This window comes from Aphis gossypii, chromosome 1 (genome assembly GCF_020184175.1).
Source record: "Aphis gossypii isolate Hap1 chromosome 1, ASM2018417v2, whole genome shotgun sequence".
Lineage (NCBI taxonomy): Eukaryota > Metazoa > Arthropoda > Insecta > Hemiptera > Aphididae > Aphis > Aphis gossypii.
Genome location: NC_065530.1, coordinates 24,050,930 through 24,116,882, shown reverse-complemented (window position 1 = coordinate 24,116,882; position 65,953 = coordinate 24,050,930). Strand labels below are relative to the sequence as shown.

General features: G+C 26.6%; 4 protein-coding genes across 5 annotated transcripts; 2 read left to right on the top strand and 2 right to left on the bottom strand.

The window, feature by feature from the left end:
• Positions 1-8,746: 8,746 nt before the first annotated feature.
• LOC114124071 (1,5-anhydro-D-fructose reductase-like) lies at positions 8,747-18,372 on the top strand. Its single transcript, XM_027987237.2, is given in 8 exon segments — positions 8,747-8,978; positions 16,202-16,220; positions 16,223-16,368; positions 16,482-16,667; positions 16,836-17,080; positions 17,215-17,374; positions 17,599-17,696; positions 18,030-18,372. Coding segments are annotated over 8 exon segments (960 nt in total). The 5' UTR covers positions 8,747-8,915; the 3' UTR covers positions 18,073-18,372.
• Positions 18,373-25,142: 6,770 nt separating this feature from the next.
• Positions 25,143-44,695, top strand: LOC114124082 (3-hydroxyisobutyrate dehydrogenase, mitochondrial). The gene is made up of 7 exons (XM_027987253.2): positions 25,143-25,390; positions 31,932-32,017; positions 37,461-37,633; positions 39,146-39,267; positions 39,723-39,933; positions 42,350-42,479; positions 44,301-44,695. The coding sequence occupies exons 1-7, from the start codon at positions 25,312-25,314 to the stop codon at positions 44,484-44,486; spliced, it is 987 nt and encodes a 328-aa protein (XP_027843054.2). The 5' UTR covers positions 25,143-25,311; the 3' UTR covers positions 44,487-44,695.
• Positions 44,696-44,746: 51 nt separating this feature from the next.
• On the bottom strand, positions 44,747-51,637 carry LOC114124073 (INO80 complex subunit D-like). Its single transcript, XM_027987239.2, has 8 exons — positions 51,254-51,637; positions 50,319-51,051; positions 49,935-50,229; positions 49,563-49,797; positions 49,240-49,495; positions 48,784-48,951; positions 48,496-48,704; positions 44,747-45,437 (listed from the first exon to the last, which is right to left on the bottom strand). Exons 2-7 carry the CDS (start codon positions 51,004-51,006, stop codon positions 48,523-48,525), a joined length of 1,824 nt encoding a protein of 607 aa, XP_027843040.1. The 5' UTR covers positions 51,007-51,051; positions 51,254-51,637; the 3' UTR covers positions 44,747-45,437; positions 48,496-48,522.
• A 3,386-nt stretch (positions 51,638-55,023) lies between these two features.
• On the bottom strand, positions 55,024-57,482 carry LOC114124087 (40S ribosomal protein S27). Of its 2 annotated transcripts, none has more exons than XM_027987257.2 (4): positions 57,326-57,482; positions 56,851-56,906; positions 56,573-56,792; positions 55,024-55,123 (listed from the first exon to the last, which is right to left on the bottom strand). In XM_027987257.2, exons 2-4 carry the CDS (start codon positions 56,854-56,856, stop codon positions 55,095-55,097), a joined length of 255 nt encoding a protein of 84 aa, XP_027843058.1. In that variant the 5' UTR covers positions 56,857-56,906; positions 57,326-57,482; the 3' UTR covers positions 55,024-55,094. The 2 variants fall into 2 exon arrangements, with proteins under 2 accessions (XP_027843058.1, XP_027843059.1); XM_027987258.2 differs by lacking the exon at positions 57,326-57,482 and adding an exon at positions 57,003-57,152.
• Positions 57,483-65,953: the final 8,471 nt, after the last annotated feature.

Sequence of the window (65,953 nt, the reverse complement as noted above, 5' to 3'; positions counted from 1 at the left end):
TAAACTAATGTTTATGCTAACAAGATAAGCTACAATGCAAAATAAGATAATTATTTACCTTTATTATTATATAATGAGTTAAATAATAATTTTGTAATCATTTTTATAAATAGATAGATAGAGATATTTTAATAAAAAAAAATATTATTTATATTGTACACATCGAACACTAATAATATGAACATTTGATAAATCATTATTTATTGATAGTTTAACTGTTTTAAAATAGTTTGTGTTTCTGCAATAGGTAAAACTATTAAAAATGTAAAACTTTTAAAGCATATTGACGTATATCACTTAACAGCGAAATTTCCCTCCACGGTGGCTATGCTAATTATTATTATTATTGACTCACGAAAAACGAGAATTTTTTTTTGTTTCTATAGGGTTGCTATTGGTTACGCAAAATAAAATAGTGTTATAATTGTATATTTAATTGTAGACTGTATTTTATTTTTGATCATCAAAACCACCTACTATGTTAAAAATATTTGTAGTTTACATTTAACGGAGCTTAAGACATGGTAAACCCTCTAATGTTATTTAATTTGCCGTGGGCAACGCCGTGTAGGATGAACAATAGTTGATATATTTTCTATAAAAAATCAAAGCTTAGAAATAATGACCCGCACACCTTTCCACAATTTTCAACTGAATTTTAAAAGTTTTCGTCAGTAGATTGAGCAAGATCCTTACTGTTATAGGCTACTTTTTACTTTATTGTTGCCAATAGTTAAAGAAAATGTAATAATTATTATGATTTGATATAATTATAACTTTTAATTTATATTTAGTCAAAAAAAAAAACCCCAAATAACTCTGTCAAAAATCTGTGTAGGTAGCTTATATTTAACGGAATTTAATAAGGAGTAATTTCACTGGCATTTAATATTTAACGTACAACACCATGCAACATTTGTTAGTATAAAATATATATATTTATATCTATCTACTTACTAGAAACCGTACATTACATGATTTAAATTTGGAGACAGGATAGATGATTGTTTGAGTAGATTTTTACCTTTGATATTTGATCCAATTATTTAAAGGAGATATATCGTATAAACTGTGAATACGTACGACAACTTAACAGCATAACATAAAGGATCCTCGGATAACGCTCGTGAAGGAAGTGTTATACTCATGAAGTAAGTAAAGTCCTTCTATAATATCATGTTGTATACTCTGCAGACCTACTTGGGTACACAAAAATATTAATTACTTTTGAACAATATATTTACCTATACTATAGATGGTGAGTAATGTGTTGTATAAATTAGAAATCGTTGTCAAATCCGAACAGTCAACTTGAATTATTTATACCTATATAATATATATAATATAATATATATATACATATTACATACTATACAGGGTTTTCGCAAAGATGTACACTGTACAGATACTTAAATTGGCGAAGTGGAATACCGCTATCCCACCGACACTTTTAAACAATAAATCTTCGTATAAATCGTGGTATTGAGGGAAATAGTTTTTTTTTCTATCATTTCGATACGACAGATAGCAATAACAAAACGAGTATTAATTGAAATCTCGCTACATCCGGCTAAATCCATTCATGATACGTTTATAGCGACAAACAAACGGTACTATATTTAATACATAGTATATATATATATATATATATACATATACACACCTGAATTCTACTGTTATATTTTATCTCAAAATACACGAAACACGAGTCCACTTATCAAACATATCCGATACGGCACCCAGGGTATACTAGTACAACCAGCTATTGCAAATAAAAGGTGTTATAACTTTTAAATCTTATTCAATTATAATATAATACATTTTTTATAATCACCATACTATTCATTTATAATTTTTTTTTTTATATATACCTTTAACAATTCTAACAAAATTAACGTCATCATAACATAATTATTTTTTTTTTATATATTGAAATGTCTACTAAGTACTAGAAGTAGAGTATTCTAGAACCCTCCAAAAAAATAAAACAAATTCGTATGTTCTATTAGATGATAGTTCAGAATCTAATTAGAAATTAAATTTTAATTTTAGGTATGTAAGTAGTTAAAATTGTATATTTTTATTAAATAAAAACTGCCTATATTTGTCTTGTGTTAAAAAGTTCCAGGTACTAGTAGATAGTTTTTTGGTATGTGTGTTTGTGTAAAAATAATTGACATCTTATATCTATAAATACTCATGTATAGGTGATATTTTATACTACTTAGAGCTTGTCTGTGGTTCTATTAAGATAAAAAAGGCACCTACACCAGCTATACGTTAATCATTACATTATTGTATATACTACTCTTTTATGTAATGATTATAAAAAATCATACTTGATATTAACAACTTTTTGACTGCTATTTAATATGCAATGATATGTCGATGATAATTCCGTTTGAATGATAATTATCTGTATGTACAATGATAAGAAAAAATAAACGATAAAATATATAATATTTTTTAACAATTAATAATTTGTATTGAATAAAGAAGTTTATTATTTTTAAATTACAATTTGGTTTTTTTTTCGGGCACCAGTCTGGCAGTCTATAGCCGAAATCTAGAAAAATGGCAAGAAAGAGTATGGTAGTTCGAGTAGTGAAAAACGTATATCTACCATTTAAAAACTAAATCCATTTCGTATATATAAATAAATATTTTATCAAGTTACCTACTTATAGTATATTTGATTCATAAGATATTTATGCTTGTGGTACAGTTAAAATAAGTAGACACAGTTTACCTACCACAACTATATGATGACTAATTCTTAAAATAATGGGAATTGAATTTAATTAACAGTTTTAAACATCAATTAAATTAGAAACTAGAAAGACAATTAATCAATTATTCTTTAATCAAATTCTTATAACATAAAATAAACTTATATAATACTGTTTCTAAGAGACTTAAAGATAGAACAATGACAATTCCTTACCTAAAAGTCTTAAAAGTCTAAAATGAAATTTTGAACTACCTACGCTAATAAACTAGATAAAAAAAAGTCTTGCCAAATTGATCGCAAAAGCAAAAAATGGTAGCACTTCATATCCTTAATTTTATCTATATAATAGTTATAAATTTAAATCTTATATTTATATACAGTATACACACACAAGCAACAGGCAGATTAATTACTATAAAAAACTACCAACAAGATATTTTAAAAAAGTTCTTGTATAATACAATTATTGTTAGTTAACGTAATTTCAAAACACACTGAAAATTACCAATGGACATTAAAAACATTTTTATTCCGGACTCTTTGATTTGAAAAATTTACATAAAAATATATCAATCAAATATATCGATAAGAGAGAAATTTACAATATACAGTACTAGGAGAAAAAATTGTAAATAAAGTGGAAGTATGAAACATTCCACTATATTGATATTAAAAAAATCAAAAATGATTTGCTGAATATTATGATAAATACAGAAAATGTATAAGATAATATCGCAAAATACTTTGACACAAAATTTATGATTTTAAATTTAGTTTTATAACTTAAGTTTTGAAGTCTGAGGTACAAACCAATGAAACAAAAAATAAAAATGTCATATTATTAATATAAAATTTTATATCTACGATTTAAATTAACTATTATTTATTCAAACTAAATCTAATAGTCTAGATACTTTTTTTATACGATTTTTATATTTTAAATTCTGAATCGCATAACTTTTTTTATCCAAACATGTTAAAGTGGAATTTTATCTATAGTATTGCTCATAATTATTTCTAATTTACTTTGCCTATTAGATATTCAATTAGTGCATGAATTAAACAGATAAACCTTTTACCTATTTACTATTATTCCATTTTGTCATAATAAATAATACACTTAATGTGTAATATTTAGAAGTTTATTAATACAAATGATACAATATTGCACAAAGTTTTAATACTCAAGTCCAATATTGTTTTACAATTAATGTTATAATATATACTTGTATATAATTCTGCATAATATAGTTACTCCTTAAGTTCATCATTTTTTTTTCTTTTAGATAATATTTTTTATTATACCTTATTGCATAATATTATAATAGAAATGATAGAAAAAAAAGAAAATAATTTAAATTGAAGAACATTGAACTAAGATATAGACAATACTCGCATAATCATACACATTGAATCGCATTTCAATAAACACGATAGACAAAATTATAAACCAAAGTAATGACGATAAAAATATTATAGCCGTCACTATAGGATGCAATTATTAAGGCAGGCCATTGGCTTGTGCACGAATGCATTTCATGTTATAAGTATATAACGTAGTATTATCTGGTTAATGCACCTAACCTGCAGCTGCATGTTGCAGGTATTTGCACAATATTTTATTGTGGTGGATGGGTGATGTACCTATACCCTATATGTATATCCATAGTAAACTGCGCATTTTATCAACATACCTATTATTTTAAAACTGCATATGAATATGGCGAGTCGACAAGTAAGTCCGGTTTATACGTTGTGAACAGTACTGAGCTATAAGCCATTTCTTCCCAATGCATGTGATGTCATTTTCAACAAATTCTATACTAAATCAATTTATATGATTATTATGTTTTGTTTATCATTAAATCATAGTTGATCAACACAATCACCTATTGAAAATACGAAATATTATTATGAAAATATTCAATTTTCAAAAAATGTATGAGTGGGAAATACGATTAATAACAATTTATTTATTTTAAGTGTATTGGAATCTAACAAAACTGACACGATGGCCATCAATATTATGTTCAATAGGCGGTACCATCGTATTTTAGTTATTTCTTTGTACGGTGTGATTGCACATAATGGTGCAAAATCGATTACCCTAAAATAAATATAAACGATTTCTCACAGACACGTACGATTATATATTTGTATTTAAACCAATACAATTAATAATAAAAAATAATGATTGTTATAGTCATCGATATGACTATAAGGAGTTATTTATAACAATGTGTTATAACTTACCATAAGAATCAAATTTATTTAAAATTTTAAACATGTTCTTATTTTTTAAATAGTTTTTAAAACACCACTAGTTATTTTAAATTAAGAAAAACAATGTTTTACGTATTTTTTGTATATACAATTTTACTGAATTTGTTTTCAGATCCGTGTCTGTGATATCAAGTTTTATTTTAGATCAAAAAAAAAAATAAAATAATAAAAATAATTATAAATCATTACTTATTCAAAATTAGATAATTAGAAGTTATAAGTAACGTAACATTTTTATCATATTATAGTATATTATTGTGTATAGGTAAGATTAGTTTAAAACAATAAAAAACGATTGAAAGACTATATTCGTAAGTCACAACAGACATAAAATATTGAGATACTGTTAATTGTATAAATTAATATAAGTTGCAGCCTCAGTTACAGCGTTGTTCAAAATTCAATTAAATTTATAAGATTATATTATGTATAGGTGCCCATACCAAAATACTATTACGTTTTTGTAGAAATAAATTACATTCCTAATGACCCGATAAATTATTCATTGTTTCATTGTTTTAAATTTATTTAAACGGCTTTAACTTATTCGGTTAACTTAAATCAATATATAACTATGTAAGTGAAAATATTTAGATTAATAATTTATAATAATAAATTATATTAATTAATTATTTATCTATTTTTAAGAATAAAAAATTAGCTACTTCGTAAAAATGTTTATTAGCATTTAGCATTTATGTGTACATTTATTTAAAAATAATAACTACCTACTAAAATTCAATAATCGTTGAATTATTTATTACTAAAGTTTGTTTTCGATTTTTGTTAACCCAGTTATTATTGTTATATATTTAGTTTTTTTTTTACGAACGATCATAAATATATTATGTTAGTAACTCAGCGCTATACCTACTCGACCCACAATACCACTTTTTTAAAATATGTTTTCAAATATAAGTTGCTAAAAATAATATTAATATTGTAATCGTTTAAAAACATTAGATATCTCATAGCATCATATAATTTAATAGAATTCATAATTAAGAATAATAAAATAAGTTTATTTAGTTCTGGACGATTATTTTTTAAGAGCATCAAAATAATGTAACTTAAAAACAGTACTAAAAACAACCAGTGCGTAAATTAATATTCTTTATGTATATTGTATATTATATAATTCTTCTGTACGTATCGTCACTAAACTCTTAAATGGCTAGACCGATTTTGATGAAATGTTTATGTGTGTTTAAGTGTGTCTCTGAATGGTTTAAATTCACCTAACCAGGTAGGTAGTACAGCAATCGGGTTTTAGAAAATTTTAACATATGTATATAATACATTGTGTAAATCTTATGCTATTGAGAACCACTCATCCGATCGTAATAGGGCTACTTTTTAAATGAAAGAACAAACTACGGGACAGGTTTTAAGCATAGTTTTGAACTCCTGTTCACAAAAAATTAAAAGATAAAATATAAATATACTAGTTATATTATTTATCTAAAAAAATTAAAATTTAATTTAATACAATAAATGGTAAAACTGTTTCTCTAGCTAAATCTAGTTCAATACAGTTTAAAAAATTGGGTATACTAAAACCGAAAGTATGTTTTATATATTTAACATTTTTTTCCATTTTTCTAGAAAGTTAACAGCTGATGAATAAGAATATACATTTCGTTAAAAACATGTTCAAAAATATATACAAAATGATTCAATAATCATGTTCACCACCTCCTTTATCATTAACTTAGGTATTTCCAAAAAAAGAAAAAGAAAAAATAGTGTTATGCATACTTGTTGAATAATTCTATATACATAGTACGATCTCAGTATGTCACACAATAATCATGATAGTAAACTGTCATAATAAACAATATTGTAACAACATTTTACAATATGACATATTAAAATAGACATAATGTATAGGTACTTCAATAATCAATTAATATTATAATGGTGTGAAGGACATACATGGAAATAAAAGGGATTGGAGGTCTTAGCTTTCTCTAGTATATTTTTAATAAATTACATAACGTTTATTATTTATTATTTTTTTTTTTTTTAAATAAAACTTATTGATTAGTGATTATTATTATCAATAATGAATTAACGTACCTATTTTAATAAATTTTTATAAAATAACAAAATTTTAACATTTATATTATGTATATTGTACATAGATATATGAATATTATAATTTTTATTGTATTATATAGTACGAGTAAATTATACTATTACATTATACTAATATATTTATAAATATTTTTTTTCAATTTAAATTTTTAAAAAAAAAAAATGAAATAAATGTTTAAAGTGATTGATTATTACAGTGTACTTGAATAACTTAATGAACTTTTTAATCATGAATTGATTTACTTGATAATTTAATAGTTATAATTTATAATGTAATCATTCCAGGTGGATAGGCCTATCGGGAAATCGGGATTTTCTCAGTGGGCCCCTGTCCGTACTAAATTATGGGTAAAAACACGATATTTTATGTTTGAAATGTTATTAATTATTAATAAATAATAAAATAATAATAATATCGAACTATATACAATTTGAAAACAGTTTGTTTTATTGGTATTTGGTATATAATTATTAATTAATAATGAAATAAATACTTATGCGTTTATATAACATTTATTATTATCTATGTTATTATTATTATTATTATTATTATTATGTAATATCGTCTATTTTTAGATTATGATCGTGGTAATTGGTAAGAAAGTGAGAATACCGTCGATCACGAAAACTTAAGTATGTAAAAAATTATTCAATTGTTCAATTGACATTCTATTGACAATTCAATATCTCAAGATCATATAGAATTTTATAAAGAAATTAGCAAAAAAAATTTGGACCCTTAAATTTAATTTCCGGTAACATAATAGCAAATAGGGCGACTATCTACCCCCGAATCATTGAATATTAGAAACGTATAGTATAGATGTATAAAATCTTTAAAAACGCTTAGTTTTAGTCATTTGAAATACAAAATTAAACTTGAATTTAAAACGATAAATTAACTTATCTAACTTATCTTTTTTTAAGAGTCAAAAAAATATTATTACTTACATAAAACGAATAAAATATTTACTAAACACTAAAAATTATGTATAAATACATTTATTTGTATGGTTCAAGTAAAATTTAATCAATATATTATAGGTATTAATATATCTGTACTTTGATATTAATTATTTAGGTTTTAGATTGAAATCGTATTTTATAAAATAATATTATCATTTACTAGTAATATTAGTTTTTTAACGATAATCAGCCGAATGTTTTTTGTATAAAAATTATCGGCCAAACACATAATAATAGACATCTACATAAGGGCCGGAAAAACTCTACTTTAAAATATTATCAGAGCCGTTATCGGTACCGCTGCTTATAAGGTTATAACAATACACCTGTTCATTGCGAACCTATTCAAGTTGATAATAATTAATTTACTTACGCATACTTATAAAATATAGATATTATATTATAATTATGTGTATAATTAAGTGTGATCAGACGTTTTTTAAACAATAAAATACGATGTATTATTTTTATTATTACATCTATTTTTACATCGTTAGGTAACTATTTTGTTGTACATATACAATAATAACTGGTGTAGCTGCGTAGTCAAGAACGTTCCGTGTCCCGCCTCACTCTCTTCGAACTGTAACCTGCCGATATTATTATTTATTATAATATTGTGTACGATATAACGTATCCACTCCTACCTCTATACAATATCAGAAGCCTCCCGAGACGGCACGCATACTATAAACAACGTCGTGTGGACCGCTGCCTTGGTAATCGGCAGGTACACACACGTCGCCGCAGTCGTCACTCGTCGCCGGTCCGTCCGCTAGCGCACAATCCATTTTTTCCTACTATCATATTGTTATTAAAAGTACAAGATTATCACGCAATGAAGTACCTGAAATTGAGTTCCGGTGGCAGCATGCCGATGGTCGGCTACGGTACATGGCAGGTAAGTGATACGTTCGGAATAAAAAACTTTAATATTATACCTATATCAAAACTGTGTATGCGCACAGGTCGCAAGGCCGGGTAAATAAAGAAATATTTTGACAAGATCGCAAAGTGTACTTCTGCAGTTCATTACATTTTTTAAATAACCTCGTTCAATTAAATTTCGATTAAAAAAAATATTTTATATAGATCGATTTGAGTACATTTTTCTTTTCGAGTGATTTTTCCTATTACGTTATAGGTAGTGGACTAAGAGAAGTCATAACACTACGTGACTATATGTGGTTCAAATACAAAATCTATATGAATTGACTTAACTTGGGTTCAGTTAAAGAGTAAATTCGTTACGTTAAAATTATTTTGATTCGAACTCATATAGACTTTTTTAATCCCAGCCTTGCTTATTAGTCTTATTAATATTACTGATTTAAGAATTTAAAAGTTTTTATTAGTACTTATATTTTAATAAATTTATCCGTAATAATTGTATGCTATATATTATATTTGTGTTGTTTCAATGCATTTCGATCGGTGTATGGTGACACTCTGACTCGACATTAATAATATATTACAATTATTATTATTATTATTATAACAAACTCAGATGGAAGCCAGTGACGACCAAGATGTAGGTACAAAACAAAGAATAGTATAAAAAACACACACTGTACAAACGAGTAAATCACTATTCTCGTTGTAATATAAATAGTATTTGTGTAGTAAACATCATATTATAATATATAAATATAAAGTGATTTACCACGCGTACTCGCTCTGGAATCTTACCTTATAGTAACTCATTTATTTAAAATCCGGTTAAAGCAATTTTTTATGTATACATAATGACTATATTTTTAAACACCTGATTAGACTTTAATATCATCAATGGAGTATCGTTGTTTTAAGAAAGATATTTAAGAGACCTTTTTTACTGTAAATTGTTAAATGAATAATTTTTTTTAGGAAAATTTGATGTATCTGAATGAATTGTTAAACGAACACTTTCTGTGTTATTAATCTCATTATGTATTAAGAATAATAATCCTTAATAATTCTTTTAGATAAAAATATATGCCCCATGGATAAAATTCAGTATATTCGTTTTATGACTTAAGGGCATCGCCACACCAATCTAATATGAGACCAACGAATCATATCTATATAAAAACATGGTGAACATTTATAAGTTTATAACTTTATAAGTATAATTACTTATAACATAATAAATATTTTACACATATTATAATATTATTAAATATAAATAGTTATCAAATAATCACATTTTCGTTGTATTTCATAAATTAAACTTATAATATTCTGACAATTTTCAGTATAAACAAGTAATGCTATAATAATGTAGTATTAATTACAACTATAATCTACATAACATTTAATAACACATAAAGTTTAAAAATTCAAAACTACTCGTTGAAGTTTCGATTCATATACATCAATATTCAAAAGTAATTAATAATTAGTGGTTAATAATTTACAGTAAAATACAGTGTTCTTATTTTGAAGCAAGCTTAATACATTGTAAAACATACACCTTATTATAATATTATCATGTATGAGATCATTATGCATAAATAAAAATAATAGACACTCATATTGATTGCTTTATTTTAACGAATTTCAAGCATTGAAAATATTTATAAAGTGGCACAGTGTAATATATTGTATGCTATGATGCAATGATGTAAATATAAATATTAATAAAAATTACTAGGCAATAATTATATTATTCGTTATAATGTACACTATTTAATTGGCATATTAGACAGTAGTCTTATTGCATACAATTAACTATCACGAGTAACATGTTTGGATTTAGTGACAGTATTGTCGGCGCTAATGCGCACATTGCCAATACAAACTATGCATCGGCCGCTCCAGGTAACAGAAAAGTTTCTCAAGTCCAGTTTCTAAAGAAATTAACTGTTATAATTTTTAAAAACATAAATTAATAGCAATGAATTTAAAGTCTAACAGTTTAAAAATAAAAAAAAACTTATTTAACTTATCAATAAGAAATCTGTAATAAACGTATTCATTTTATTATTTGGCGAAATACGAGTTGTTTAATATTTTACATGCGATTGTCTTACTGAACCAACGTGACGTGTTAATTGACTCATTAGGATTAACTAGACAGTTGGCAATATATTATAATTACCTATATTAGCAATGTTGCATTAAATGTTGGGTGATTTTTGTGTCTTTACTCGCGTGTACCTAGTTATATGCCTAACTTGACGTTCAAAATTGAACGAATCGAAAAATACCCTATCTCAAGTATAATATTAACATTATTTTCACTTTATACTGTTAAAGAGTTAAAGAAAATGTTTAAATATTTTTAAAACAAGACTTATATCATAGAAGTAACATACGTAGGTACGTGTCAAATGAATATCAAACCTTGACAGTAAAATAAAAAAAATATATAAAAAATCACGAAATATATATAAGATAAATATGACCTTCACATACCTGTACAATAAATTACAGTAATTAGGTACATATTACAACCCATGTTTGTTAGATGATTCGGTGTTAATAGAGTAAATCTAAGAATACTACGTCTCACTTTTTGACAATGCGAATAATGATGATGCAGACAGTATGAATATTATATAATTCTGTTGAATTAACCCTCACTCACAGTAGGTGGGTATAAAAGTGTATAAATATGAAATAAGCTTATGCACGTATAACAATACAATCGGAGTACATTTTTGTTCATCGGAAAACATAATCGATGAATCAGGAGAAAAGAAAGACTTTTAATGTTTTTTGTTTTTTTTTTTTTTATCAATTATCATAAGACGTAGAGATTGTACAATTGACTGTAATTAACGTACAAATTTAAACTCACGGTTACAATACGTCAAAATACGTTCAAATTATGTTTTAAATTGTAGCTCTTATTTATCAAGTACGAGTATAATACATTTTTCAAAAGGTACCTGTGTACTGTATAGTGTATACTATATATACGTTATTTAATAATAGTTTTGAAAATATTGTTACTTTATATTTTATTTTATTGTTTCACGTTCTATAGAGCGAACCGTACGTTGGAAATGAAGGCGTATCGTGTCTTTAGTAGTTTACAAAGATATTTTTTTAGGCGATTGAAAATTCTACCCTTATATTTTAATTTTTTATAATAATCGTATGCAAGTTATATTTACGAGTATGACTTTTTAACCTATAAAAACAGGTAAATGCTTCTGAACTAGGTTAATTTAACTAACTTTTGATCTTTAAAATAAACGTAAAATCCTCCGATATTATTTTTTGACCCAATTCTATTTTTAAACTATTAATTAAAACGAAGTTTGATTTAAATTACATACATTTTTTTCTTAATTTAAACTTTATGATAACTCCTTCAATGTCATAGACTATTATTTTTATTTTTTTAATGTTTTATTTTTTGATTATTATGTTATCGAGTAAATTTTATAACATAATACCTAAATAATATTTTGTTTTCAACTAAAACATATAAAGTGCGTGCCGCATAGTATCATATTATATTTCCAATTTCCATAGATATGCTTTTAAGCTGGATAACATTCTTTCTTTTCTTTTTTTTTGGCCGATTTTACATTATAGTATCTAGGTTGTCCCTAGAAGCAATAGAACCCGATTGATTATATAATTATTAATTAATAATTATATTATCATAGTAATCTTGTTGAAAAATTTTATTTATATATGATTAAATTTAACTTATTCGATTTTCATTTTATTATTAAATTTTTTTTTCAACATAATATTTCATGTTTTTACAATAAAACGAGTTCTATTATTCCAATTTTTTTTTTTCAAAGCTATAGTAGTTATATTAGAACTCATTTAGTTTTAATTTATTTATTTTTATTGTTTATAGATACTTATAATATAAGTATTATATTTATAAGTATAATTGTGCTAAACAATTTGAATGCTAATTTTTTATGATATTGGTGAAATGTTCATACATTTAGTATTGGTGGTTCTATCATTTATTTGTACCTATAGGTTAAAATATTTACATGTCATAAATCAGACCCTAAAATCGATTACCTAAGAACCAATGAAATGCATATACCCTCTTTATTATTATTATTATTATTATATTATCACTTTCTGTGAACTCTTTGACAGGGTTTCGTCGATTCCTCCAGACCTTTTTGTACTAAAGGAAAAGGAATATCGATTCCATCAGTACGGTTCCACCATTAAAGGTAGTCTAAAAACATCATATCGTTTTCACCACCTAACCAAACTGAGGAAAAATTAATCTTCCCAAATAAAAATTTTATTTTCATGATTAATATTATTATTTATTACATTTTTATTTTAATGTTTAAATATTCTGTAACTGTTGTTTATTTTGTAGATATTATATTGTTAATATAATATGTATATAAGCTAAATATATTATAAAATAAAACCTATACAATTATTGGTATATACATTTTTTTTATAATATTAAATTTATTTTTATGCAAGTACCTAGACTTGAGTTATTATTTCTAAAAATATAAGCAACATAATTAAGTCAAATGGAAATGTAGAACAGAAAAAAACTAGTAAGTGGCGAAATCGATAAGTTTTATTTAGACTACCTGTACTGGCGAAGCCGATTCTGTCGGAAACTTTGACGAACAGGTACCGTTCATCAAATGCAACATCATTTATTCTTATCTATCAATAGCCGGAAGTGAATTCATGTCGGCGTTATTACTTCTAGGAAATCACTTTACTGGTTTTTGTCAAGTTTATTATGTGTCAAATTTCAAAGAAAAAACTACAACGAAGTGCCAAAGAAACGTAAACGAGCGTGGCTCGTAAATGAGCTTTATACTCGGAATCGATTTTTGGAAAAGAAGATTTATCGTCAGTCTCAAATTTAATACTCCGACACAATTTATGTGATACACAACACGACCCACCGCAAGAGCTATACTCCCGTGTAAGATCTGTTTTCCAATTAAATCTGTGTTCGATGAAAATATATTAATACTAAGAATAATACTAAACAGCTTTATGCCGGGTGATATAATACATCATAATAATAAGTCATTCAAACTTCAAAATCACAACAAAAATACCAGTTATAACTTATATTAACGTGTTGGGGATGTTTAATATCTAAAGGTTCTTCCAGTAATGACAACTACAATCATCTATATTTATTATTGAGAATAAAAATACACTATGGTGTTTTCCTAGAATTTTATTATACTTTATTGACGTTAAAATACGCTTACACTTCAAACATATTATCATCTCATAAATTGTGTAATATTAAATAGGTACTTAATTCAAAAAAATAAATTATTTATTATTCAGACATAATAAAACCCTAGTTATTACAGTTATAAATGGTAATTTAAGCATTCGTGGACAACGTTTTATATAATAAAGTTGCGGTTTTGTTACACTTAATTTACTTTTTATTTATCTTTGTTCTAAAATTGGTGTCTTCTATCTTATATCTAATAACTATATGTTAACGTTTAACTATATTATTAGGTACCTATAATATAATCTAACACTTTATGCGTATAATTATATTATTGAATATCTACAGGTTTTTATACTCCGTCAATGGATATTTTTACAATTATTTAACATTGTATTAAAAAAAACATTTAATGGGCTGTAAGCTAAAATTATTTTATAATATTATTTTTGTTTTATTAAAACATTTATGAAGATAATAGTATACGCTTTTATTCTCGTTTTAATTATTTTAGTTCGATTTTTTTTTTTTTTTTTTAGAATGTATCGAACTAAACTATTTTTGACAAAGCACTTGTAGACTCAATAATTTTCATAATTCAAAATAAGTATTTAAAGCGAATAATAATTTATAGTATTAGTAGTCGAGTATAAAATCATTGTTGGGTATTTTAAGTTTAAGATTAATATTTTAATATACATAATATATTTTAATTTATAATATTAAGAACCTACAATAAAACATAACGTTTATAATACCTATTTAATTTCTTCATTACCTACTGCTCTTGTGGGATGCCAATTATAGACGTAGAAAAATAGATTTTTCTATCGATTTGTTTCACAGGCGTACAAACGTCGTCGGATGATTGGGACGACATTGTACGCGTCAAACGTCGTACGTTACAATACGTTTATAGTTTAAAATTGCTTGTTAAACTATTTATTTTCAACTATATTGACTGCTCGTTTCACATTACCCAGCATACTGAGTACATTAAAGCGAATATACCTGCGACCATACGTGTATTCGACCCAATCACCCATTATAATATGACATTTGCAAATAATGTATCAATGCGCATAGAAGTGTGTATAACGACAATGCATCTATCCGTAAATTATTGTACGTTGTATCCATATTAAATAGATGTGTCAATATATAAGTACCAGGTCGTGAATTCCTGCAGTGTGTTGCACACTAGTGCGACAGTTAGCATATTATACTATTCATAGTTGACCACCGGGCGCTAGCAAATGGGAATACTCAATTCAAATCAGCTTAGTAGTAAATCCGGAAGTGTTTCTAGTGATGCAGAGGATTGCTAATTTTTCAAATTGTGAAATTATGAGATTTTTCAAAACATCTTGTGGGGATTATAGGTACACACCAAATAAAAAACCCCATTGAAGACACAATGTATTATATTCATAATATTTCCGGTAATACGTTATTGGACATACAATTTTTTTTAATTTAAAAAATTAAAAACTGATAAGTATGTATATAATTGTACAATGTACAATGTACATATTTAAAAAAAAATAACCTGAGGAGAGGATCATCGTCCTTATTCGAAGCAACCGCTGCTATTGCGTATTTAATATTATATACTCTTATATATGTATAATTATAAAAATATATTTGAGTTTGTATAGATATTAGATATATTAAATATGTTTATACTTTTATTAGCATTTTGGCGTTGACTAATCAAATATTAACAAGACATTAATAACCACTAAATGTTTGTTGTGCTCCGACAAAATGTAATATTTGTTCTATTGATAACACCTCGGGTAGTAATATTATACATATTTTATTATAACACATTGTACATAAAAGATAATAAAATATGAAACAAAACAGTTGTCATGTTATCGCACTGCGTATTCTACCCATCTATTATATTGTAATCAACATTAATATCGGTTCAATTATAGTTTGATAAGACTCATAATATGTTTTAACTATTGTAGGCTTTGGACAACGTTTTGGAAACAGCTTGAATGAAGCCCTGAAGTGTGGATACAGACACATTGACACGGCCACTGCTTACCAGAACGAACACGTCATAGGAAAAGTTTTGAACGAATGGATAACATCTGGCAAAGTGACCAGAGACGAGTTGTTTATCGTCACCAAGGTACCATATACCTGTCTATATACTTCCGATTCGAAATTATGACGTTAAGACTCAATCACCAAGAGGAATAAATTACACAACCACCACTTAAACACCAATTTGATATCTTGCAGCTCCCCCCTTACAAAAATCGACCTGAGGACCTAGAGGAGTGTTTGAAAAAATCGCTAAAAGACTTGCAGCTGGACTACGTTGACATGTACTTGGTGCACACTCCGTTCAGCGTGATCCCGGGAGAAACGGCCGACCTTGGCAACATGAAAATTGATGTCAGTACTGATCACTTGGCTATTTGGGAGGTAAGGCCCCTAACATGACTATTTCAATAAATGCTCCGCAACACGTTCATAGTATTAAAAATTGGCGTGTATTATCTATTTGTTATACAAAAGACTGGTGAAAATTACCTTTACGATTCATTTGTAATGCTATGATCTATAGTTTGATGTACCTCTTTATTTGTTTAGATGATGGAGAAACAGGTGACTGATGGCCGAGCAAAGGCGATTGGATTGTCGAACTTTAACATTCGACAGATACAGAGGGTGCTAGACAACTGCAAGATCAAACCCGATAACTTGCAAATAGAAAATCACCTTTACCTCCAACAACCTGAACTCATAGAATTTTGCAAAAGCAACGATATCGTTGTGACCGCGTATTCGTGTTTGGGTGCGAAAGGCGGCCGAGAACTCATGGGAATGAATTGGACGTAATAATATTATATTTTACATAATAATATTAAAATAATGATAAAATAATAAAATATTATTGTTTGACTTCATCGAAGACACAATTACAACATGATTATAATTACTTATTATAAATGAGTGTATTTCATTTTAGCAAGGACTTGCCTGAAATGATGGAAAACGAAGTGGTGTTGAACATTGCGGAGAAACACGGCAAGACACCGTCCCAAGTTTTGTTGCGGTTTATTGTCCAGAAGGGCATCGTGGTCATACCAAAAAGTACAAATCCACAGCGGTTGGCGTTAAATATAGAGGTGAATATTCTTCTAATAAATTAATTTATTGTCATACTAATAATTTATTATTAAAATTAATTATGATATTTTATGCTGTTTAGAAATATAAATGTATTTATATAATATTATAATGTTATAATAATATAATAATAAAATATTAATATTGACCAAACTGTGTTAATAATAATTAATAATGTAATAGATTCTACTTATCATTGTAATTGATTTCGTTTTGTCGATAGATTTTTGATTTTGAATTAGACGAGCAAGACATGGAGGCCATGATCGGTCAGGATGCGGGAGAAGGAGGTCGCATTATACGGCTTTTATTCTTCACTGGGTAAGTTAGATATATTTTATTATCATAGATTAAATTCCATAAAACCAGATGGTGCACTCTAAACTTGTCGAAATATTTGTAACAAACTTTATGGGACGTCACATTGTTGGAAACATTTTGTCCCGCGTCGATGGATCATCGATGGTATGTGCATACCATCTGATTTTTATAAATTTTTGTGATATTATTACAATAGGTGGTTCAGTTTATACGCACATAATATACATTAATCGAACGTTTTATACCTTTAAAATTTACTGACTTTTACGTCTATATTTTGATTTGCCATAGTAATACATAATATAATATTCGGTCATGATTTTATTTTTCCAGAATCACAGATCATCCAGAATATCCTTTCGAAAAGAGTGTTTGAGCTTGAATTTAATTCTGCGACAAATATGACAGCCAATTATTATACGCGAATGAACCAAATTCAAACTATATAAAATGGCATTTGATTATATACGATTATTTAAATATTTATTGTAAGCCTATGCCTTAAATTGCTAAGGTTCACGTCAATTCGTTCATATTTGTAACTAACACTGCAAAGATTCCGTCATCTAGACGTATTATAAAATATCAGATTGTATAAGACACATTCATATGCATCTGCGTATTTATCTAAAAAATATACATGCACAATAAAAATAAAATTGTTCTATTATTCAAATTATTATTAGCAAAGTATTATTTGAATAAATACATGTATTGATTAAATTAAATCCGTGAAAATAGTAATAAATTAAGACTTTAGAGTTATTAAAACACAAACACGCACTTACATTCAGTCTTGATTTTTACTTACCATCTGGTCGATTTGTGTGAGCAAAAAAGGTAAGTAATAGTATCAAATAAACTAGGCAAATTTAAACCAATACATCTATCTATATACTATATTAAATATCGATATTCATAAAATTTGACGATCGTTATACATTGTGAGGTTTACCAGGTTCGTAATTTTAACATAATATAATGGTAAGTATTATAATAATAAATTTAATTGTAAATTGTGAAGCCTGTATGTCTAAATCTCACAATAAATTTATAAATTACACATTCAGAATCCAGGAAGTAGCATGTCTTAATATCGTGTATTTTTCTAGTAACCTGCTGTATCTATTATGTATTATATTATATTATATGCATATTGCATATATGTATAGTGATATGTATAATATATATCATTTAGGCGTGCACATGAGGTACTCATAGAATGTAGTTGCATATCCGGAAATATCAAAGATAAATAAAAATCATTATAAATTACTGTTTATCTTACGATTGAACATAATCAATATTAAAAATTTTATAAGCGATGTGTGAAAATTTTTCTACCACAATTGTAAACGCTTAAAATAACATTCAGGTAGCGCGTTAGAGGAAGCATTCTACATATATACCCGGAAAAACAGGTCTGCGTACGCCTATAAATGATACATAAAATAAAACATACCTAACCTTATATATTCATGCATGTATATTGCATACAACGTCTATGTTTGTCGTATTCTTAGAAAATCGATTAGAGTAATATTATATTGTCTGACAATAGTCGTTATTGAAGTGTTATACATTAGCAATTTTTATCTGAACACAATTATTCTGTCGGAATGTAATTCTTTGACCGGCGTCCACCGGACACTATAGAGATACGCTATAAAATACCGAATACCACCGATTCGACATCGAAACATCGAATAGTTAAGTCCTGTACGAGATAGTTCATTAAGACTGCAATTGTAAACGATCTGCAATTAAAGAACATGGTGCATATTATTGTGATAAAACCGTTTTTAATGTCATTTCCCCCGTTTTTCTGTACACGAGCCGTTTGGTTTGCTGAAAAACAATATACCTATTTCTGTGTCGCTATTCGCAAATGCAATCAATTTCCGATCGTGTCCGCGTTCGAAACACTGTTTCTCTGTTTACGACATGTATTGAGAGACACCGCACCCACATATAATATTGTATCACTCTTGCAAACGCAAAACATATAGGTTATAGCAAATTTTACGTTCACAATAATCCATTTTACGCCGTCATTTTTTAAACTAGAGTGATTCGATCTATTATGTAATTTAAAGATAAGATGCTTATCCAAATGATCTCGAAAAATTTTATTGATATTTAAGTTTTAAAGCAAATTATGATCGTTATAAAATGCACAAACAAATTATAGCTTTGAAATACTTATAACTTTCTTTTAAATTAAAATACCTATCAATAAAAACGTATGATATTAACTGGTAAATAATCTTACCTTTAGTTTGTATAGTTAATAATTAATATTTCAGTTAATTTGCTCTAATTCAAAACATAATAAAATAAAATGGATTATTTTGAACGTAAATATAACTATGTTGTTAATTCATAAGATTAAGACGACATATTCGGGTGTGGCTTCCTCTAAAGAATGATCAACAGGTGAAACGACGAAACTTCATATTGGATTTAGAATACTTAAGTGTATTTCTTCTCGAAGGAAAAGGGGGGTATGTTGTTCATTAAGGTAGTATACCCTAGTGAATTTAAAAAGTGGTTTCGTGGAAAATTACGAAAATTAACCTATAAACAGTATAAACCGCTTAAACACAATAAAATACTAAGATAAGGGGTTTCTACGTCACACACTACCATGGTAAAATATTATTTTATCGTTAAAACATAATTTGTAAATCTATAAATAGTGAGTTTTTAAATTATTAATTTGCTTTTTTCAATAACCTACTTACCTACTCATTTGCACTATTTATATAAATAATAAATATCTATAATACATAAGTACAATATAATGGCCATAACGCGGAACCTTAGTCATAGCCTTATAGTTTTAAATATAATGTATTATATTATGCATATAATATTAAATATATTCTGAGTTAATAATAAACAAAAACTTTAATTAACTTTCGTTAATTCTCTGATGAAAGAGTATTAGTCCGGACTACGATAGGCATCTATTTTAATCTCGTCACATAAACCCTTCGGGAATAGAAAATTCAATCTATTGATTCATAAAAATGTGAGAGCATCTTGGGATTAAAATAACACCATTATATTATTAATTATAGGTGTCCGAGCCTAATCCCAAGAGTAATATTAGGTATATGGTTCAATAAGACCGCCAGAACGCTTAAGATAGATGTAATCAATAACGCGTAATTATTTTATAAAATGTCTTAAACATTTCAAATGTAGGTAATACGAAATAGCCAGGTCTTATGTGAAAATATCACCAATTTTATCACACAACATTTAATAGACCATATACTATATATATAAATTATATTAGGTATAATAGATATATATATAACAACATTCAATAGATATTCACCCACCTATAAGGACAAATCACAATAGAGATTTTGATTTCACGGATCATCAAATCGTTCGATTTAATTTCAATATTGTTTTTCATTAACAATTACTTAATAGTAACGGCGAAACATGATATCGAAAATCATTTGCCATAAAACTATAAAACAGTAAATTAAACATATCATAACATTAAGCATCGTACAATACGTTATTGTCGCTAAGGTAATAGTTTCATATTTTTAAATACTTAATATAAGTATATTATTAACTCACGGTGATAATGAAAATATGTAAGCTGAGCAGAGATGTATAAAATTAATTTATTTTATTTTATCATCACTCATCGTATGACAATTATTATCTTATCTTCATCATGAAATTGTTTCATTATACTATAATTTAATGCAAAGCAGTAACGACTTTTTTTTACATATAAATTACTTACACCATATCAGGATGTAGGTAAGAATTTAATTTTGTACTATACAATTGTATATTATATAACATGATAGAACATGATATTATAATAATACTTTATTATTATTATATATCGTAACACAATCGCTATAATTTATCACACGACAAATATGAAAAATATAATAGTCGCGTACCTACTATAAAGTATAAATTACAAATTTTGAATTTTAATTGATTGTAAATGAAATTCTTATAAGAAAAAATCATAAGACTTGCTATTTTGTATTGTAACTACCTATATAGTAAAATGTGTTTCACTGCCTAAATAATGTATAAAATTCATATTTTTTTCACAATTAGTTTTGTGATAGGTACCTTTAACTCCGAATTTAAAAAATCAGCCGAAAAATTTCTATATTAAGTCCGTGGTTATCAGAGAAATGTTTTCCAAGCATCCGGATTCACACCTTTTGAACTTTTCCAAAAAATAAATTTATTTGATTGAAAACTAGTGTTGCATAAATATTACAGTTTTTTCACTATCTATTTTTTTCGATATTAAAAAAGTACTATGCATATTTTTATTTACTTTTGATCTACTGATTGATCAACTAGATAAAATATGTTCTCGAAAATCCAATCGATATTTAATAATATTTTTTCTGCCTCAGAACCCAATGATGGATCGCTAAAATTAAAAAATAATAACAATAACACACATAAATAATAGTAAAAACAATACATTATTCATTGCTTATTTCTGCTTAGTTATACAAAATCAAATCAAGTCTATTAACTATACGTTATTTCCTAAATAAATCGTTAATCAAAATCAAATGCCAAGAATTTATTGGTAAATGGCAATTAACAATATAATATGTATGAATATTTAATTGTACTCACCTATCCAATAACTATAATAATTGTTTTGTGAAAAACAAAATGTGCGTCCATAAAGTCCCGTGTTTGTACAAAAAAAAAACAGGGTAAAACATATCGTGAACTTGACAAGACGATTTATTATTTAGGTACAGCCTGAAAATTTCAAAAATCTGTTGCACACCGTTAAAATTGCTACATTAATATTTAAATAAAGCCCAATACGTTTTCAACACAAAAACAGAAACCAAATAAATAAATAAAATTAGGGATCGAGAAGATAAATCGTACGTCGTAACGTGGGTCGTAAATGTTTGTAAATGTTCTCTAACCTACTAAACGTCTATATAAAATGTTAAAAAAAAATCCATCAAAATAGTATGCACCGTACGTGTGTGTATGTGTGTGCATTACGACGGTACAATAGTTACATGCCAATTTATTTTTCTTCTATGACTGTCTGGCCAAGTATAACATATCATTATATAATAAACATTGTATTATAATCGCTTCAATACACGCGACTAAAGAACAATACAATGTCTAGATTTTTTTTTAATATCAACTTTTATTGATAGTTGTTAAATTCTCCGCCATTTCTATTATAATAATATTCTACTATCATGTTTTGTGCTGGACCAAAAAATAAATGATACAGAAATCAATGTAATATAAATTATGATTACATATAAGTATATAGTATATTATATTTAATTAAAAAGAAATTCGTATTGAAATATTGTCGTTCATTGTATGAGCACATTGTATGAATATGTTAATAATAGTGAAGGTAAGTAAACACTACACATAATATTAATACATAATAATGTATTGATTTTAAAATCTGCATATCATATTTTTTTTATATATATTTTGAAATTGATTTCAAATTAAATTATTTCAACATTGTATCCATCTTGAAAATTAAAGGTAATTTATTTTTGATAATTGAATTTAAATCTATTAAAAAAAAAAATAACTATATATAATTTTAAAGTGACATATTATACACAATATACTTATACATCATATTAGTACGCAGTTGCACTACTGCTGAATAAAATAAAACGGATTAATATAATGTAAAATTACGAATCGTTTAATTACTTAATAAAAAATAATATTTGTTTATATAAACATAATATGAGTGTTTACAATAATTTAGTGAATTAAACTATTGTTGAGAATTTAATATAGGTATGTACCAGTAAGAAATAAAACAAAATACTTAATAAAAACGTGTATTTAAAAGCCAATATAAAATAGGTGCATACTATCTGAATAAGTCAAAATAAAAATTTACTTAAAAGTCTGTATATTATTTATAAAAATAAATATGTAAAAATCGTGTAAAAATAATCAATAACTCAAAATTACTAAAATATTTAAAATAATTTTCATTTTAAAAAATCTATAGGTACGTAGTCAGAAACCATCAAAACATAAACTATCATTATTTCAAATATTGGTTGCTTCTCAATGAAATGCAGATCTGCGTGTTCTAAAAACGATAGCGATTTCATTATACTACTTGACTTTGCTTGTACTCCATAAAAGAATAGGAACTCGCCACATCATGCTAAGAATATATTATACATTGCATAATAAATGCAACGTATAGAGATAGACTAATCACGAGGTGTTTGAGATCAACCCCCACGTGGAAAATACAAATACTGTGTGGAATATTACCTCCAAATATAATACGACATGTAGCAGTAAGAACAGAAATTAGAAAAACAAAATAAGAATAATCCAACTTTAATATAATACAAGTATATCCGTTAGGTATTTGGAGCTATTTTCAGGGAGAGCCGACTTAAGGAAAAGTTGTATTGAAAAAACAACTAATCTATCATAAACAGTCGAAACAACCGAAATAGTCCCATGAGAGGAAGAAACAAAAGATTCAAACCCAGATAGATACGGAAGGACCCCAATGCAACTCTATAGCAGAAGGTAACCTTGCTAGCCACTTGCCGTGGTCAATATAGAAAACACTTAATACTATAAAAACCAAAATTAGATGGATTGCTGGTAATATGAAGATATGGTGAATGAAAGAGGAAGTGAAATGTGAATACGGCGAGGAAAAGATTCAGACCATGTGTTTACATGTAAACGTGTTCACTATTACCAGTTAAGTCCAGAAGAATCCATGGAGACGAATTTATCAAAAGTAGGGTGATATAAATCTCTACTATTATAGGAAATAGGGTAGGAAATATAAATCTGAAGACTGACATGAAAAGAAGGAGGTTAGGTTATCTATCAATTATTTCTCTACACTTACGTATATCTGTGAAAGTATTAAACAGTATTATGTTATAGTTCTTTATATTGTTTTCTTAATCCGCTCTCAAATTATACGACAATTAATCCGCATAAATTATCGATTTATTGTGTAATAAAAATTAATCGTTTTTCTAATTTGACTTTTAATCTCTTCGCGAAGGCGCTCGTGTCACTGTTAAAAATCGATACAATTTTTATGATGCTAGGTATTATACTAGTATAATACACATAGGTAGGTACTCAATAACATTTTTACATTATAAAGTTGTTAGCGGCGCTATCTATACCGACAGACGGCTAGCTGTGAGCTTTGAACTCTAGCTAGTAGGTACAAGACGAAATCAAAGTGTCAGATAAGACGAAGTGATAAAACGAGAATATCGTACGAATAATAACTTATAAGTCAATATGAATAATTCAATATGTAATGTGATAACACGTCATCGCCGTCGTTTAATGCGTGAACAATAACAACAATAATAAGACTACGATTATGATATTATGATAATATTTTAACACGGCAAGTCTGCAACAAGTGAACGCGTAACAGTATTGTCTAGTAGTGCGACGAAATAACGCACGGATAAATCAATATTGTTCTATCGCCGATAATTTTTCACGAATCGATTATTTTTTATATAGTGAAAAGATAGAAAATTTAATTTTTCGTCCACAAGTTAATTACTCCGTCCAAATGATCACGTTTGTCGGTGGTTTGAATCACGTGTTCCGGCGGTCGGCGAACGGCTTCAGAAAATTAACTACAGTGATTGGTAAGTATATAATTAACTAATATATAATATCTAGACTATAACTGTTATTTGGACTAGCCGTTGGCGTGTTGTAGTTAGATTTCATTTTTTCTTTTTGAATTACTATTGTTTTATTATACTTATATAAGTTATACGTACACAAATTCCTAATAAGTAAAAAGTTGATTTCAAGTAGAATTTTGAATTAACAGTTAATTACCTGTGATAAATAGTCTATAGAAAAATCGATCATCCGCGACAAAACAATAATTATTTTCTTTGCTGACTGTCATCTTTACTTAGTAGGCAATTCAGGTAATTTAATCAATATTTTTTGTTGACAATCCGTTATTTTTTGTTGTTATTATTTTTCATTGACTAACTGAAAACGTTATTGTTTATTATAAACCCATGGAAATTTGCACGGGACCGGAACAAAAAATCATGATTAATTGACGAGAGGTTTGAAAATTATCATTAATACCTATGTTATATTATTATAACACTAATAGTTCCTACTCGTGTATTAGTATACGGTCTATAACACTGCGTGTTTACGAGCCACTACTTGCAAAAATAATAACGAAATGTTTCGTGCACCGTAAATCGTAATATTGTGTACATTATAATAATTTATAAAAAAAAAAAAAAAAAATCCAGAGTCGTGTGCTTTACGAAACGTACAGTTATAACCAATACTTATTTATAATGTATACGTTATGTATACCTATTATTAAATATTATTACTACCTACCTATTACTATAATAAGTACGTCAGTGTTATTTGTAGCATTCATCGGCGCTTATCACGAATTACCATTGTTAAATGGATGATTTGATTTAAAAGACACCCTCATTATTATACAACAGTATTATAATACACCTACTTATTATTATTATTATTATTATTCCCAATTTCCAACACAATTAGTAACCTCAAAGTTCATAAATAGGTACCAGGAAAGGGATAAGATGAGGCATTTTCCCTTCGGCTTTTTAAAATCAGACGCACGAGATAGCAATATTTTCCGAACATATTATGTTACTAGTTATAAAATTCATTGCAGATTGGCCTGTAAAAAAATGTCTATTGACTGTTGTCGCAGGTCATTATGTCAACGTCTTATTTGATATTACAACACTTGCATTACACGTCCTCTTTCTAACAGGACGCTCTTTATCGTTAATATTAATGTAAAAGTATATTTGTCACCGATTACAACGTAGGGTTCTGGGTTAGGACGAGACACGCATCATTTACAGAGTGATTATTTTATAACATTTGATGGTTAAAACTATCCTGAAAAATATTTACGTTTTTAAAATTTAAATTTAAAAAAAAATGTTTATAATTTATACTCTTATTCAAGTACTTTTTTGAATGACAATAACGCGAATTTTTAATTGTAAGTGAATTATTTTCAACTATTCAGTCATCTATTAACTTTAAATACCTACTTACTTATACGTTATAACAAATTCATATGTTTGAAATTCGATTTTTATACATTATTTAAATTTTCAGAAAAGTACTCTGCTTTGAAATGTAAAATTAAAAATTTATATTGCCTTTAGAACCTTTAATATTAAATTAATCTGGTATATTTTGTATCTATAGTTCATAAATTATGATTATTATTGATTAGTGAATACTATATATTAATTTTCATCATTATCAATGATTAAATATATTAGTTTTCTTAATAATAATTCTGGCACCAATTTATGCAAATAAATTCTACAAATCTAATCGAATTATTAATGATAATCGGTAGTATATATTCTGTAAACAAACAATTCAATAAATTATACACTGACAAAATAAATAATAGATACTTATAGTAAATTGTGTAAAATTTGGTTGAAAGAATTATAATTTTTTTTCGAAACTATAGACTATAGACATTAAATATTTAAACTATGTGTAAATACTTAATTTAAAAAAATTATATTACATAAATAATTGTCAATTAAGAAAGTTCTTACAATTAATATCCGAGCCACTCAAATCAAATCTTCACAAAACATATAGGTCGATTTCATTCGCATACAAACTATTATAATATAATACTAATGACAATTTTAAAAAAAATGAACTATACACTATTGTTATAGGATTTCTTATTTTTTATAACTATTCCTTTAAAGATTATTTTTTACAACTTAAAATAGATTAAAAAATATCATGCGATCGAATATTAATCATTACAATAATTAGTAAAGTAATAATATAATAAACAAATAATATTATTATAATATATGTTATATATATTTAGTTGATGTGACAGGAAACCCGTCCATCGATGAGATAAACGGTTCGTACAGAGTTTAAATCTACCAGTATTATGAGCATCAGTAACAGTTTGTAAAAAAAGAGAAGATATCCCGAATCCTGACTATGAACTCACATTTTTTTTATGTTATACGCTGCAGTGCAACCGTTACTATAATATTATTATTATTATTAAAATAATTTTAACTAGAGTGTCAAAATATATTTTAAGAACTATGGCCTTCCAAAATGAATACCAAAACCCCCAAAAGTTATTTAATTTCTAAACCGTCAACAACGATTTCCAATCTCAAGGCCGGTAGGTTTCGTCGGTCACGGACCACGACTGCGACCCTGGCCGTAACCACGCATCACCGCAATTACGTCATAAAAACGAGTTTATATGTTTAAAAAATCAAGTGTGTGTTACACATTGTAAGATCGAGTCTATAATGCAGCAATCGGATAATATTTTTATTTACATTACGCGCGATGTCTATACGTAGGTATATCGGCGTTACTGGAAATGTAAAGTGAATCCGGGCTGAGATGTGTTAAAATCATTAAATTATTAAGTTCTATCTTTTCAGATATCTAGTAAACGTTTTAAAACTTGCGGAAATAGGTAGGTACTTAAATAAAATTTAAAGTGTTATAATAACCGCAAGACACCCCTCATCTCACCATCGCCAATGTGTTACGATAATTACTAATACACGTATACCAATTTGAGATACACATCATATAATTATTATATTTTAATCTAAATAGTATAATCAAATGTTTGTAAGTATTATAAAACGGTATGTATTTATCAATATAAAATATAAGAAAAAAAAAAAAAATCAATCGTTAATTGATTTCCATTCGTTTAGTCGTTGATTGCATTTTTTTTTTTTAACAACCCAAGTGGATCACATATCATAGTGATTTTGCTACTTTCAATTTTTTTTTTTTTTTTTAATAATAATTAATAACTGAACATTTTGTTGGAAGTCCGTTCAACTACCTTTTTATTAATACACTTCATAACTGCAGGGAGTTAGACAATTTTACGTTTGTTCCAACTAAATTATTCAATTAGTGAATATGTACATATAAACTACTTTATTTCTATTTAAAATCATTATAAACGTCTAGATTAAATAAAAATAAATTATTAATTAATTAAATATAGTTATGGGTAATTTATGATGCTTAAACACGATAAAACGTATTTATTTTTTTTTAATTGGAAAATGTTAAGTTATTGCAATGGTCAATGCATACTATCTGTATAACAAGTGAAATTATTTATTTAATAATAACATTAGCCAACTATTTATATCAAAAAGTTTGAAAAAATTACATTTTAACTTAACTTCAACTCGTCGTCTAATTTAGCTTATGCCATCTTTTAAAAATACCTTTAAAACTGCTGAATAGGTACCCTAATGTTTGGTAGAACATATTATGACTATAAGAGTACTTACCTATAACTTAATTATTCATATAATTCATTATTGTCAAATTATAAAATATTGAAATTATACATAGGTACACTATGTAAAAAACTAATTAATGTAATTAAATAATTTACATAATTACTTTTGTTTTTATTAGTATGAATTATTTTTGTTTAATATACAACAATTAACAATAATCATTATAATTAAATATATATATTTTTTTTTGATTGATTAAAATAAAATGTTTTATACATAGTTTATCAGTTAGGTATATCTATTAGTTATTTCTGTTATACTCTATATAATATATATATATATATTCTAGATTGTATATCGATTAATTAAAATTAGTTTATAATAGCAGTTTCGTCCTACACTCTTATTTACTACAATTAACACTTATTCATACGTAACCAATGGTTATCTGAGAAATGATATACTCAATTATAAAATCTATCTAACGTATAATATTAGAATATAATATACAGTAAAGCCTGTATAAGTAGGATGGGTAAGTAAGAGAACACGCGTGTGGTCTAACCATCAAAATTTGTCGAAAGTGATTGTACCTATAAGAAAAAAACATTATTACAAATCATAGAAATGTACACAATAAAAAATTGAAAAAAAATTATTTCCATACAGACTGCAGTAGCTGTAGTAAAAAAATTAAATTTGACAGCAGAAACACGACATTTATTATAAAGTATAGGATAGCGATTAAAGACTTTTATATAATTTACGATACTCATTGAGGAATGTGAAGGTGTATTGATAATAATCAACACAATTTTTCCACATTTTTTAGTTTTTTATATTTATTTAAGGTATAACGATTTCTTGGAATCACTGTACAAAAAGTGTTGTCAAATAACTGACATTTGCAGGATACCTGAAAGATGGTTCTCGTCTTGCGCTACAGTAAGCTTTTTTCAAATTTCTATGAAATATGTATAGGTACGCTGTATTTTATTATAACTACTAAAACATTATATTATATAATAAAACATTACGTCACTTTTTATACATTTTTTATTATATTTATTCAAACGTACCTGAACGTTATTTAAATGTAATATTAATAATATTATACAATTATAAACTCTATTATAGAAACATAACATCATAATCACCCTGTTGAATTATATCTCACAGTAAATTGTAAAATATATTTTGTACAATATGTATATAATTTAATGACCTATGGCATGACCGACAATGCCCTATAGTCTCTCGTAAACACGATCATTTAGTTTTAATTATGAAAATATTTATCAAAAAGCATAATATAGGTGCATAGGTTCACATAGGTACATTACGCACTTAACGTCACAGTATAACACATTTACACATACTCATATACATAAATAATCCAACAATTATAAAAATATATAAAACATATTTTTAAAATTCGACATATACCAAGCACACGTATACATAATACCCTATGTATATTGTATAATGTATATAATTTATAAACATTATTTCAGTAGACAAATTATTAAGGTAAATAGATTTTTTTTTTTTGTACACTTCTAAAGCAGGTTACCTGTCAAAAATAAATTATTACTTTAACGCGATAACAATATAAAGAACAACAGTATAGTAGCGTAACTGGAAAATATAATAATATAACTGTAAAAGAGGTGTAAAATATTACACACGCACTCACACCCTCCCACTGCCACCGACAAAACTACCACCCGGCACGTAATCCGTACGATTATGTTTCAGAGAAGTTTATTTATTTAGTAGTTTTATAAAAATAAAAAAAAACCAAGAGCCAAAAAATAAGCACATGTACAACAGTTAAATAAATAATAAATAAACCACCAATACGACCCGCTGTGCAAGATAGTAACCCAAGTTCAATTTGCAAATAATTACGAAATAGCTTTTAGAATATTATGTAAATCAATATTTTTTTTTTAACCGGACAATTAAATAATTTACAATATAATATCTACCTCTTTTAAGCGAGCTTGAGAGATAATTTAAATAAATTAATAATATTTTTTTCAGGCAAAGATGATTTTTAAATTACATAATATTTCAAACACTTTTTTGAAAGTTCTGAAAGTCAATTTTCAGTTATTTGCAATTGTTCACAATTAATTTTCAAAATATTGACATTTTTTCAAACCACTTAAACAAAGCTGTGGCCCGACTTCATGGACATGAAGTACCTACTTGTTGGTTCATATTAGTACCCAATGATTATACGCTGGTAAAATAGAAATTCGAATCCAACAACACATCATAATATTATATAAATAACAAAACAGGTTAACCTAACCAAGATTATCTTTTTCTATTTGCACACATGAAAACTTCTTCACGCGGATCGACAGTAAAGAATAAATGGGAAATGGTCTTATTGAGCTAAAACGCCTGTAATTAAATGCACAAATAAAAAACTTAACTTAATGAATAAGATCCAAAATTATTCGTCTCTAGGTACCTAGTCTTTTCAGAATATTCGTTAAATTGTATTTGGATACTATCATAATATACGACGTATCGACCTCATATATTACGTTTTAAGTCTAAAACTTCTAATTAAAAAAAAAAAATAACATTAAATATAACATAAAATAACATTCTTATTTACTATAAATTATAATAGTATAATAATTAGTTATAGGTACATACTATTATGTAATACTAGTGACTTTGGAAGAATGTAAGAAATAATACAGGATTCTAGAGTGACGCAATTTGAATTTTAATAGCAGTAATGACTTAAGAAACGTCCCAAAATTATTGAGTCTACGCACGCCAACGGTTTATATTAATAAATATTTTATATTGATTTTGTTTAACACGACGTATGTATGTTTAGAAGAGAACAAACGATGGAAATCAAATGTCGGCTTCGTCGGGCTGGGAAATATGGGAATTCCGATGGCGAAAAACTTATTAAAAAACGTAAATATCATAATTATTATTACTATTATTGGTTTTTGTATGTAATATTTTAATATTGAAAACGCTAGTGAAAAAAAAACTACGTTCCATATGGAGTATATACAATATATACACTGTAATATATTTGTTGTATAAAACCATTGTCCATTACATTATCCAACCGTCACGTATTTTACTTATTTATAATATATGTACTCATTTCGAGATGACTCGACAAAGTGTATCTCACCACACCGCGGCCTAGGAACTCAGGTTTAGTTATTAGTTATTTTTTTTATCAACCAAACGCTGTCATACCACTTCAACGTAATAATTAGAGCTGGAAAAAATGCATATTTTCATTAAAGCATTGTAAAATATGCACTTTAAAGCGAGCAAAAACTTCAAATACGACCTACAAAATATGCAATTAAAAACAACTTTGTTAAAAAAGTACAATGTTTATGCACAATATTTTTTATGTTGTGTATTATATCAGTATATTCTATCGATCAATTCACAAGATATTACAGGTAATAAGAAGAAAAAAGGTTTAAGTCACGGTATTAAAAATCATCGCAGAATATTGTGCACAATTTTTTATCATTCATTATCCAAGTACATATCAAAAAATCACAATTCTATTATTTACATATAATTATGGCCAACAATTTTATGGAAAAAAATATATAAAATCGAAATTCAAAATTAAGGAAAACCAAAGTAAAAATAATTTTAACATTTTGTTAAATTAACAACAATTTAATAATTGTGAAGTTTAATAGTAACTTAAAAATAAATGTGTACACAAATATAATTATTATAATCTATTCATGAATATAAATTATATTATTATATAACATAAATAATTATATTTATTACTAATTACTCAAATTCTATAGAACTGAAAATATGTATTATTTTATTTATGTTTTCTTAATATTTTTTTTATTTTATGTAATTTAAGTTAGTATACAATTATCGATCATCTATAGTTTCTAGTTTTCTATGATTATAAACGACACAAATTTAACAACGTTTTATAAAAAAAACTTAATTTATGTTCATATATCATACTTATTATTATTTATCAATTGTCTGTAATAAAATTATACGACAATTCCATAGTTGCGTCTACATATCACATATGTCTTTTCTGTTTTACGATAAGGATATTAATTGTATATTTTAGATATTTGTTATTCATTAAAAGCAAATATGATAAGTGTAAGTACTTGAAATATTTTTGAAAATTATTTACTATCGATCAAAAGTTGTCATTAATATGTTTGGAACCACTGTATTATATTTTAAAATGATTTTTTCCAAACTAAATACTAATTTTCTGATTTATACATGCTTATTTAGTCATATACTAACTAACACAGTACAAAATACACAATTATTCCATCAAGACTAGACGTCTTAATCCAAAATTACTCTATCTCAAATTATACTAATTAATTGTTATTCCCGCATATTAACAAGATAATAATAAATAACAACAATGTTTGAAAGATATTTCTACTCGAAATGACACTAATAACCCAAAATATTCCATAAAACCCTTCACCTCTTCAATACTCAAAATACTAAACTATGTATAAAAATAATACAAAGTCCAATCTTTTATGCAGTATATTTTAGACTTTAGTATAAATAAATGAATACTATCACTAATGAAAATTGATAAATACACTGTCAAATATTCAGTTAAAATATAAAAATATAAAAAATATGTATAGCTGAAAATTAAAAGTTAAATTAAATTTAACTAAAATTTAATTCATTATTTTTGCATAAATAAAACTTTCTGTTACAAGAAAATTAGATAAGAATAATGTTAATTTCAAAAAATTCAGTCATTATCTTACTAGTACAATAATGTTATTAGCGTACGGACCAACCAAGAAAACTTATGACATATTTTAAGTAATGCATCATCCTAAATTCATAATTATAATGATATTTTTCAATAATATCAAAACAAATAATAAACAATACAATAATAATTAATAACATATTAACGAAGTATTGACATCAAATTTACGTCATCATTGATTGTTATTCTGTAATTAATATTACCATTACTCTATGCCCCTTGGTGTTACAAGAATACCTATTACTCCAAAAATTCATCCTGTGGATTTTCATCATTATTGTTGAGTTACACAGACTCCATTTTAATTTCTTACACTCTAATTTTTGCACTTCACCATTAGATTAATATAAAATAACTTTGATACTTCCTATTTGCGTTTATGTAATTAATGCGATAAATTCGTGTTTTATGCCATATAGAAGTAAGTCTAAAAACATTACCGTGCTTCTTCATTTCTTACTTTAACTCAAAAATAAGTATTTTCTGATTTTTAAATGACTCTAAAACAAAAATTTAACAATAATTTAATATTTTATTTATTATAGTTACAGTTATTTATATTCGATAGATCTTACCCAAAGGCCAATAAACTTGTAATATTATAACTAAAACTAGAAACTTAGTTGTTTCAGGAATATTTTTCTATCATACTTTTACACTACTTTGTGCTCAAGATAGAAGGAAACACTCGTAATCTTCTCAAAGTTTAAATACATTTAAATTCAATTTTTCGGGCTGTTATTTAATTACAAACAAGTTAAATCACAACAATATTCACGTTTTTAAATATCTTTTTTTATAATCATAAACATTTTATTCAATTTTTAATGTTATTTAAATCGTTATTTTTTCTCTTCAATTTACCGATTTTAACACTTTTTTAATGGCTTAAAACCTAAAAGACCCAAAAACAACAGAAAAACTTTAATAAATTGATATGCATAAGTAAATGTATAAACTACATTTAAATATATATATAATTGTTTATTATCTGATGTAATGGCACGAATACATAATGAGATCATAGTTACGTAATAAAAAAAATCCTTCACAATTATAGATTTTCATTTTATTATATTTCAGTTTTAAAGTAGGTATTAACAAATACAAATGAAATTGGTTTAATGAGGATTTCTATTGTCACAGATAAACGATTTATTACATATAGAATACTTTTGATTCTATAGTAAAATTGAATATAGATTAACAATTAAAAATTAAATACATTTACACTTGCAGTACTGTGTATTCCTGCAATTAAACAATTATAATATTATAGACTTTTAGTACTATAAGTATTAAGTAATTAATAGGAGTGTTTTTATGAAAGAGAACTAAGAAAAGGACCATAGAAATGTCCAAGAAAAATTAAAAAATGTAATATTTTATATATATTTGTACTACGTTGCTTCTACTTCATATTATTATTATCCGTTTAAACTTTTTTTCGAAAAAATAAAATCCCTAATACCTAATAATTACCTATTTAGTATCGAACTATCCAATTTCATATCAAAACACTATAGCTCTAAAAAATAATAACTAATACTATATTATACTATATTACTATACTACGTATATAATAGTGTATAATATTAAACTTATTGTTAACGACGTGTGATTCGACGTATCAAAATCATATTTTTAATGTTAAATAAAATATGTCCTAGTAATGTATAATATGTCTTTTTTTAAAAAAAAAAAGTACATAGTTAAATAAAAGCGTTCTATTATACTATTATATAATATGCAAATATACAACTCATATCGTACGAAATCGAGTACAATCTCGTATTGAACTATTTAACGCATACTAAAAGCCTACGTAGAAAGTAAACGGAGTCACGGACAATTTGCAATTATAATTCGACGGCAAAGAAACACAAAGGTCGCGGGATAAATTTTTAATATTTTATGCGCGTGCAGTACAATAATTGTAATGTCATTATATCCGTTGTATAATATAATCACGACGGGAAAAACGACCGGAATCAATGAAAGTAGGGCGATATGCTGTAGACTGAAAGTTCTAAACAAAATAAATAAGCAAAAATAGCTTAATAAATAATTGACTGTTGACGAGACAGCGTTGAAGATAGCTGACCGTTCGTATCAATTATGTACAACGTTTACTGAACCACTTTATAATAAACCTATATATATATATAGACTGACTTGAAGTCTAAAACAGGTGATCATAAGCCCTCCCACTCACGCCAATATTTTGCTTTAGAATTATATAATTCAAAATTAAACACCTCAAAATTTAATATAGGTTGTCATTGAAAAGCCAAAAATAGCATAAAATTACTCCCTTATAAAATATAATATAATATAAATTATAAATATAAGAAAAAACTGTATAAAAATATATTATGCAAAATATGGTGTAAATAGCTTTACGAGTACATTGTAATAATTATAAGTAGGTACTTAAGTATAAACCGATCTACGTCAGAAAAAAATAGATTTAACGTTTTGAAAACCGTATAAGCCGATCGAATAATTAAGTGTAACAAGTTAATAGAGGAAACCACACTGGTCCTCTTCGATGAACCGCCATTTGTATATATACTTGCAATCTTGCGATATTATAAGATAATAATAATATAGGTAGCCGATTTGTGCATAAAATCAGAATAGTTAGTCGACTGAAAGCGCAGACAAAAATAAATATACAATATTAAGTATAAGCACGCGTGCATGTATTAGCATTTAGCAATGTATTACATAATTATATAATGCAATTTAAATATTCAATACCGATGTCGGAATAGCGTATAGGTTGCCGAACCAAGTATCATTAAATGTGGTTCAAATCGACACTAAAAAATGATACAAAACCAAATATTTCACTATATTGCTGCTACGCCCTTGCTTAAAAATTAATTATATTTACGCTTAGGTATTCAATTTTTGTCCTATATTGTAAAATTACTGTACAAAAGTAAATTATTCTCATTATTATTCTCATTATTATTATTATTATTATTAACTTTATAATTTATAAGAATTAATATTATAAATTTAATTTATAAATGACTTTTCATTGTTATATTACAATTAAACGATACCTACCTATACAATTTGTCAGAATAAAGTTACTTCAAAAGCTAATAAATAATAAGTTTAGACTTTTGTTAGAGTTATGATTATATACTTGAAAAATTGTTTGCCACTTTTTCGGTATCAACATAACTTTATCTACGTATTTCATATGAGCAAGAAATTCTCAGGACGATTATATTACATAGTGTGTATTTTAATCATAATTTTACAATTTTAAGCTTTGCAAATAATCATTTGTCAAACCAAAAACTATACCGGCTGGTGAATTACAAACTTCTCCGCTAAGTAAGAAAATCAAATGGTACAAAATAATATTACAAAGTTTATTGTAATAGTAAGTATACTAGATAAGACAAGAATGCACTACATGCAACAATGCAATGCGTGCTCTGAAGTGTTAAATTTTCTGTTTGCTCTATAATAAAGCTAAAAACTGCACTTCACAGTCATATTATAATAATAAAATAACAATGAAAACTTATTAATTAATATGTTCTGTGAATGTCTTAACAGGGTTACGGGGTAGTTGGCAACGACGTGTCAGCCAAACAGATGAACTTTTTTCGAAGCCTGGACGGAGCTGAGACCGCGGACACGTTGCAGCAAGTGGCTGAGTCCTCGGATGCTGTGATCACTATGTTGCCAGAGAGTCAACACGTTCTTTTGGCATACACGGCACTGCTCAAGTGAGAATAAATAAAAATACTTTATACTGCTCACGATGAGTATAAATCTACTAATAACTAGCAAATTTTCGTGATTTTGACATATTTCGTAAAAATGTAAACTATAAACGATTATAAAAAAAAATATATGACAAACGGTTTTTGATTTTTTTAACTACTATAAGAACAACTCGTAAGGAACCTTATATTAAATTTTCAAGTTTTTTTGGCCATTCAAAATGTTTTTATCGACACTTCAAAATTCTCAGAAAAATCGAAAATTTCAGTTGTCTATAAATAGCTCAAAAAAAGTATTAATAACGATAATATAAACATGTAGTGAACATTTAAAGTATTTACAGTGATTAGTTTTTGAATTACAACCATAAAAAAAATTGATTTTTTTGAAAACTGTTGGAAAATGTTTACTTTTGACCTCTATAATGCACCAAGGATATTCACTTTGCCATCGGAAACCACCTCCAAAGTTTGAAATTGGAGCATTATTTCGACTAGTTATGATCTATACAGACACACATCATTGTAGAATCAATGCATTCATAACTCCTTTTAGAATCTAAAAGTCGATAATTTCTTTTAAACAAAAAATATCCTCAGACACAAAAAAATCAAATATCATTATCATTCAAATACATTCATCAGGACATCAGCTCATTGCTTCGCTCAGAATCGAATGAAAACAAAAGTTGCATTTTACATTAATATACAAATTATATAGGTAAACATATAATTCATTTGTATCAAACATTTATTTTTCACTAAAAAGCAGTGAAGTAAATTCCTAAAATGTATTATATATATGTGTGCTCTAAAAAACAAAAAAGTTAATGAAAAAAATACTAGCAACCAACTTTTAAATGACCTAGTTTAATTTTTGTATTATTTTATATACGAAACAAATTTTATGATTATAAAAGTTTAGAGCACTTGGATAAAACTAAAATTACATTAAAATCTATGCAATTTGATACATTACTGTAACAATCCAATGTAAATATAAAATAATAAGTATAAACTATTAAATATACGTACTACAGCTTTTGAGGAGCAATCAAAAAGTAAGTTGCATTGAGTCATAAGTCAAAAAGTAATACCTACAATTTTTGGAATAACATTTTTTTATTAAAAATTACACATAATAACTTATTTTTTTACATTGCCACCAAATAAGTTTCAACAATTTTCTAAGAAAAAATTACAGCTCGATATAACGTACATTTGATTGTCTTTCATAACTATTGCTATATACAGTGGTCAAAGACCGAAGTACCTAACTTAAATAAATTTAACAAGACGAATGTCAATGTCAAGGAATATTTATACCTCTAAATTTTTTAGTCCCATTTTAAATTCAACAGAAACAATTATTATTTTCTGTTATTTAAAAAAAAAATGAAAAGAAAAGCAATCTATATTATAAATAACTACTAGAACTATTTAGTATAGTAACTACCTACTGTTATAAAATATAATAGGTATTTTGTTTTTACACAATTTTTCTTTTTATAATAGATCCTCGAAACCTGATCAGTTATTTGTGGACTGTAGTACAATCAGTCCAGAGAGCTCTAAAAAAGTGTCAGACATGGCCCAGCAGAAGGGTTGTAAATTTCTGGGAGCACCCGTGTCGGGAGGTATTTATATTTATCATTAATTATTATTATTATTACAATATTATAAACACGAGAATCTGGTGCACTATAATTATAATATAAAAATACTATTTACAAAAATATAGGTTGGTTACCTATAGTTATATTAAATTTTGTTCTTTGACAAAATATCAATCCTCTGTCTATAACCTATAAATATCTATACGCCTCTGGCGGCCGACATCCGTAAATTAAGTTCTCGTTTTTAGATATTATACAACAGGCAATACGTTTTTTATAATAGAAAATCCATCTTACACGTATTTTAACCCAAAATTCACTCACTGGGCAGAAAATACGGAATGATGTTTTTTTTTCTGAGTTACCCGTCAGGGATGGCGCATAAGTATACCCTTATGATAAAGTGAGATGTCACTGCAACGATATCCAATAATGCATTGTTATCATCATCGTTCATAATCGTAATTTCGATGCAGGAGTGGTGGGTGCAGAGAACGGCACTTTGACATTCATGGTGGGCGGAGACGAGAGCACGCTGAAGGAAGCCGAACACCTACTCAGCTGCATGGGGTCCCGATGGGTGTACTGCGGCCCAGCCGGTTCGGGGCTGGTCGCCAAGATATGCAACAACATGATACTTGGTATGACCATGGCGGCGTTGTCCGAGGCAATGAACTTGGGTATTAAGTACGTTTCCACCGTTTTCATAAATTATTTATTTTTAGATTATCATTAATTTTAAGAAATATAATGGTAGCACGGTACACTTGCTTTATATTGTATAAAAAAAACCTTGCTTACCATGTGCCTATAAAGACACCGCAAATAATGAACAGTAATGATGATCTTAGTCTGTGCACGAAGTTATGATATAAAATTATAAAATATAATATATAGTGTGTTAAATGATAAAGCTAGATAGTATGAAATATTTCAAGCGCCTAACCCTGGATTTCATTCGGTTTTTTTTTTACTTCCCAAAGGTTTTTTTTAAAAAAAAATACCCCACCATGCGTATCAAATAACTTTTTGAATTCCACCCAATTTTCTGTGATAAAATTTAAATTTAACTATTTTTTTTAACAAAATTGACTACCCTTAAGTTGTTTGTATCTTAAATATTGACTCGTCAAAAGTGAGTTAGTTTCGATTTATGGATGTAGTATTAATTGTATATCTTTAACAATTTATTTACAATATCACAACGTTCTATGTAATTTCGCACTTGCGACACCATACTTAAGTTTTCTAAAAAAAATCATGTGAAATCACATAAATAGCTTTGTACATTTCTAGATACCTACCAGTTACCACACTATAGTTGAGAAATACGATTTGTACAACATGTATAAATTAAAACTGTAACTCTCATTCAATAAGTTAATTTTTAAGATAAAATAACTTTATAAGTCATTGTTGTTTTTTTATAATTCAATTAATTCAATTTTGAAGTCACGAAGGGATAAAAGATGCTATTCAAAAATTAGTACGATATTAGGTTCTTAATAATTATGCAACAAAAAAAAAGGCGAATGGAATTCTGGGTCATGCTTAAACAATATTTCATATTATTTTATCGTTGTACGCCTTGTTTAGTGTATAAGTGTAGGTAACACGCTTAATGCATTTACTATAAATTAAAGTTTTATTGGGTTGAGGCAATGATAAATGTTTAGATTCGTATTTTGTCGTAATGTGTTTTAGATCATTTCGGTGTCTCTCGGCGAGTATTATTTAGGCAGGTACAATTTATATTATAATATTATTATACCCTCTCAGCGTAAAAGCAATTATATAAACGGAATACAGAATTCCTATTATAGGTATTATAATAATTAATAGATCATTATATAATACGGCCAACTCTGTGGCTTTATACATATTCTACTAAACATTTGTGTGACGTATTATCTGCAATGGCACTAAATGTTTAAATATTATATAATTTACTTAACTAGGTACCTATTATCATTAGGCACATAATTTAATTTTATACTTATGGTAACAAACGATTAATGCAAAACTAATGTATGACGTAGATTGATGTGTTTATAGTATAGAAAAATAGTAATATAAGTTAAATTAATTATAATCTTTTGTTATTATTATAAGTACCTTTATATAATTGGCAAATAACCAGCATTTTTTATACTTCGCAAAACTTCTTCGCTCTAATAAAAAAAAATATAGGTCCATAATTATTACCGTTTCACGATGAAAAAAATCATTCGATATTGAACCAACTAATTGTATAGATAGTTATAGCTAATTATTCATAAGGACTTAAAATTTAGACGAGCTGAGTACCTACTATGTCAGAACACTCAGAACTCTGCACAGTATCCCCTACGGCCTTACCGCTTCACCCCATTCATCCAAACTTTGAACGACTGTTTAATAAGTAATTATAAATAAATATTAATTCAATGCCTAATCAATAAATATATAACCATTATATGCATGCAATTTTCAGAAAAATATTCTATTTCAGTGTATGAAATTAAAAATTTAGGTCTGCACATATTGTAACAATGTATTAATTCACTTAAATTATCTCGATGAATATTCTTTATTGTTTATTTTTAAGAAATGTGAAAATAATTATCATTACGTAGGTGTAGCCATTTAAGTATATCTACTTTAATAGTTCAATGTTGTGACAATATCACTACAAAACAGGCAGATATAGACAGGTAAAAATACCTAACTGGTAGGTAACTAATGTAACTATATAAAGAAAATTAATCTGAGTGCCTATAATTATATATTGTAGATAATTAGAATTCATTATTTTTATGATCAACGCTGAAAATTCACTGTTTTTGTTTATTAAAAACATGTCATAATTTACTGCATACGTAGTTTGTTTGTAGGTTGTTTTTTTTTAAGTTGTTTCAAAGTTGTTAACTATAAACATGTTCCTGTCAGGGGTTAATTTTTCAGTAATCTATTTAAACTTTCAAATTATATTAATATTATTTATTATACGAACAACGCATGCATTAAAGCTTTAAAACACGTTGTATTTTGATTGTCATTATATTACTATTACGATTTCGTCAATAAAATCATAATCATATTATTAAACTCACTTTTCTTCCAGGTTGGGTGTTGAACCTAAAGTTTTGGCGTCTGTCATCAACACGAGCACAGGACGGTGTTGGGCATCTGAAATAAACAATCCCGTGCCCGGAGCCGTCGATAAGCAGAGTCCTAGCAATAACGACTATCAGGTATAAATCGCCGCAGTTTCTTACCTCTCATCGGACAAAAAACACTACATTTAACGAAATCGCTCACCCTACAGGCCGAATACATAACAAATATTGTTTATTCTTTTCGGCTTTCGCATCATATGTTTATAATAGGTACCTACATATTATACAAATTAAATAATTTCAGTGGTTCAATTTTCACATTTGGCAAGTGATGCCGAGTAGGTGCAATTCAGTACTATACCTATCAAACACTCTCAAGACCTACAATATAATATAACCAGTCAAAGTTACATTTATTTTATTTTATTTTTTTACAGTAGCAATGCAATCCTGAAATATATCTATAAGTACCTATTCTATAAAATGTATCAATTAAAAACTAAGTTCTTAAAATTTCTAATACCGTAACGTCCGTAACCGTAAGCTTGAAAGTGGGAAAAACGTTTCCAAAATAGAAACCAAACTTTATTTCTACCCGTGTTTCACAGCAATTGTTCTTGCACTCAGTGCAATTATTATAAATTCAAAACCTCAAACCCATTTTAAAAAAGTACTCTAATGACTAATATCCTTTTTAAAATGAAAATTAATAATGTATACCTAATCTACTTGGTAATAAGTAAATATGATATAAATTAATTTTTCATTTTTTGACAAATCAAATTTTTTAATATATTTTCAAGATTTAGAGCTTTTTTTTAGAAATTTTTATCCACTTTTGCAAAAAATATTATTTAATATCTTTTATACTTCTGTTAAATATTGTTAGAACTTTAGAAGTACAATAGTCAATAACTAATAAATACACATTATAGTCGTCGATAGTTAACATTTCAATTAGTGAAAAATATAATTTACCTTTATGATGACATTGTTAACAATCACTGATAATTAAAGAGTTGTTTACAATATTTCTATTTTAGTTTCTTTTAATTATCTTGCCCACATCGCTCGATCGATTAGTTGACCACGTATATAGATAAGCCATTAAAAAATTCAGCCAATAGAATGGGCTTTTTTTTTTTATTTTTAATGAACATTTTTTTATAAATGTATTTGACTACTTGATTTCAATATGACATGATTATAGGTATATTACCTAAATGAAATTATATTACTGAATTTGCCTGACTGAAATACAACCATACACGACAGATGTTTAATTTTTTTTACTGTTTATGACCAATTAAGGCCTTATCGGGTGAGCTATCTGACTTTTTGCTTAAGACCTCTAAAACACTTAATCCGACACTACGTACAACTTCATTTACAGTTCTTGTGTATTCCTTTTTTACATTAGGTACTTAACTTATCTACCATGTAACTAATGCTCCTTCTTTAGTATAGGACCTACGATAGGTATACAATTCATATAATTTCTCCCTAACTAATCTTCACACCTCTATAGTCACTGAAATAATCATGGGTACGCACTACTATAAATTCAGAGGCCATTTTCAAAATCTTCTCCTATCCTAATTCCTCTCCAACTTACTAACACTATTCCTGAAAATCCTTCCATGAACCTCAAGCGGAGTAATAACCATGAGATATTAAAAACAATATTAAACATAATATAACATAACTTACATAACCCATTATTAAACTTCTTCACGCGAATAAGCCCTTTTATTAAAAATATTCTGTATGGTTACATACTACACATGTAGGTACCTATAGATAGATTGTATAATTTTCTAAAAAAACTTAAGTCATATCAAAAAATGTATTTAACGTGAAATATTTTATCTAACCTAACCTAAGATGTATTTTAAAAAAACTATCCAATATAAACATCTAAAGCTAACTTAATTAGTTCAAAATATATCTGTACAGAATGGTTTCAAAGCTGATTTGCTGCTGAAAGACATGAGATTGGGAGAGTCGCTGGCTGAAGGTATGCAAACGCGAACACCCTTAACGCGCCAAACCGTGGACGTGTACGCACATATATCAAAGATGGGATGGGGTGACAAGGATTTTTCGATAGCTTACAAATATTTCAAAGAACAGCAGTCCTGATCCATTACAAAATATTTCAAAGTTAAGAATACAACAATATAAGAATACATAATAATATATCACGTATATTATATTATCATAATACGTATATACACGTAACGTTGATTTATTTATTTTTGTTTTTATATATATATAATATATATATATATTTTTGTACATACATGATACAAATTACAAATAAAAACATAGTTATTACCTACTAGTTAAAATGTTTGTTCACAATATTGTACATAAAAAAAAACCATACACAAAGAAGAAAATAAAATGCAAAAGTTGCCACTTTCCTATATATTTACATAATTGTGGAAGAGTACACTTGAACAATATAAAAAAAATAAATAATAGTAATAAATGATGTTAAATATTGATAAAAAAAAAAAATATATATATATATAATGTTACAGTCGCAAATGGAATGCGCAACTGGTAATATACAAAACATTTGTGTTTCTTGTATTATCATTAAATTTAAGAAATTACATAATAATATAATATTAATTCAACAAAAGTACAAGTAGTTCACCGAAATTGAGGCTCACAATATGTTTAGTCTTGAGAAATTATTGGGTAAGAAAAAAAATTGTATAATGGTTTTGGGCTTACAATGTTCTAAATATGTACATTGCAGTAGGTATACACATTGTTAAAATTCCTAGATAATAAATTATTAAATACCATTGTTTATTTTTATTTTAAAAAACTTTATCAATAACACCACAACTATGCTCTACAAGCTTTTTAGCGGCCTTATACTCAAAAACGATTGAGTATTGCTCAAACTTACCAGTTGGTTATTGAATTTCATTATATAAATAATTATATTATAATGCCAACTAATCATAAGTGAATTACTTTTTTTTTTAATTTTTTTTTTTGTCATAATTATTATATATTAATTATTTACTTTTAATTCTCTTCTCACTAATCTGTGCACCTGTTTAAGTCTCTTATCTGAAACAATATAAATGAAAATTTAATTTTGTTTAATAGTTAATGCGAAATAAAATATTATTTGGAACACGATATTATATTTTAACTTGCCAGTTTATATTGGTCATATCTACATAAATATTTAACCCTATGCATAAAAATAAAATAACTTAACTGTTTTCTGATGATATAAATTTATTTTCTCATTTATGGAACAGAAAATTTTAAAACTAAAACATACAGGGTGTCAACATTTTATAAAACTAGTTAAATTATTAATGAGCAAAACACGTTTTTAATTTTATACATGTGTAACACACAAATTAATGATTTTGTTTTTTATTTTTTTTTTTTTTTAATGATAATGTTATTTAAAAAAAGTATTATGAATACTAATTAAGTTGTTAAAATAATTACATTAAGAAAACAGCAGTTATATTGAAAAATGTTCAAGTATAATAGTTCTGTTATGAACAGTTCAAACATATTAATTTAGGACATAGAATTCATTTAACAAACATATAATCACAAATAAAAAATATTTGTGATATTTTACAGATTTGTCTAAAAATAAATTATTGAAACTATTGTAAAATTAATTTAACACAATTAAAAACTAGATATACATTTCTGTGTAATCTATTTAAAATTCAACCAACTAAACAATCAATTTATAGTAAATTAAAGTTTAATTTTATAAATATATTCAAGGCTGGGCATTAATAAGTTAAAAAGTTAAAGTTTAGTTACTTAACTAAATTACACAACAAGATACTTTTAAGTAAGTTACAAAATAAGTTACATCTTTATAAAAAGTAACTTCTAACTTAACGAGTTAAATTGTTTTCCATGATATGCAGTTATTAATCAATTAATTAATTTTATAGTCACGTTAAGTTAATTTGTTTTTATCCCATATATTTTAAATATATTTTGTTTTGTACAAATTATTGTTTTTATACTAAAAAAAAATAAATGAAAAGAAACAGAAGTATTATAAATTGAAGACTGTGTTGATTACACTAGTTCTGGATTTCATTAGAGATCAAAATAATGTACAAAAAAACAACTGTATACGTGTTTACAGAGAATTACAACCTTACCCAACCACATTCATTTCAAATCTTTGAAAAAAAAATTGCCAGGTAACTCAGTTTGACAGTTTCAATGTATAAAGAGGTATTGTTGACTTGATCTCTTAAAAACATTATAACCAAAAATTAATATCTTCTGTTACTATGGTTCTATTATTGAACTTCAAAATAATTTTTTCTGTCAATCAATCTTATTATGTATTATTTTTAATAGATATTTTTGTTTTTCTGTGAATAATATCAAATTTGTTTATTGTACTTCGACATGGTTTGTAAATTAAGAAAAAAAAAGGAAAAAGGTTTTTAACTGAGAAGTTATTTTTCTAATTGTTCTATTTAACTTGCCAAAACTATAAGTTAAAAAAAAAAGAAAAGCAAACTTTAACTTTAAATCTAACTTATATACCTTATCTTTACCTAATAACTTAATGAGATAAAAATATTACTCTACTTGCCTAGCCTTACATATATATATATAATTATTAATTATACAGTAGTTAGTGCCTAAACCAATAAAAAATATTGATCTAAAAAAAAATCCATGAATATATATTGATTTTAAATTGGGTACTTACACAAATGTACCATTATTATTTTGTTTTAATTAACAGGCATAATTAATACTTAATAATAATTATTATTATTAAACATTGTTTACAGTAAGTTATACAATAATTAATAATTAACCTTAATAATTTATATTCATATTGTTTGTATTGAACAATCAATCATGAGATTAATAATAGAAAATCATCAACTAAATTTGACAAGTAAACAAGAAATTTCCAATTGAGTTGTAAAGTCAACATTTTCACAATTACTTGAGTTAATTAATATAAAAATAAACACTATCAAATCATTTCAACATACTTGAAGTAAACTTTAAAGTCAAAGATGCTATGTTAAATGTGAGATGGTATATAGTTAAAGTCTAAGACAAGTATAAATTGGTAAGATATTAAGTTAAGTTTGAATGAATTGTAAGAGTATAGTTAACAAATATTGACACTTAAAATGTATTATTGTTTTTAATTTAAAATAAGTCAAATAAATAATATGTAGTTATAATAAAATAATGGTAACAGCATAAAATTTGATTACTATTTGATATAACGCTCGGAATGTTAATGTGATTTAATAACAAAAATATACAATAATACATTTAATTTCCAAAAATAAAAATTAATTAATTAAATCTAAAAATACCCAATAACTTGAACTTTTTATAATAGAAATAAAAATATACTTAAATTATTAGTCAACCTAAATAAAATATACACAACAAAAATTAAAAATAATAGGTTGTAAAAACTATGGCTATCACATATTCACATTACACATTTTCCTCGCTTTTATAATTTAAAATTATATTTGGTTTGTTCTATTTTAACTTTAAAATTAAACAAATAAAAATTAGCCAATAAGATTCTTATATTGATAAATTGTATATTATTACAATTCTATGTACATTAATTAAGTTAACGGTAAAATACTGTTAAGTTTTAAGAATAACTAATAGTTAATGTAATCAGGATCATATCACATACTAATCATAAGTGATTACAGTATACGTTTAATTCAATTTTATTGTATTTATAATTCAATTTTTTTTTTTTTTAATCTCACTGCAATAGCAATATACATTGTTTTTGTTAAATATCAAAATGTATTAATAATGTATTTTTACAAATAGACATTTATTACGAATTCTTTGATACACTAAATAGTAAATATGCATTATTTTCACTAAAAGTCATAAAATTTATTGAACTTTAATAAGAACATAAAATACTAGTTATAGACTAAAAATTAATTTTGAAATTCTTTAAATCTATTTATCACAAACATTTAGGAAATAATAATAAAGATTTGGGAAGAAAGGAAATTTGAAATAAATATAAATTTATTAACTAATAGTATTTTTTTTTTTTTTTTTTAAGAAATTACCTAAGTTATTTTTTAATAATTTTTATTCATAAAATTACCTTTGTTATGTTAACATCTTGGATTTGCTATGAGCTGGAAAAAGGAGGTATCGGTAAGTCTGCTAGTAATGAAGCAGGATCCAAAATATTGGCCATGTGTGACTGTGACAATCTTTCAAGTGATCTGACATCCATGTCGACAGCCTCTAATGCTCTTTCTAATTCTTCAGTTTCTTCACGAGAAGGTACATACTGTCCATTTTTATCAACTTTAAAAAGAATAAAATTATAATACAAAATTATAAATCAACATTATTAACTACAAACCTAATTATCATAAATACTTACCAGTAAAGAGATCATTAAATGCATCTACAGGAATTTGACTGAACACACTTGTAATATCATCATGATCATCCAGTAGTCGCGATGCATGACTTGCTAAATCAGCTGCATCTAAACCAGCAAGTACTTCATCACCAACTTCCACTTCGTGTGTAATAATATTACTACCAACTATTAAATATAATTTATTTTTATTATTTTTTAAGATTTAAATGAAATAAATTATAAAGCAAGATAGAATAGACTGTAAGTGAATAATATATCACTGAGTTGATTGAGGCTTATGAGAAACTTATATTTAGAGGAAAATGATAGTTAAAAGCCTCAAGCACTACCTCTAAACATAAATATAATTTATTTAATGAATATAATATATGATAAAGGCAACAATTAATATTTTCCCCAAGTACGCATTTTCAGTCCATTCTATCTTATTAGTTAGTCTGAATTTATCTTTACCAGGATGTAAATAGATATCAGGATTGGCAACAGATGAGTAAAGTGACGTAACATCACAGTTGATATTTTGAGGCAGATCATTAGTGCAAGTAATTGGCTCAATAGTATTAGGTTCGATAGTCTCTGTGTAAGGTGGAGGCTCAAGAGGACATTTAGGCGGTTGCTTTTTCTTTTTATTACGTTTTGACAGCTTATTAAATGGAGCATTCTTTGGCCTTTTACGAGGTTTAGATTTGACAACAGGTACTTCCTCGGTCTAAAATTATTTTTCATTTTAATGTAAATTAATTACTGACTAGTATTCATGGTTATTTTTAACTCACCGGAATTATTGTGTCCTTAGAGTATAAATGGTCAAAGCACAATGGCTGTACATCACGAATATTAAACACAGCATTGGTACACGGACCTTGATTAGTTCGTGCAGAACAGTGTTCAAAAAGGAGTTGGTCAACATTTCGTAAAATATGTCTAAAACAATGACGAGTGCATGGTATAGCAGGATGGTGACATCTTTCCAAACAACATTTTTGCTGCACCATAGACACACCATCAATACTGAAAAATAAAAATAAAATACAATTATTTGGTTAAAAATCAATTATTTTAGTATGAAGTAATTAGTTAAAATAATAGTTCATGCATTTAATAAAATAAACAAAGAAAATAACTTTAATATAATAACTATTATTAACCTTTTAAATTTAGGTTTAAAATCAGACTCTTGGCATACTATTTGGTTGATACAAATAGGATCTTTTCGTATAGCATTTGTCAATGCTAATACTAAATCAGGAGATGGTGAGTTATCAGGAAGGTTAGATATTTGATGAAACCTTCGCCGAAGTACTGATCTCAAGTTATTCACTTTAGCATCTCGATCTAAAGATTCAATTTGATCGGAAGGTAACCAAAATTTTTGATACGGTGCATCCTCTAACTCTAAATTTAATGGACCATCAGTATCCTCACTATCAGATGAAACTAAATCTATAAAAGATAAATTTTTAAAACTTTTAATAAATTAAGCGTAATTAACAAAAATATAACCAACATCATATAATAAATAATTGACTTACCTAAAGGATATAGGTTTTCCCTCAATTTAGCTTCTTTTTCAAATTCTCTCAATATCCTCTGCAAAGTTTCATGTCTGGTTCCACAATCTTTTTGCCAATTACTCAACTTGGCATATTTTCTTTTAGGCGGAATAGTAATTATATTGCAGCTTAGCTGGTTCTTATCATTTACATTCAAAGGATCTATTTTGTCAGGTTTCTTGTTTCCACTGGACACACTTTTTTCAGCCTTATTTTTACTTCGTTTTTTGGCTTTTGTCTTTTTTGGTGAAGATTCTAATACAGTGGGCAAACGATCTTTAACTTGTTCTGGAACATCAACAGGAGGAGGTGTTGGAGATGTAGTATTGCACAATAGTTCTTTGAACTTCAGAACATCATCCTTAAGATTTGGATTTGGTCTATTCACCACAGGATCGACAGCCGTACTGTTATTCTTCACTATCTCAACTGGCTTAATGACTTGATTTTTAGTTTTAACATTAATTTTAGGCAATTTAATCACAGGTGGCTTAACTTTTGACGGAGTAATAAACCTGTTTTTTAATACAGTTTCAATTTTTTCTTTTTTGCACCCCTTGCGGTCTTTTTTTGATGTGCGTCCAGGTAGTTGGACATGTCCATTACATTTGACTCCTCCGTCAAATGTACCCATTGAAAACATGTCCCGGGAAAATACATTCTGCATCGCTTTGACCGTTGAATTATATCATTGGTTACCACATTCCGCCTTCTGTAAATCAACGATGATAAAATTAATAAATACGGTCACTTATACAAAGATTAAGATAACGAGAGTGGTGACATAACGAAAAGTTTGGAATATACCACCAGGAACAGTGTCAATTTTAATAAAAAGCTCGGACGACACAAGTTCATAGTAATGATCATGTCAGTCCAAAAATCAACAAAACACAAATATTTTTTTTTCTCACCAATTCTGAAGTCGTAATTAAAAGCGCACCAATTTGCTTCGCTGAACACTACTACAATGACAATGATCACGAAATTGTTGACAATAACAACGATGTCAAATTCCTTCGGTGCGATCCGATGTTAGTGAGGCACGAATGGTACACGGACATCGGTCGACAGGCAAAACGTCAGGCGTCCAGGCGTGATCCAGGGCACCGATGTTCGGGAGAAAATAATTAAAAATTAATAACAAAATTCGCGATTTATATTTTTACCGAATAATGATAGTACCGTGTACACTACTTATATATATAATAATATAATAATATAATAACCGTATATATGTGTTAGTGTGTGTATAACGAGTAATTTATTATTATTACTTTTTTATTTTATTTTTTTTACTATCAATACGCAAAACACTGATATCGACAAACGTAAACAAAGCACGTTATCAGCGAAGCGTACGAATACGGACAGCGGTATATGGTATTCGACCGATGCGCCGACGCCGGGTTACCGGGTGCGCATTTTTCACTGACGGTAACGGCGGTTACGACAGCCGTCGTGCATCGGCACGCAACGGTCGAGGCGCACCGGTGCGTTGGCGACACTGGTAAGCCAGGATAGAAACGCGGGTAATTGTTCACCAAAATCACGACTTTATTAATTTAAACTTAATTGTTGTGTATTTGTGAGTTGAGCTTTCACAGGCCACTGTTTAATCGGTTTACTTTTCACATTTTTACAACAATCGTCATGAATTCGTCATATTCGACTTATGAGTCGCCTGTCAACATTTGACAGTCGTGTAGTATATTAGTGTGTCTGTTCCGTGTATAAACTAAAGTGAATTCATAATAAAACTATAAAAGCTTTAAGTTCTCACAAAGTCACAAATTATGTTTTTAAGTTGTAACGAAACAATAGTTTAAATATGCGATTTCGTCCAAATTTATACTAACTATAAATATTTATTTTTTATATTTTTAATTCCAGTATGATCTCCTAATGAAGAACTTTGTATTAGATTTTCGAGGAATTTTTTATCGACATTTAGAAAAACAATTATTAGTATTTACTATTTTATAGTTGATATTTAAGTATTCATTAGATTGATATGCGTTGCAATAAAAAACTCAACGTTCGGAATTTTATAAAATAAATGTATGGTTAATATTTAACTATTTAAGTATGTATGGCGTAATAAACTTTTTTTTTTTTTTTAGTAAGTTAGAAGAAACTTCAAAAATATTAAAAACATCGTACCATATAAAAATAAGTACGAATGAAATAAAAATCAAAATTCAAATAAAAAAAAATCCTGGAAGTATTATTCAATCTTCAAACATGCATATTCTTTACCTTCGTCGTCTCAAATTTATTTCAATACGCAAAGTCAGGGGTCATAACATTCTTCCACACATACACAGAGGAAAAAGATTTGCCACCACCAATATTCATTAAGGAAATAATAAACTTTTCTGACAGTTTAACTGTAAACTACTTTCATCCACCATAAACTCCAACCTAACACCCCAGAAAACTACAGAAAAATTATTTATTATCTAAATTAAAATACTATGCTGAATTTCACATATAATAATATCAAATGAATATACAATCCGTGGACAAAGCATTTAAAGTTTAACAGCCAACCAACAGGTTTTTCACACACGAACACAAATGACAAATCATACGCAGATGTGACAGGTAACGACAGTACTCAAAACGGTCAAAACAAAAATACCAATTCTCCTTCCTCCAACCTGGTAAATATTATTTCTTAATTCTTAAATAATTTCAAGTTTATAATGATAATTTCAAATATGTACCTATATACGGACGACAATTATTTGTTAAAAGAATTACATACCTAACTTGGTGAATTAGAAAAATCATATAGGTAACATGAAAACTAATAATAATGTGTGTATAAATAGATATAAATAATATCAAGTGTATAATTGATGAGCTTTTAGTTTTTAAAATTTTAATTTGAAAAAATATTATTACATTTAAATTGGTAGGTACCTACTTAAGTTAACAATTAAGTAGGTAATTTTATTGTATTGTTTAATTTCCATAAATGAAAATATTTATCAAAATTGTATGAATACATTTAATTTAGGTGTCAGTTATCTAAAATAAGATACCCAAGTATTAAGTATTAATTAGACACATGATAAAATACAGCTTAAATTAAATATATATTTTAAATAAACTTCATTGATACCTAAGGAAGAAGATACTTACCTAATAATTTTAAGAAATATAATATGTAAGAGTTCTTACTTTCTCTATACCTACATTAGGTACATTACATTTTATAACCTACCCAACTTAAAACATTGATGTTTGTTACCTATTCTCAAAAATTATCTTTTTAATTAATTTTTGAATAATTAAGTATTTATTTAAATAAAAAGGACTCTTAACCGACATGTATGGTACTATGGTCTCTGTATTACGATGTACAGCTCATTGTACATTAAAAATGTTGTGTTGTTAAGAATTACCTAGTTTTAATATTAGGCAAAATTTGATACTTATATTATAAATTATTAAATACCTATACCTACTTGTATGTTGGTTTTATGCAACATAACAATAATTAAGTGGATTATATAATATATACAATATTTCAATTTAATAACTGTTATTGGCATTAACATTAACTATGGCCTCCATGTACATACAAATTGGTATGGATAGTAAATATGATAAGTAGTGATGATATGTTTTTTTATCAAATAAATGCTTGAAGAATTGATTTTAGATTTTGAATGGAGTGATTGATTTTATGATGTTTTTTTTATCTTTTGGTGAAGATAGGGTTTTTATAATATATTTTCTGATATAAAAGTAAATTAAATTGATATTTTGGGTATTAAAAGTGAAAATTCTCAATACTTTTATAATTGTCAAGGGAAAAAATGAATGAAAAACAGGTATTTACAATAAACCAGTTTGCCAAAATTGATTTCTTTCAGTTAATTCAAAAACGAATAAATCATATTACAATTGACATTTATACTAATTTAAAATGTTTTTTTGTTCCCCATTAATTTTGATAACGAATTTGAAAACAATAATCAAATACACTTGAACTTGTCACTATGTTTACTGTCATCAACTGTACAGGAGTGATTATATACTTCCTTTTTTTTAAAACTAAATAAAAATAAAACAATTACTAAATTTCATTTTTGTGTTAGACACCACACATGTTGCTCATACCCACCATGTCATTGTTTGAGAAATTTTATTTTCAAAATAATTGTTTTACTCTATTTTTAAAATTAGTACATAAAATTTAAAAGTGAAATACTCCTTATACAGGGTATCTCACGGGTTTTTATCGATATTTTAAAGTAGTAATATAATTTAGTGTTAAATTCATAAAAATTAAATCATCGTTATTGGTTCAAAAGGTAATGAGAACACATTACTGGGGAAAAAACACATACATCATTGTAAAATAAACACATTCATTGATCTCCTCAAAATTTAAAATTATATGAATTATCAATAAGATATGTTGTTAAGCATAAGATAAATGACAATAAAAACTTGAATAATTCTTTAGTTATTTTTGGATAACAAAATGTTTATAATGTTAATACTATTTTTTCAAACATACATAACATTTTAAAATTATTTAAATGCATACGAATCTTAGTTTTTAAATCAATCTTAAGATTTACATTATTAGTTTAACATGTCAAATAAAACCCAAATTATTTAGAAGGTGTAGAAAAAAAAAATAATAAAAAATTAAAATTAAGAATGAATTTTTTTTAATGTTTTTATTATTCAACGCATATTCATATTGTACATTAAAATACAGGAGCAAGGGTCTTAATAAGCTTTCTTCCTGAAAGAACAACCTGAAACATAAAATTTGAAATTAAGATAAGATAAAAATAGTAATATACTGATTAATTTAGAGATTTCAAAATATTAAAAAATTTAACATTTATATGTTATTTTATAAGTTCACATCATTTTGTTTTTCTAACATATCTTAAACAATGATGGAACTTAATTTTCGACAGTTAACATTAATTGCCATCACCTAAAAGCAATTATTAGAGAATTCATTATCTGCTTAACGTATAATATAATTTGGAACAAAGTAATAATTTAACATAATTATTAATATTAACAAGGTGCATGGGAATAAATATCTTCTTTAAGAATTAATAAAAATAAAATTATAAACTATGAAAATTAATAATTAATCTATGTATTAATAAGCTTTCAAGATTAATAAAAAAATATTATCCAAACTATTGGGTATTTGTTTATATCTAACAATTGAAAGTATTACAATTAATGTTGTACCTATCATTCAATAATGTTAAAATAAAACACTTTATTTTTTACTTGGGCAATTAACATAAAAATATTTGAAACAAACCATTACCTACCCATCAAAAAAAAAAATTAATACTCTCCACATATTAAAGGCATGACCAGTCATGCATCCAAAATTACTTCCTACACTGTGCTACTCACCATAATATATGGTGGATAAGAGTTTGGATCTCATCAAATGCCAACTGCATATAATGGACATGGTGGTAGACTGATACTTAATCATGCTCAATAGGTTAAGTATATAATTTTCAATAATGAAAAAAAATCGATCACAATAGCAGAGGTCCCAGAAATTAATATGGTAAGAAAAAAAAGGTCTACAACTTATATTTTGTTCAGTAAGAGAACTAATAAAATTATTTTATGCATTCTCAAACATCACCCTATTATAAGTATTCCCATAGACCAGTAATTTCAAACTTAAACTACCAATGGGCTAAATTATATATTATTTAAAAGATTTAGAGCAAACCACATTTTTTTTCTATTTTAATACTGAACCTAAAATAATTAAAATGTATAAATATATAAATATTTATTATGGGCCACTTGTTTGAGATCATTTCCATAAACCAAAGCTGCTGGATTATTTGGGAAATGAGCCCTTAACATATTTTTTGTCTAGAAGGGGTATAAAGTATCTATAAAATTATAACTATTAATTAAATTAACATCAATTATAGATTATACTTAAGAGGCTTTTGCACAAATTGTCAGATATCTATTTAATAATGTTGGCTACAACATATTGTATGTGTTTGGCTATATAACATATGTGTAGGAAATATTGTATTAAATTTATAGAATAAATAAACTGCATAAAATAAAAAATACTTTAGACAATACTCGATTTAGTATAAATCTAACTTCACTCATAAAATATTATGTCAGTATCCAGATTAAAAAAACGTTAAGTAGGTATTAAAAAGTAATAAATAAATAATTTTATAATGTACCTTCAGTTAGTCTAGCTCGTCCTCCAGTGGGTTGACATAAAATTGTGGAACATCCGGTGCATATAACTACGCTCTGAGCGTGACTGAATACAGTTGTAATTTTATAACATCCAGGGCATTTGACATCCATAAAGAAAGAGTTTGGGTGTTGAACAAGGCGCTTCAACTTGTGTTTCCTGCGTTCTTCAATGGCAGTAGGATGAAGCAAATCTTTAGCTAACTATAACACAATACATTAATTTAATTCAATAACAATTAGTGTTTAATATAGTACTTACAGGCATTTTGTCTTATTTGACTTTATTTGAAAGATTAAAACAAAATCAAGTATTATCTGAAAAAAATTAACAAATTAATGTTTGGTTAAATGTTAAATTGTTAAAATGAGGACGTAGACAGGCATTAGACGTATATTGAGTATAAATCATACCACTAGTGGTAGGTACGCGATTAATGGTAGCCAAGAGCTAATAGATCAAGTAAAACGAAAAAACAAATTATAAAGCACCGAGTATAAATAAAGTCGGGTCCGATATGTTTACCATTAATTTTGACACATACAATTTGAAAACCACGAGCACCATAACCTAAAGACGAGTCTGAACGAACATGGTCTGATAAGCTACTTTATGATTCGTGAAAATCACGTTCCCGAGAAATATTCAAAACATTATTTGAAAGGATTTCAACAAACAGCGTCTGTTAACCAGCAGTTAAGAGCTAAGAACCAAAAAATATATAAATTTCACTTACCAGTCGCCAAAAAATGGGTCTTGAAGCACGTTTTCATGTGTGGACAGACCGAAACGTTAACAGAGAGAGAATGATGGTGAGGACGGAATGTAGCCGACGCCGTAATCATGGAGTAAAAAACGGCGCACGGCACGACAGTAGTCTGAAAAGAAAAAATTTAATCGATGTCGATATTATATTCTATGATAACATTATAAAAAAAAAAATAAACCTTTTATACACATAGATAATATATAATATATATTATATTATATTATCTATGTTTATACACAATGTAGAAAAAAATAGATATCTATTGATTAGATTTTTAATCTGAATTTGTTTTTTACTATAATAGTCTATAGAGTAAAATAATATAATTTTATTACTCGATAGTCTATACCACGATTGTAGTCAGAATATATGGTTAGGCGACAAAGTCTGTAAGATGTCATTTAAAAGTTTTAATAATTTGTAACATAGGAAACTATTTTTTTTTATAGATATTTTGTTGTGCATCTTTTTCAGTCATCAGTTAACATAGGCCATTGAACAATTGTCTACATTCTAAGACGGTTTTCTTAACTATAATATAATAAATTCTACATTAGCGCCGTAAATTAAGCAATGATACTCCTAATGTATTCGAAATTTCTTTTTAAGATTCTCTCTTAGGCAACACTGAGTTCAAGTTCGATAACAAGTAACTCTGATAGTATTATCATTCATCATAACTTAAATTTCAAATTAAAAATGCAACTGCAGTGTGCAGACTGCAACTCTCCGATGTCTGTTGAGTGCATAGACAATGTACACATCTAATATATTTATAATATATTTTATTATATATTAATATGCCTATGGTTGATTATTACTTGTTACTCTTTAGACTTTATTTTCTAAATTGCAGTCATCGTAAATAATTTAATATCTTTTATTGTTTTTTTCTAAAGAATAAAATGTCTTCAATTGAACATAGTCTGCTCACTGCAGCACTTTTTTAAAACTGAGAAATATTTTGGACATTCAAATAACGATCTGTGCATTGGTTCTCATGCATTCAGTTTTATAAATAAGACCTATTTAGGTTGACCATTCGGATTTTTGTTCATTTATGGACATAAAAATATTTAATTATATATTTTTTTTAGCAATAAAGATAAAATGCATTTATGGTTATTTCTAATGGTTTTAAAAAGTCTTTATTATTAGTATCCAGGAGGTAGTTTATCGCAAAGGAATTACCATAGTTTTTCCAATTTAATATTTTTAATAAAGTATCAAGTATTTTCCTTGGAAGTTTGGATTGCGTTTGTTTAACAGTAATGTAAACACATAGCTCTCTTTAAATTAGTAGGCAAATTTAAATACATAAGTAATAGTGCAATATATTTTTTGTATAGTATAACATATGATATAATTATTTATATTCTTAAAAATTATAATATTAACAAGACTAATAGGTATCTAAGAGTTTTCTTTTATTTATTTAATATTTAATTGTACCATTTTCTCTGGTATAATGTACAATATAACTAGCTAATAGGTATAAAAAACTTAATAATGTTATATAGCCTAAAGCCTTCCTTGACAAATGCACTATCCAACACAAAAAGAATTTTTAAAATCGAACCAGTAGTTCCTGAGATCATCATTATTACGTTCAACCCAAAAAACCTCTTCAGCTTTATAATAGTATATAGTTATAGATTATTTATAATTATACAAATATAAAATAATACATAACCACTAAAAACAATAATATATTAGTATCGGAAAATATTTAATGATACCTACTTTATTACTTAAAATAGTACACACGACCGCTACGCGATATTAGCGTTTTTACTTGGTATCTTTTTCTATAGGTACTATGTTTAGTCGTATAATCGTATCAATGAACTAAAATCATAATTTCCAACTTTTAAATTACAGTTTTTTTCATTTTATAAGTATTATAAATTGCAATTTTGTCATCTCTTATAAACTTGGTATATTATGCTACCTATATCCTAATTGCCTATAGGCTATAACGTATCATAATGTATCAGTTATATTTTATCTATAATACCTACCTATTAATATAAGTGTATAATTTTTTTTTTAGTTTTATTATGATATTAATAATTATTAAAAGAGTAAAGTTGCTAATTATTATTATACTCGCGTATTATTATGACAAATATTGTCTTATAATATACCTAACTATTCAATTTCTTTACATTTACTCGGTGTAATACGAATACCTATTGAATATGAATGTATAATTTTTTTAATGTACCTATAAATATGTATAAATGATTATTATTTTTTTTCTAATGTGTATTATTTACTCGGGTATTTCTTCTTAGATCCACCTATAACGTAATAAAAGTATAAAATAACATAATATTAAAAATATTTAAATAACTAAATATTACATTATCATATAATTATAACTAAACACAACACGTGTCATTGATTTAATCATTAGTGATCACTGATCACGTATGGCTTGTTTGCATTTTAATTATAGATAGGTAAGATTGGGTATTAGAATACAATAAAATTATTGCGAATGTAAAATTAATATTGCAGGATTGTCACACGAAGCTCATCGTAAAAGGACAATTCGTATTATTTAGACCGGTATATCCTTCATGATAACTATTAACTATGTTGCTTATTAGCTATCAGGAAAACCGTTATAATAAATATATATTAGTAACAATAATCATACTGCATATATACGTGTCAACATGTAACTATATAGGTGTATATATATACTATATAATGTATGCATATAATTAATTACAATTTATATAGGTAAGTATAGGTACTTTTCAGACAAATGAACTTGCAAAAAGTAGTAGCCAAGCCACTAAGGTACTTAAACTTAAAATAAATATTTACGCTGGTTTTAAAAATCTTTATGGTGTTTCATTTTTAATACCTATTTAATTTTTCTAGGTACCTATTAATAATTTATAACTGCATATGTATATTTAGACAAAATAAGTGCAACTAGCTATCTCATGATGTTTAAAAAAAAAATATATATATATAGGACATAGGTACCCAGCTAAATCTTAATATTAAATATTCTATAATACTCTTTATTATTTAAACTACCTATTTAGGTATAGAACGAGTCGTGTAAAATTATATCTATCCGACTCAGTAGTGATTCGATCTAAAATTTTTAATAAGAAATATTTTTATCTTCATCAAATTCTATGAGACATTCTCTAAAATATTTTTCGATGTTAAAATAATAAATATTAAATAGGTATAATATATATTATAGAAATACTGTAGTGAATCGAGCGTCTAGAACAATAATAGTTCCATTTCGTGAATCTTTGTGAAAGTCGAATTTCGCACTAGACTTACTTTAAGACTCGATTAAAGCTGAGATTAATATTGGGAAGAATTTGAAATATGGTGCGGTCACAATAATGCAGGATAATAATTTATACATAGTATATACCCATAATATTACTTGTTACATGGTAGTGTTGTAGAGATATATCGCATATTATGTCTGGAGGTATAGGTATGCACTTTATACCTACGTGACTAACTCGACTTGTTATAGCTAATTCGTGTCAAAATAGAAATTATTCACTTTAATACGGAAATATAAACCATTTTCTACAATTGCACATTGTTCTATACGTGTACAAAATTTATTTACTAGTTACCTATATAATTTATTAATTTTAAAATTATTTTGCTTTCGAAAACGGTCGCGAAAGTATAAATTCAAATAAATGAATTAAAAGAAGGTTCAAAAAACTTAAACCATTTAGGAACGCTTAAGGTAAGGTCAGGTACCTTCGCCAGTATGAACGAAGTAAATCTAAATAACAATAGTATAATATTTACAACATTTTAAAGTTTTAAACATTCGAAATACATACCTAACACTAGTATAATAATAATATTTGGTAAAGTGACAGCGTAAACGTTTTTTATACAACGAAACACTAACGTTTATGAAGTAACCTAACCTGTTGATTCATCATTACTTAGTATTTTCATATAATCTATGTTTATATAGATATAAATATTACATATATTTATTATTATATTATATTATATGAATATTTTAAATGAAACAGCTTTTTAAGCGTAAAAAAAAAACTGAAAATCATATGATTGAATCACAGAATACTAAGAAAGTAAGAAATGAAATAACCTGTAACCATATAGCTCACAGTCCATAAAAGATTTGTTTGTAGCACGATTGCACGAATACACCGCGATGCATGCAGCGTGAATATAATACAGCAGATGAAAGCTCAATTTCTTATTTAGGTATAATTACTTAAGTAAGTACTAAGTAGGTAGGCAGCAGGTACGCCTACAAGTGTTGAACGTTATTATTTTTCTATTTTAATTTTTAACCGTCTCGATTAATACGGAACACGAAAAATATATTTTTATTTGCCATTGCTACTTAGATAATTAGATAATTATATATTTGTAATTTATGACACTTGATTCAATACTTTTTTGTTATAATAGAACGTCCTACTCATATGTACTGTCTCAGTTCAATTACAATTGTAGGTATAGATTATTATATATTATGATGAATTTCCATTCATTCAGTTATATGTTTTATTAAGCTTGAAAGTTTCAAGTTGAAAGTAAGAACATTATCTATGTGTATTTTGCACTGAGTATTTAAAGGATATTTTAATTTTTAATTGAAATGTAAATTATTACAGTTAAAAGTAGCTCATAATTCGTAAAAAAATTTTATAATGTAAAAATTTTAAATTATAAACATAGATAATGTTTTTACCTTTAAGTTTGATAAAACATTAATTCACTCTATTAATTCACTAAATATAACTAATATAGTAACTAATCGTTACTGACACCAAATTTGGCACGTTTAAGATTGTCTGCGACAATACTATATTAATATGGACCCTCCTTTAATCATGGTACTGGCTATGTTGTACGTTTATAAGACGGTTGATGAAGAAATTACATACATGTGAGAGATCCAGCTCTTAATACTTACTAAAAAAAACTTAACTTAACCTGTTATTCTAGATTAAGTGATTTAACAATTTATTAAAATATTTACTATATCTACTTAAAACTCGTACCTACTTTGTAAAAATATAACAGATTTAACTGTCAGATGTAACTTGTCTAACTAGGTTTAAGGTAAGTTATAACTTATATTTATTTATTTTTATAACCTATTTTAGAATTTAGTATTTATGTTATTAATTATTACACACCTACCTACCTAGATGATTAATTTGTGATTACTACCCCTACATTGTCAGTTCTTTCTATTTCGCCCTGTGCCCATAATATTATATAATAATGATTTATAATAAGCAAAAAATTTTTCGAGTAATATTCCTGAGGGCTTAAGATCAAAGGATTAAACCTTCCCTCATAATAAGTATATGTTTATAGCATATACCATATTATAACTGTCCGTAGTTGGTAGGAATATTGTACTTAAAACTTATATATAATTAGTATACTTACTATTGTTGCTTGTTCCTGAAATAAAGTACTCGACACTCGACCGTCTGTTTCTATCATGTATAAGTACCTGTGTATCATTATGTCAGCGATGTCTGCAGACTACTGTTAACATTAAATTTAAATGTGAAAACCACATCATTCATAAATGTATGTATATAATATGTATTATTATTAAAGAATTGAATTTTACCGTTAAAATACTAAAAAATTGTATCATTCCAGTTTATTCTTTTTTTTTTTTGACACTTTTGACACAAAACAATGTGTTATTTGTAGTGATAAATGTAGGTAATATTATCTATATATATATATAGATATATATATAGGTAGAAATAATTATATACTGTCTCACCTACTTACATTACTATATAGCACGCGTACTCGTATACACGTCACCGTCGTTAAACGAATAACTACTTCACGCCTTATTAAATGCGTATTTTTGTATATGTATGCATTATTTGTATGAACAATTATATAGTTATCGTCTAGGTATAAGTAAAAATGATTTACGACCAAACTATGTTTTATGATAATATTATGATTTATAATAAAATTTGCATGCGTTACGGCAGCACGTTTTATTCGCTATATTGTTATTCGTTTCCCAGAATTTGCAATTCCACATTGTTTTTTCATCAGAGCAACATACTATTATAATATGGACGCTTACCGAGATACAATGGCTACAACTTTAAAATTATGCAATATACACAGACGAACGAAATCCAATTAACAAATACAAACGATTTTCATCAGGGATATGTTTTTTAGAAGAAGTGAACGGACAATACAATACTATAATGAGACATATTTAAAAACTGGCGAAGTCACTCTGCTGCAGTATAGGTACTTATAGTATAGCAGGTTGACGCTCGCTATTGAGTAGATAATAGTGGATGGATATGAATTCAAATTTTAAAGATAAAATATCAGTGTAGACGAAAAATAATCCTGAGCGGAAACCTTAGGCCGACTTATATTTCTAAGAACATTTTATATCACTATTTGTAATTTAATTTTTTTATCCGTACGTCTATTACGCTATTATTATACAGTGATCCTTAACTATACAGTAAAGCGACTTCTCTTGTCGAACACTGATCAATACTCATAGCTTTTAAGGAGATCTATATTAGATCTAATCATTTTTTAAATGTTTATTAACATTCTAGTGTTTTATTATTTTCTCATTAAATATATTCTTCATTTGTGCACAAAAAACCGAAAACACGCTATTTAACGTTCGATCGTCGTAATATAGGTGGATATTTTATACCTATATTTTATTTTATATACTACGACACGAGACGCATGTTGTCGTCGGTTTATAAGCAGACATCACAAACCATTAACAATAATAAATAATAATTATAATAATTTAAACGGTACAATCCGATGTTTCACCAAGAGATTTCGAAAAAAAGATTTTTAAATCACGCAAACACTTTTGGCTTTATTCGCCACGATATTATACGAGCAAAATTTTCTTTCGGACTGCTTGTATATGTATAAGTAATAATAAAAATACCAACCATCATATTTAATAATGATAAAACAAATATCGATTTTTTTTCGGGGTTTATCCTTCCATTTAGGAACGCCTGAATCGGGTTGGACCCGGAATTCGGAGTGGTGGCCCCCGGGCAAACACCGCGTGAATGAATCGTCCAAATGTTGGAAGAACCCGTTATAAAACCACAACACGAATCATGTCTTAATATATTATTATTATTATTATATATATATGTGTATGTATACATACGCATATATTTACCGGTTTCTGTATATTCTATTTATTTTTGTTATATATATATAGTATGGACTTGTGCATGTGTGGGATTTTTCTGCGCTTTGCATCTTCCGGATTGGACTTATAATAAACGACGACAGTATATTATGTATTGCGTGTGGTCTACGGGTAATAATAAATAATAATATATATTATAATATATGTAATAGCGTATTATAGGTATTATAATATTACATAGTCGTCTTTCGCCGACCGTTTAAATCTATGACCGAAGACTCGGACCACACCGTTCTATTCAACGACTATAATAATTTATAATATTATTAATACAGTATGACGTACTTATGCATAGTTTATGTATAATTTATAAGTAAATAATATGCAGCCTATCGATCGATAGACTGGGAAAAAAAGATTTTGTAAAAAAAAAGGGTTAATAATATATAACATGGATTAAGAACTGTATTATACAGTTTGTCGACAGTTACCGTGAGACGAAATCACGAAATTTGAGTTCCACTCGAAAATCATACATTTCATAGTCATACTTATAATATATATTATTATTTATTATAAACGATATAGTGTTGTCCCGCTATAATACATATAAAACCTAGGTGGAATGCGCATTCTTTCCGCCCGATTCGCGTGGTGATAATCCTCTCCGCAACCTCCGTCGTTTCAGTCGTGACAATAATATTATATACATTATACATAATACATATATTATATAAATATACCGTTACATAACGTTCAAAAATCGTTAATATTAATATAATTAATCGCACAATACAGTGCAATATAGTTATATATAGCTATATAACTGCCGTATTTTGTTCTACAATTAAACGGTGTAGTCTCTATATGATATTATTATATTTGAGCCGGTCGTTTAAGTCTCCACGAGAAAATAACAATATGGGGTGGAATCGTAATTTACAAATAATAATGAATGCAATTTATGTGTATAATAGGTAGTTATTATTGAAAATTATAGCTTTTTGTAACCAAAATATTATACAAATACATCGAGATTATTAAGATGACGAAGCAAACCTTTCTATCCCGCTCTCTTCAGATACGGAAAATCACTTTACGTAACTCTTTACGTATGATTCATATAAATACACGCATAATATAATATTTATATTAATTATTCAACTACAAAAATAAATTTTGAATATACTTGATAAAAAACTCGAATAGTTACGTGGATAGCATAATAAATACTATCTATAATACCTACGTACAAGTATACCAAAAAATATTTATCATAAATCAACTATCAATCACAAATGTGAGGATACTCGTACAAACATTGTTGGTTTTTAAACAAAAGAAATTATAACAATGTAGGTATATATAAAAAAAAAATGTTATATTATTATATATTA

Bases quoted from the DNA above. Each gene is read 5' to 3' on its own strand.
- LOC114124082 (XM_027987253.2), top strand. From the start codon at position 25,312: ATGATCACGTTTGTCGGTGGTTTGAATCACGTGTTCCGGCGGTCGGCG. The intron at 37,634-39,145 runs GTGAGAATAAAT...TTTTTATAATAG, and splicing joins GCATACACGGCACTGCTCAA to ATCCTCGAAACCTGATCAGT. The intron at 39,268-39,722 runs GTATTTATATTT...ATTTCGATGCAG, and splicing joins GGGAGCACCCGTGTCGGGAG to GAGTGGTGGGTGCAGAGAAC.
- LOC114124073 (XM_027987239.2), bottom strand. From the start codon at position 51,006: ATGCAGAATGTATTTTCCCGGGACATGTTTTCAATGGGTACATTTGAC. The intron at 49,496-49,562 runs GTGAGTTAAAAA...AAATAATTTTAG, and splicing joins CTAAGGACACAATAATTCCG to ACCGAGGAAGTACCTGTTGT. The intron at 48,705-48,783 runs GTAAGTATTTAT...TTCTTTTTAAAG, and splicing joins ATTTAATGATCTCTTTACTG to TTGATAAAAATGGACAGTAT.
- LOC114124087 (XM_027987257.2), bottom strand. The intron at 55,124-56,572 runs GTACATTATAAA...TTTATGTTTCAG, and splicing joins ACGAGCTAGACTAACTGAAG to GTTGTTCTTTCAGGAAGAAA.